Below are 72,089 nucleotides of genomic sequence, written 5' to 3'. Positions count from 1 at the left end.
GAAAGCATGCTGCTTCCCCCACCACAATCTGGCCTTCAACCCCTATGGTCATCTCCAACTGCGGGATCCCTCCAGACCCAAGACCACCACCATTGAGTGCCACACCACCTGAACAACTGGCTGAAGGATGGCAAGAATTAGCAATGTATATATTACTCTAACCACTAGTATATGTAGTAGACCTTTGTACTTACACCCATTCCTATGTGATTTTAGAGTGTATCTGTTTGTGACCTTACAACTTGTACATCTGCAATTTTTTCAGTTTGTATCTCTTATGTAACTCAGGTTTTTCAAAGTCCTTATTTAACACAACTGGTTCTTTTGTAAATCACTCTGACACCTTCGGGTAATGTTCGCGCTATATAAAATCACATTAAATAAATAAATAAAAAGGGAGGTCCCCAGCCAACGTGAACAGATCTGGTGCCTCCCTGATCTGGGAACACTGTTGTGTTTTGTGACATTGTTACACGGGCAATCTCGGGGTAAACCTCGATGGAGGCCCCCGCTCCTCATCCAGAAAGAGGAGTAGTATTAGAGATTGCTGAGCAGCAGGTAACCATCAGGAATTGCTGCATTCCCTTTTGTAGGCGGGCATGTGGCCCAGAAGCCTATGGTAAGGACACCAGGTACCCTCATAGTAGTGCAGGTGCTGCGCTAACTGTTGTTCTCACCTATGGCAGTGTGTACACTGGTAATGTGGATGTGTTGTGCCTTGATGTCATGTTGCATATTGCGGGGATATTCACAGTGATGGTGATTTTCTAATGTGTGCACTTTACAAGTGTTTACTATAGTGCACTGCTGATGATGTTTATTCATAATGTTTAATGCTAAACGCAATTCTACCAGTAGTTACTGGTTATCTTAACTGTGATGTTTACGACAATTTCCCGATTGGCAAAGTGATCTGTGTAATCCCTGTAAAGTCATGACAAGTGCCTAGTGGCACATTAATATATGTGATTGCGATCTATTGTGTTTTTATGGATAATACAACTGATATTTCTAACACTAGGTAGTTGTCTAAAGATTCATTTTCAGGTGACCAGAACTTCATTTTTTGTGTGGACTTTAAGAAGTATATCAGTGATGCAAAACATATTAACAGGGGGACCTTATCTAAAAAATCCTTATTGCTGAGCAGAAATCGGTAATGTTGATTAAATAAATAAATTATGTCTAGATCAGATGCTTTTTCTACCTCAATTGACATTGAATAATAGAAGAAACGTTCTACTTGAACGTTAGTAAAGGTTCAGTGAATAAATATTGAGGGATAGAATATAGACTGTCCAAAATATCGACAAAAAATATCGAGGGGCAGAATATAGAATGCCTATCTACAAACAGGTAAGTACTAAAATATTGAGTACAAAATATAGAATGCTGTGGAACTGTGGGTCCACTGTACTAGAAATAAATAAATAAATAAATAAATAAGGGGGTTGGGCACCCAAGGGGTTGGGTGCTTGGCCTAGCTTCAAACAGACAAGATATCTTACTTGGTCGTCAAAAATCTTAGGCACATCATCTCCCCTATAAGGACCACAATAATTAACTCTTCCTTATTGAGCAGCTCAATTCTGAACCCCATAAAACTTGGAAAAGTCACACCCCTCATCAAAAAACCAGACGCCAACTAAAATGATCTTAGGAACTACGGACCCATAAGTAATCTTCCTCGCCTTGTCAAAACAAATGAAAAATGTGTGCTTGCACAAGTCAACAACTACAACAACAAAAATACAACATCATAGAAGACCTGCACAAATCTCTTGATGGTAGCCCGGCCTGCCTCCTAGTCCTCCTGGATCTCTCGGCTTCCTTTGATACCTACAACCATGACATCCTCCTCAAGATGCTCACGCATCGGGCATGTATCAATGGAATAGTCCTTTAGTGGTTTGCGTCTTTCTTGAACCAATGATGTCAAAGAGTCAAATTAAACAACTCAACCTCAAAAGCAGTCCCTGTATCACAAGGAGTCCTGCAAGGATCAATACTGCCTCCTGCTCTATTCAATATTTATATAGAACCCCTTGCAATGATTGTGAAACAAGCCACAATTGCCTATAATCTCTATGTAGATGACACTCAACTCTGCATATAAATATTGTAAACCAAAATAATCCATCACTTAAATAGCTTGCTCTCCAATGTTCATTCCTGGCTGGCCAACAACCCTCTTAGACTTAACCCCAACAAAACTGAGCTCCTTCTTATCTAAAGAGACCTCGGTGAAGCTCCGACAGTCTACTATTGATTCCACTAAACTTTAAGACAGAGAAATCTCACACCAGCTCCTTCCAGGGGAATGCTCCAACAATCTGGAACTCTCTGGCACAAAATCTACATGACAATCAATCATTCCTGCACTTCAAGAAGAAACTGAAACTTTTTCTCTTTAACAAATTCTTTAACCAACAACCTTAAACCATGTGACTGTTTTTTTAGCTAACACCCCAAAATCTTCAAATAAATGTGAGCAGCACTACCTCAGAGAAAATGTTTCCTCTACCCACCTCAGCATCACAACAACCTACCTTAGGTACCTCAATATCTCCTTCATCCCTCTAGGCTATTGACCATCAAAAATGTCCTTATATGATGTTATTATTAGTTTTAAGTACACCACATGTAATTTTTACACTTGCCCCGAAACGCGTCAGGAAAGGTTTAAAAGGTCAGAGTGAAAAGGCTGCTGCTGAATAAAGTTTATGTTGAACTGAATCCCTGTGAGTCGCGTCCTTAAGCTCTGAGCATCTTGGATACATTTTCAACACGGCGACTCCGGCCGTGGAGGATTGCACCACCCGCCCATCGAAGATGCGGGACTGCGGGTTTGGAATTTTGCCAAGCTGAGATACAGCGTGGGGTTCTTATCGAAATGACGGCACCCTTTGCACCCTGAGGCCCACTGGAGGGCATGAAACATTAATGTGGCTGAAAGCAGATGAATTTGATTACAGGAATCACAGACCCCCTTGGAGGGAACTATTTTACCCAGCATGCAGTAAAAAGACTTACCAGCAAGAAGCATGCATTCATTACGTAGTACCCCGTGACCTGACAGCTGCTTCCTATGAATAAGGGGCGGAGCCCCGAAATGCGCCAAGAAAGGTTTAAAAGGTCAGAGTGAAAAGGCTGCTGCTGAATAAAGTTCATGTTAAATGTAAAATGTAAATTGATACTTGTATAGCGCACTACTCACCCGCAAGGGTCTCAAGGCGCTTGTACGAATACCGCTGTGGAACCCATCCTGGCTTTCCCTGTTAGGTGTCCACTTCTGGGCACCCGCAAGGTGGAGGCCAGGCATTCTTAGCGTTGTGGGGGCCGTTGTGGATATTAAGCAAGCTATTGCCCAGAGTTGCAGAGTGGGACTCCATGATTGGAATAGGCACCGAGGCGAGAATTATCAGGTCCGTGGAATTTTGAGCCCAAGACCCGCCGAGGCGGGGAATATGGTAGTTGAAAGGCGGAGTCATTCGTGATGTATGCAGTATTTAAATCACCTGTGTCTCTGTGTATGTTGTGTGATCAAGTCCGGGTTCCCCGGACGAAACGCGTCATGCTGCTGCCCATTTTGGATTAAAGCACTTATTTCAACTCTTTCCCGTCATTGTGGTCTGTACCTGATTTCGCGCTGGTGTTCGTTGCGCTGCAGGATTGTGGACTTCGATATATATATATATATATATATATATATATATATATATATATATATATATATACAAACACATATATATATATATCCCATAGCTACCTCAAATATCATCATATATACCTGTATTATGTATTTCTCTTACTTCACCTGGATCTTGTTGCACTCGATGATGTGCCAACACTGTAAAGCACCACATGCACTTATACTATATCTTCCTCAAAACAGTATCCCCTTTACATCATGATGTCTATCATATATTTTGTTCACGTACGGTCACTATATATCTATACTTACTCCAAATGTAACTCATGCCGATGAACAAATGATGTGAAGCACTCTGATACCTTTGTGTCAAGTTTGTGCTATACAAAACTCGATACATAAATACATTAATAAAAATGTAGAAATTTACTGCAAAAAAAACCAAAAAGTTACAGTATTGTTATAGCTACAAATTGTAATAATAATTTACTTTACATTAATATGTTACGGAAAATACAAAGGTTAAAGATAAAACATAACAAAACTCAGGTGAAATTCACCAGTTATAGTTATCTCAAGTAACTATGGCTGGTGCCCTATAGTATCTTGCACCCTCACCGTGCACTGCTTGTACCCTCATTCCAATAAAGAAGGGCTGTGCTTGTCCTGAGATGTAATTCCTTGCTTCTAAACTTGGAGGTATAGAGTCCCCCTGACATGCTGATTATATTGTTCTTATGAATTTTGCAGCTAGTATTGGCTTGTGTACTTCATTATAGAGCACATTAATAAAAATTAAACATTTTAAACTATACAGCGTCTCTGTTTACTCACAAAATGGACAAGTATGAGTGTTTGAACAAAAGAGTGCTCTTCTTCCCCAAATTCCTGAGAGGAATGGAGTGACATGTTCTAGGATGTCTAATCATTGGCAGCTTTGCTGTAGTACGGGGAACGAATGAGATACTACAGCTAGTCGGATTGGGGTTCTGGGCACCGAGGTGGGTTTTCTGGTACACCACTACACACCGAGGTCCTGGTTTCCCTGCAACAAGATATTACATCACTTATGACAAGTGCAATGACTTAATTCATAACATTCTTAGTCACATTGAAATTACATCAATGATAACAACATTATGCATTGTGGGACGGCCTGCTAAAGTTACTTTAGGGCATTTACTTGAGAAACTAATTACTGGTTCATTTCAGTGCTTTTGGTATTTTAAAACAATATGTTTTAACTGACATTGCCACCTAACTGTAATTTTACTCTAACCTTTATTTTTTTTAGCAAATAGATAGATAGATAGATAGATAGATAGACAGATAGATACATAGATACATAGATAGATAGATAGCTATGCCATTAGAATGTACACCTCATTAACATTAGACTCCAAGGGTACTCAGTGAGGTGAGGGGCGTGACTGTCATTTGTACAGGATTCCCATTGGCACTGGAGGCCAGAGGTTTAGAATGACAGCTTAACCCCCGCTATGGCTTCCTTTTACTGTATATGCAGGGAATAGTGGCAATATCATTGCCTGTGATGAGGGCTAGTGGCACTCTTGTTATGACTTTGGGTAAGGTTGCAATAAACATCACTTTAGATCACGGTTTTTTCCTACATTTCCCCAGTGTAAATGCTACCCAGTCAAGCAGACGTAGAGAGGAAAATGTATTGTCTTGGGTTTCACCACAGGGTTGACTTGTCTAAAGAGACAGGTTGACAGGTTTTACTTGTTTAAGGAGACAGATTGAACTATAAGTAGCATATAGTCTTGCAGGGTGATCCTCGAGGACCAGGCCTACCAATGGCAATGTTTCTCATTAGTTGGTTTGGAATGTTTTAGCCAGACCAGAGGCAGGCTGAGAAGAAGATGAACTATTGCCGTAAAAAGCGAACACCACATCACACTGCACAAATCAAATGTCAAGAGCCGCTTAAAGCCAACTGACAACTAAAATTGAATTTGTTCCCGAGATAAACTGGGTATTAACATCTGGCGGAAAAGTAAATCACTTATGTGCAAAGCATTATTTTTGTGTATTGTTTCTTTGACACCATATACAGTATTCTGACTGCTTAAAATCAGTGCATTGTATTTCACAACAGTAAACCATGTAGAACTGAACATATTCAAAAGTACAGCACAGCAAAGTATAGTTAATCAAAAATGAATTACTAAAGAAGCTGACAATGTCGTCTTCCAATCACACACACTGCCCCCATTAGAATTGCATTGCTGACGCTTTCCTGCACGGTTTGTCTGCTAATTGAACATGTATTCAAGAGTGTATAAAAAATGTTAACCATTGATATAAAAGCAAAGGTATAGGTAGCATATATTTCTTGATGTTGAATTTAAATTAGGATCTTCTTTTTGTAATGCCTTTGTTGCTATACTAAAACACACTAATGTAATTTTTCTGTAATCTTTGCCTTATCTACCCCACATCGCCTACCTTACTCTAAGAGGGATATTCACAAGGAAGTGGCAGAGAGAGGAGTTAGCCCTCTTGGCTTAACGCCTCTCTCCGCCACTTCGGAAAAGCAAGGCTGCACCATATTCACAAGGACATGATGCAGTCTTGCTTTCCCCCCTGCGATGGCGCTAAGTTTCACAACTTAGCGCCAACGCAGGCAGCCTTGCAGCTGAGTGCACCTGATTGCAACGGTGGTTTGTTTATGTACAGGAAGGTGTCCCTTTCTGCACATAAACAAACCTAAAATGCCAATTTGTAACTTACATGTGTGCTGCTTCATGCAGCACACATGTAAGTTACAAAACGGCATTTCGAAAAAAAGGTTTGTTTATGTACAGGAAGGGACACCTTCCTGTACATAAACAAACCATGGCATTTGGCATTTTCCATGTGTGTTGCACAAGGCAGCCCACATGGAAAATGCAAAAACGAGGTGGAATAAATGGGCGTGTTCTCAAGAACCTGTGGTAACCCTCACAAAAATAACTTAAAGTACATTCCAGCATCGCAGTCTATTGCTGGAAAATTATGCCGTGTTAATGAAGCATTCTCAATACGGCGGCACCATGCAATATTCTCCAGATAACGCGTAAAAATCAACCCCATGTGCAAAAATGCAAACACGAATGCAAAAAAAGCTGCAATGAGGCCAATCACGATACAAAAATCTGTGAAAACCAGCTACAGGCCTGCAATTCACACACGTCAGGCAGGAAAAATCACCATAAAAGTAAGAAAAAACAGACAAATGCCAAACAACAGCGGAACACAATGGATGTGTCCAGAGCAAATACAGAGGAGAACCAGAACCCCACAAGCTCCCCGGAGAACCTGCCAGGGAACTCGGGGTCAGGGAAGGCCAAGGGGAAGAAGAGTAGGAAGAAGCACTTCAGTCAGCAGGAAAGCCAGATCCTGATAACGGAGGTGGTCGAACACCATCAAAAACTATTCGTCACCTCCACTGTGTCGTTGGCAACAAAAAGGGACTATGGCAGTCCATCGTGGACAAGGTGAATGCAGTGGTAGTGCTGAAGTGGAAAATGGAAGAGGTCAAGAGGCGCTGGAATGACGTCAAGCGCAAAACCAAGCTGAAACTCGCCAACATCCGGAAGGCAGCAATGCAAACTGGAGATGTGAGTCCTGTGCCTCAGGAGCAGCTGGAGGATATGGAGGAAATGGTGTCCACAGTTGTAGGAGAGTAGGATCTGCTTACTATGGATAACCCCACTTTTTGCTGGTGTTTCACTGTTTCTCGACTTTAGTCTGGCTGTGGGCCTGCTAACCAGGACCCCAGCCTAGCTGCTTTCTCTCTAAATTGATTGCATGTACTTTAGGTACACTCCAGATTGGTTACTGGGTTACCCTTGTGAGACCCTAGTGTATTGTACCTTAGGTACTAAGAGCAGAGGTACCACAGAGGCCTACCAGGGGCTGAAACATGTATTATGCCACCCCTGGGTAGCCTTCCAAAATGGCACCACAGGTCTGCTACTGCAGTCTGGCTAAGGTGGCGCCTGCACTCCTTACTACGACATAGGCCTTAATCACTCACACATATAAACCTATAAGTCACTCCTATAGCAGGCCTTATCAATCTTGAAGGCAGAGTGGTTGGTTTTGTGAGAGGGTGCCCATGTATGAGTAGGACCCCTCTGCAGCTTTCAGAATCCATTCTCTGTAGCTGTTCTGTTATGCAGCCAGACCATATACTCTTAAGTGCATTATAACCTCGCGTTAAATGCTAACTTTGCAATGACTGCGTGGAAACATGTCGTGTTTGGTGTCAAGAACTTTAGAGTTCCACCCTTCTAGAGGGAGGAGAAATGTATACACTAATCTGACCGGTAATAGTTTAAAAGAGCCCCAGCATCACAAAACGGATGCTGCAGCCACAGACACGAGTCTGACCTCCTGCTGCTGGATGAAACTCTGGCAGGGGAGGCCCGGACAATAGCTTTCCTGTCACAGGGAGTTGTAACCACTTCCCAGACAGGATTTAGTGTATTGGGGCTGGGTGTGTGCATTCAGTGAATGCTTTTCAGACAGTGCTGGGGGCACACTTGGTGTCCCTGTGCATACTCCAGTTCAAACAGGTTGCAAGGGTGCTCATCCCCTGCTCTGGCATGAAAATGTGCAAAGGGAAAGGGGTGTAACCACCCCCTCCCTGTGTCCTCCCATAGGTGGGACCCTAGAGTAAGTCTAACCCCTAAACTTAGTATAAGTATAGGAACCCAGTCCTTAGGACTTTAGATTACACCTGGATGAAAATCTGCAACATATATCCTGGAACTTCGACATGTTCTATTTTGACAAGAAGATTAAGAATCTCCCTTGGGGTCAAGGAGTGACTCCCCTGTTCAAACAGGCACCAATAAAACAATTGCTGGTCTGCATCTTTGCTGCTCCCGCCGTACTCCGAAGTACCTGCAGCCCAGGAAGAGGATTTCCAGACTTCTCTAAGGCCGACCCGCGTCCCCAGTAAAGCTGAGACCCGCAGCCCGAACGAGTGACGTGGAACCAGAACTCCTGGACACTGTGCACATTTGCAAGTGCATCAACTTCCCAAGCTTTCCCGAAGTTGTGCTTTGGGTTACGTGTAGCCGAAAGCCCCAAGCATCATCTACACCAAAAATTGTGGGCCTACACTCCACGAGTGCTGCGTGGGCCCGCTTCTAGCATTTCCGCTTTAGGCTCCTTTGCGATCCCTGGTCTGTCGACTGGTGGGTCCCCACAGAGGTAACTCTTCTGTTTCTTGGGCTTTCCTGATTGCTCCAGTTGTTTCTGACTCCCCTTCAAAGGGTAAGTCCCTTAGACCTTGCTGGTCTGCACTGAAGCCAATCTATGCTTTCTGGGTGGGTTGCTGTTGCCAAGGCTTGTTGGGTCCCATCTGGAATCCGACACCACAGCACTCGACATCCTTTGTGGGACAGCTCCAATCCAGCTCCTGGTTGTCGTCGACGCCTCCTGGTCCTCAAGACTGAAGAGTCAAGCTTCACCTTCTTCACCTGAAATCACTCAACATTGGTTGGCATCTTCTCATCGCCTTCCTGGTCACTGGCTAGTGACCCAGACTCTGTCCCCTCTGCTTTCAGGTTCTTCAGATCTTCGATCCACCCAGACACTTTCTACTTGGTCGCCAGCAGCACTTTTTAGGAGATCGCCATAGAAAACGTCGACGAAACCCAACACCAAAAGACACCTATGCACCAGGCTTCCCCGGGTGAGGTAACTCAAGTACTCTGGTGCTCCCGCGGGTATTGACTCTAGAACTGCCTAGTTCTAAAGGGGTTTGCTGCAGGTCCTCTTCTAAGTGTCCTTCCTTTGTAATTTTCCAACCGTGACTTTCCTCATGGAAGTAAATGGTGATTCGCGCCTGTGTTTAGACAGTGCACGCGGCCCCGTGGGTCCCCTGTGAAACCACCTTGGGTGGTTCCTGGTGGCCCCAGCGGTTCTAAAGGCTCTTTGCCTTGTATCTATGTCAATCGTGGTTCTCATATCACTTTCTTAGTATATGGTTTGTGACGCCCCTAGGGCTAAACGTATACTGTGCTAATTTACTGTGTGCTAAATAAGTTTACTGAATGTACTTATGCCTCTAGCCTCATAAAGAGACTAGAGGGATGTGTTTAGAATGAATACATATTTTTATATATATATATACCTGGTGTGGTTCTCTTTTCATTTGGTCACTCATGAGATATAGACTAGTAAAAAAATGCTGCTTTACATTCCTTCAAATGCAAAAACAACAATTGATGGACAGAATGCAGAACAATGTCATACATTCACCCAGTATAGAGATCTGGGCCTAAATCCATCGTTTTTTTGCACTTCACACCACCCCAGGTCAGACATGGCCATATGCAAATCAGCCTTGACCCTGTGCCTCATGGGAACAGTCCAGCCCGAACTGTTAAGCCATTTCTTTCCCGGACCGGAATCAAGCATCCAAGGACCGGTTTCTGGCTATCAGCCGTCATCAGCCTGGATAGCTTGACTACAGTGGTGTGGAGAGCATGGGACTCACGTCTGAGCATACCCATCCCACTCGGGTGACAAATGCAAAAACAACAGTTGATGGACAGAATGCAGAACATTGTCATACATCAGGGACCACTCAAGGTCCCTAACGGACACCCACAGTCCAATCCATGCGCTCCAACGGACCATGACTGACATCACTGGAGCCCTGACAGTCAGAGTGGCTCTAGCGATGTCACCCAGGAGTTGGGACACATGGAGAGGTTAATGGAGACCATGGAGTGTGCCAATACGGAAAGAGCGGCTGCCATGGCTGCACTCCATTGCTGGGTTCCTCAATGACCTCAAAACCATCCTCATGGCATTGCTGCCACAAGGCCTGGCGCTGATGCATGCTGCTGCCACCACTACATCCACATCTCTGCCCCTGAAGTGTCAGTGCCACACAGTGCGGCAAACATTCCACCTCGGCCCCTGAGGTTTCACTGCCACACAGTGCTGGAAAAAGGCCAGCACCACCCACATGTGAGGGACATGGAACAGCAGAGGTCAAAAATGTGGATGAAACCGCCTTCCTGGTAAGAAGGACGCAGTAGCATTCATCTCTACCATATGGCCAGTTTCAGCTTGGTTCTGCCCTCTGCATCATCACCTTCCACTGTCCCCCGATGCACTCTGTGACACTCACCTTGGACCTTGTAATGGACTGCCATAATCTGTTTGGTTACCAATGACACAGCAACCAGACTGCGGACTGAACGTTTCCTCTTCCTTTGGACCTGTCATTCCCTGAAGGACAGGGCTGGCCCTCCACAGGCCAAAATTGTAAAGTGGGATTTGCATGGCCCTGTACTGCTCCAGATACAACACTCCACTGAATGTGCATTAAACATTCTGAATCACACAGATGGGTCGTGTCTATGGTCTTTCAAGTGTGGAAGTATGGGTGACACATTGCCAAATGTTGTCCGGGTGGCGCCGATGCTACCACAGCGACACACGCATTTGTTATTTCCTTGTCCAGCCCCATATGGAACAACGCCCAGAGACCCGGGGTCATTGTTCAAATCCTTACACTGGACTGGCATACGCCAGGCCAGCCCACACCACACCCATCCAGCACACTCTTCACAAGACATGTGACCCTGCCAATAAAAAGGGCCGTGCTTGATGCTATTTCCAACCTCTCTCGGGGTGTATCCGTGTGGTGTGCATGTAGGCATGGGGGCCCAGTGGCCTGCGACATCACATTCCGCCTGCCTGGAGGTGACATGATGGCGTCCGCACTACGACACCCAATCATAGAGGGTCCATGACTTGCGGGGCACAGACTTGGTGGCACTGGATACACTGCGGCCGGCACAGACACACTGCCACAGGACTGTGACTTTTGGTGCACTGAGGTAGGGGCACCTTAAGTGCTGAGCGGGTGTGCAGCCTGCGATGATGCCCCGTCCCGGCAGTCCGGACTGCTCAGATTTTGTGTGCCCTGCTGGACCACAGTTTAGGCCTGAGCCAGCGGACAGCAGGGGCCTACCGCCACGTGGGGTGGCCTTGTGGGTAACAGAGTTAGTGGCACCTCAAGGGCTGAGCGGGTGTGCTGCCTGCGATGATGCCCTGTGCACTGGTATTTCCTCTGCCATGGCGAAATCAAGACCCAGCATCAAAAGTGAGACCTGGTGTCCTGTGGAGCAGGGCTGCATGATGTGGAGGGTGCCATGTCCGTGAGCCCCGGGCTTGTTGCTTGCAGCGGCACGTGGTGGGCCCTCTTTTCTACATGCCAGTGGCGGAAGGTGAGCAGTGAGGACTGGGTGCACAGGGGTGGGCATGCACCACTGGGTGGTGGGTGGGGCATGGGCGCAGCTGCCTGGGTGCGCAGGGGTGGGCATGCACCCCTGGGTGGTGGGAGGGGCTGGGGTGCAGCTACCTTGGTGCGCATGGGCGGGCATGCACCACTTGGTGGCCAGAGGGGCTGTGGTGCAGCTGCCTGTGTGCGCAAGGACAGACAGGCGATGGTGTTGTGTGCAATTGTATGTACTGTGCTATTCATGTATCTGGACTCTGTTTCAGGTGACAGGTCCGTCTTAGATGTGGGACCTGGTGAACTGCACTACATATCTGTACATGGTTGGAGACACACCGGTGGCAGCAGGTGAGCAGTGTGGCCCGGGTGTGCAGTGTCGGCACTCTCTCTCCCCCTCTCTGTCCATTTATCTCTCTCCCACTCTTTCCCTCTCTCTCCTTCGCTCCGTCTCTACCCCTCTGTGTCTGTCTATCTCTCTCTCTCTCTCTCTTTCTCTCTCTCTCCTTCGCTCTCTCCCTCTGTCCCTTGATGTGCACAGGGCACACCTTGAAGAGATTGCACTCCAGGTGCACAGCCTAGGTTGATTACTGCAAATTTTTATGTTCGTGAAATTCACAATCTTAGGTGCTCCTTTGGTGGCGTCTTTCGACCTGTGACGCCTTTTATTTATAACCTTAGTCGTGCTTCCAATGAACCATTAGTCGCATACCAAAAGGTACACCTTCTCATCATGATTTTTGTCTTGCAGGCTGTGACCTCCTCTGTTCTGTGTTTATTTTAATACATTTTTATTTGTTGACTGTGTGATGATCATTTTTGTGACGACACATGCATGTCACTAGATGTGATTGTGCGACATCAGGCGGATTATTTGGTACATGATTCCTAGTAGTTCATGTGGCATGTCTTTGGCCGGGGGGGTGGGGAGGGGGGTCCTGGAGGTGGTGGCAGTGGGTATTGTGGCCTTCTTGGGTATCCGGCCTGCATGCTCAGTGGCTCCATGGCATCTGTTGCTCTTCAGGTGTGGCTCTGGGCTGGGTTCCCTTATTTGGTGCAGGCTGTAGTCCGTCTTTACACCAGGTCAGAGAAGGTGTTAATTTCCTGCCGCTAACGTGCCTTATCGCATGTTTTGTGGTTGTATTGCCGATCTAGCTGGTTATTAGGAATGTTGCGGAGTGGTGTTGTCACAGCTTTTTGCACGGGAACGCTTACTCTGCATCTCATTATCGATCATTGCAGGGGTCATCTGTGGCAATGTTTTTTGAGGCTGCTGTCGCAGGTAAACTGATTCTACAGGCTGTTAGCACCAGCTTGTGAATGGGGTGATACATTATCGCGACTTTGGCTGCGATAAAGTGCTGATAACTCGATGATAACTCCTTGAGAAATTGCCCCAAAGCATTTCTCCTCATAACCCCAACTTAAGACCAGGGTTTTCCTGGTCTTAAGTTTGGCGTTAGATCCTATTTACACTGTCCTTGTGAATAGGGAGCAGCGTAAATATCAATGGGTGTTGCGGTGGAACTCCCACCACAACGACCACAGCATGTCCCTTTCACGCTAAACACAGTGTGAAAGGGGGCCTATTCACAAGGCAGCGTTAAGCCACGTTAAGTGGCTTAACGCTGCCTTGTGAATAAGGCGAAGCCCCCTATCTCCACCACAACATTTTGTGACGTTGTGGTGGCGATAGGGGCTTGTGAATATTCCTCTAAGGCTCTTGTCTCTCTTCCTTTCAGGTTTGAGTGCACCTAAGCACTTGTTACCACGCTCGGCAAAGTTTGTTACTTCTTTCTTTATGAGCAGAATCCTTGAAAAAATATGTTTTTTCAGTGCTACTTATTTTTTTTCTCTCACATTTTTAATCCCCTTTTTCTCTACCGACCTTTGTGAGACATAGCATCATCAGTTGCCTCAAAATCAATTCACCCTCTCCTGACCAGATCCACCTGGACCGTGTGGCCTATCTATTCTAACTGTTCTAAACTGTTTTATATTTTTCCACCACTGCTTCCTTCATAGCTCCCAATCCCTGTCTTATTTATCAAGTCGAACTTCCTGCTGCTTTCTCCACTCAACCTCCTCCCCTGTTCATTCTTGGTCGGCACTGAACGCGCTGAACACAGGCAGTCCAAGTTGACATGTTCTCTTTTTTGGGCTAAATCATTAATAGTCTATTTACTTTCAAAACTATTCTACCTTTCAAATGTTTTTTTGGGGTGAAAATTGTGGTAACCTTTTAGATATTTTAAAATTATAGGATCCTTGACCCTGGACTTCAATGTCAGGCACATACATTTGTTTTTTTAGGTCAAGCCTGGCGTATGCAGCGCAAAGCGCTGTCGCCAGCGAGGCTTATTGCTGTGTACTTGCCTCGGAAGTGGGACAGGAGATGGGCATGAACAGAGCTTTTGGCGATTTGAGCAGGTGTACGTGCACGTACAGCCACGTGCTGTGCACATCTCCTGTCCCTCTTCTGAGGCAAGTCAGCCTCCTACAATAGAGCGTGCATGCACGCACACACATACACACACACACACCCTAATGGTACAACTAAGCCCCACTCACCGTGCTCTTTTGTCTCTGGTACAGGCTCCGTCATGCTCAGGACTCCCCTGGTGTCATCTCCGCCGCATCTCCTGGTACACGCAGGGCTTCCCTCACTCATGGGAGCCCCGCACTTGCTTCGGCGGCCTCAGCTGCCACTTCTGCTCCTCCTTACGTTAGCAGCCACCGCGGGGCTCTCCCTCAGGCATGGGAGCCCCGTGTCACCACTGCTCCTCTCGGCCAGGCACTCCAAGGGGGCGGGCTTCCCGCAGAAGGCGGAAGTCCCGCCCCAAGGGGAGCTGTGAAATGGTGTAGGGACGTAGGAGAAAGGCGACGTTTTAAGTGGGAGCCAGCATGTGGGCGCCAAGGTTATCGCTGTTCTTTGCAGTCAGAGGGTGACACGTACGTTTGCTCATCTGCTTCCTCCAGTCAAAGCAAAGCTCCGGTCTCGACGTGCCTGCTCCCGTATGAGGGGAATGTAATCTCTTAATAATCTTTTATATATTTTATATCAATATCGGCATTCCTCCTGTGTCAACCTGTTAAAGGTTATACTGTTTTATGTACACGGAAAATGTTAAAATGTGAATGAGGCATTAAAAAAGAAATCAACTTCGTTATTTTTTTCTGCTTTAAGTTATTTTAATATGCATCTTTCTGCCGATGTGTTATCAACAAAATGTATCCCTTTCAATTTGGCATGTGATGTGATTATTGCACAACACAGAGCCTGTGCAGCAGAAAGGGTCGGAAAGAAATGGTTTTTAAAACTGAGCCTTGATTGGCTCTCCATATACCTCCCTCCTTTCTGACCTCGATATCCCTCCGACCTCAACTCAGACCCCCTTTCGCCTGGAAAGTGTGACTCCAATATTTTATGTGTGGTGGCAAAGGACAGTTTACACTCATGGCGGTTTCTCAGAGATTGTTGGGGCCATATTTCAAATCCTTGAGACTTCGGATATTTCATTTAATCCTGTCTGTACACTGTTGAACTTCATAATCAGGTAGGCTTCTTTTTGAAGTAAAAGAGACTTAACATTAGCCACCTTTTTCGACACATTCAATGCTAGTAGCACTGTCCATTTTAAATCCCTCTCAGAATGGCCAGTATATACATAATGCTTCACCATAAGGGCGGTCAGCACCTTTTTTTTAATTAGGGACCTGTGTTGGGTTATCCTTTGATTGATCTGTTGGCAGGTCTTCCCAATATATAGTTTCGCACACGGGCAAACTATTGCATACACCTTGTTCTTGCCATGAGTGTAAATTGTCTTTTGCCACCACACATAAAATATTGGAGTTACAGTTTCCATTTCTAATTTCACATCCCACCGATAGGTAATAAGAGAAAGTCGGGGCATGGCTGTCACTTTCAATAGCATCTAATTGAAAACTTAATAAATGTATTAATTAAATCACATGATAGCAACGAAGCTCCACGGCTGCATGAAGCATCTTGGATGGTTTAGTCATCGCCAGGACATAGATATGAGCCGGGAATGAATGGAAGAGAGTATTTGCCCCTTACCTAGTAGGAATTTTCATCATAAAATATTTAAATTTCCTGCACTAAAGGCAAGCTGAGGAGCGTGTGTTCATACAACTTCCAACAAGGGAATAATAAAGTTTTGGTATTTTGACTTAAGTATCAGATATGGCTAGTTCAGTCAATTGATAGCTAATATATTTTCAAATGCACGTAAATGATAAACAATACATTGTTATCTCAATGCGGGAATAAAACAACTTAAAATCGAATTCCGTAAAATGATGTAAACACAAAGCCGCTGTAGGACGGACATTCAGGATAAAGAACTACATTTCCCAGCAGTATACGGACGCGCTCTTTTTAGGCGTCAGCAAAGACGCGACTTCCAAGGCAGAAACGAGCCAGAATAGTGGGCAGAAAAGAGAACACACGCAGGTAAGCGGCCACCTAAACAAGCCAGATAGCGCGAACATGACACACACTATGGAAGCTTGATACCCAGTATGTATTACCGTTGCAGGAAAGAGAGTTAATTGATGGGAGTGGACTGATAAAGAGAACGGGCAGTGAATAGTGAAAAACGCCTAGAGGTATGTGTACCCCATGCTCATATGTAATAAACAATTCAGTTTACAGCTAATAGTGAATATTCACTAAGGGTGCGCCCTTTTTCTCTTTTTCTTATAGAGAACGCCTATAAATTTGAAATCTTAATTTCTATCGAATAATCAGGAGTGCAGGTATGTCCAATTAGAATGATAATAATGTTAGTTTTGAAACTAGCAGTACTATATATAGGTGGCCTATATAAAACAAAATCTTATGAATTGCAGGTCCACCTGAAATAAGGTTCACTTGAAGACTAAAAGATCCTTAATACGAAAAAAAGCTTTACCATATTGGCAGGTATGTGTTCATTCTTCCAAAGGTATTAGCAAAGAGTCCAAAGAATTCTGCAAAATAGTGACAGGTGTCCCAATGTGGGAAAATAAGATGCCCTGATGGGATCCCACAGAGACAACAGTGAGGCTTGAAACGCGTCGGTTCAGCGATTGTTTTCTCTGGTTTAAACAAAAGAACAACATAAAGGAATAGGATTGATACCTGATAAACATACACTAGTGTTCTAATTAAAGAAAGAACCCTTATTTAATTGTTGTGTATAAAAAAGAGTTTAATCTTTGTTCCACATTGGTTTTGTACTTATGTGGTTGTATTGTGAAAAGTATTGTAACAGTCTTTTTCATAGGTCATAATTTGGTTGTTTTTGTATATATATATAAGTAAATTGTGTTATATCTAAATGTATATATGTTTGTAAATTGGTTGTGTAGCTATGTGAAGACCAGATTCCTTCCCCCAAAAAATGATGAAATTATGAAAAAAAGGTTGATTAAATAAACCCAATCACGAAAGGAAGATAGCGTGGTTTGTTTGAAGTAAAACAAATGTAAATGACAAGGAAACCAGGTTAATCATTGTTTATACTATATACGAAGGCTCTACCTGGTTCTGGTCTTTCGGGCCTTAACCCCCCTTCTATAACTATAAAATGTGAATGAGGCATTGAAAAAGAAATCAACGTAGTTATTTCTTTCTGCTTTAAGTTATTTTAGTATGCATCTTTCTGCCGCTGTGTTATCAACAAAATGTATCCCTTTCAATTTGGCATGTGATGGGATTATTGCACAACACAGAGCCTGTGCAGCAGAAAGGGTCCAAAGGAAAAGGTTTTTAAAACTGAGCCTTGATTGGCTCTCAATATCCCTCCCTCCTTTCTGACCTCGATATCCCTCCGACCTCAGCTCTGACTCCCATATCCCTCCTCGCTAACCTGCACATCCCTCCTCTCTGACCTCCACATCCCTCCTCTCTGACCCCCATATGCCTCCTCTCTGAACTCCACACCCCTCCTCTCCTACCTCCACATCCCTCCTCTCTGACCTCCACGTCCCTCCTCTCTGACCTCCATGTCCCTCCTCTCTGACCTTCATATCCCTCCCTCCTCTCTGACCTCCATATCCCTCCCTCCTCTCTGACCTCCATATCCCTTCCTCCACTCTGGCATCCATATCCCTCCCTCCTGTCTGACTTCCTTATCCCTCCCTCCTGTCTGACTTCCTTATCCCTCATCTCGACATCCACTGCAGGTAAAACATAATAAATCCCCTCATATACACAGATAGTGCACACTTTGAAGCCCAAGCAACAAAAGAAGTTGGGGAAACATGCCTGCAAAATGAATTATGAGGAAATATTTGCTTCAGGCATGGGCAAGATTGGGGGAAAAACTATTGGTACACGATCCCACTCAAATTACTGAAGGAGCAAGCATTGGTAATCAGGCTATTGACTTTGCCAAAGCTTGTTTTCTTTCATTGGTGTTTGAAAACTATAACAACAAGCATTTACAATGCAATAGGTCTCGCATTTACACAAGTTTGAGCTATTGCTATTATAAATGACAGTGCGTTTTATTTATGTTTTTTAAAACGATAAATAAAAAGCATTGTCATTTACAATGCAAAACTTTGAGCTATTGGCATTATAAATAACAATACCATTTTTTAAAATCTGTTTTCAAAACCAATACATAGATAAAAGGTTTGTCATTTACAATACCAATATCTCAAACTTTTGCAAATGCGAGACCTATTGCATTGCAAATGCTTGTTCTATTTTGGCATGGCATGGTCAAAAGCCTCTCTTATGACGTTCAGGTTCTCCGCTGCCATTTCAGCAAAGGAAGATCACCTGCATTATTAATGCAGAACTTCAAGAGCAGAGGGAGAACTCAAGAACCATAAAAATGAAATGCTCATGTTAGCCCCCTCCTGAAATGCGCTACTCATTTTCTCCATGACTGTGGTGTGTGGCGTGCAAGAGTTCATGTTTTTGCCTGCCCCTGTCCTTCTGCAGCGACTAACCTTAAATTAGTAGAACTAGGGACTTCTAACGCCTATAAAAGTAGGTTGCTGCTCATATCGTCTCAATACTAATGGTCAGCAAGATGGGCCTAAGTGGAGAGGTGTGGTGCAGCGGCCAGGGCAGCTGCTTTCGGAGCACAGTTCGGTTCCCATAGCAGCACAGCTCTGCACCATATGACTCTGGGCAATTGCTCACATAATTTCCACGATGGTGTCACCCAGCGCCTTGAGACCCGTAAGGGTGAGTAGTTCGCGCTTTACGAATACTGATCAATGTAATTAGCCAGAAATTAGTGAAGATAGCCCAATATATTGTGGCCCTCCTTAAATTAGGCGGTGATGCTTATTGTTCCTAGTTGGTAGGCCTCAACATTCTGTCACTTCAAATTCCAGTAAAAAAAGGTTGAGGTAATCGGTTCTCCATGGATCAGCAGGATTTTATATAATTATACAGTAGTAGGCAGTATCCTTGCCTGGGGATAGGTGCATGACTACTGGACACGTTACCAGCTTTCATTCTCGCCCACTACGTATATTTTACACATTTCATAGCATTTCATCCTTGCATGTTTACAGGAGGAAAACTGGGGCTTCTCCAAATTTATTTATTTTATTTATTTATTTATTATTTAAGCCTGTAGAGCGCGACAGCTACCCATAAGAGTCTCCCGGCGCTAAGATACTGCAGCTAACAAGAGATGGTTGGCCAAGTAGTTATAGATCGAAAAGCCGGGTCTTAACGGCTTTACGAAAACATATGATGCTGTCCTCAGACCGGATGGCCAGAGGAAGGGAGTTCCATAACTTGGGGCCTAAGTAAGAGAAGGAGCGACCTCCCATTCTGGAGAGCTTGATCCTGGGAATGGAGAAAAGGCATTGAGAGGAAGAACGGAGGGAACTGGAAGGAAAATACGTTTTTACTAAGGTCTGTAGATAACTCTGAGCCAACTTATGCCTGATCTTATGCATGTAGGTGAGAGCCTTAAACTTCACTCTGTTTTCAACCTTCAACCAGTGAAGATCACGGAGGAGGTTGGATATGTGGTCGGTTTTGCGGCAACCGCTGAGAGGCCCCTTTTTGGTGTACACGCACACAGCACCCCACTGTCCATCTTCTAAGAGGTGCAGTGTAGCCTTCTTTATGTTTTCTTGCCACTCTCTCTTTTCCCAACTAGACAATTTATAACAAATATCATCAGTTAAATCCCTTCCTCTGCCACCCGATTCGAGAACATTAGAAACTATGAAGCATAACACAAGCATGTGCAGAAAATTATTTTTTGTTTATGCCTATGTCTAAGTCTTCTATCACATGGCTAGGTACTGCATACCAAGACATGATTTGAGTATCTCTCTGGTTACTCATGCACAACACCAAAATATGTCTCAGATAGGATCACAACCTACATGGTGTATTGTACTACCCTCTGAAAATGTGTATTATCATCCCATAATGGTGTATGAACTGCTTTAGAAATGCTGTAATGCAATGAAATACACCCAGAAAGAAAGGGCTGAGACATTGCAACTAGCCTTGAAATAGTAGGCAGAACTTTTCTTTTTCACTGACCTCTTCCTACAGAGCCCACTGCCAGAGTTCTTGAAGGGACATGGCGGACATATGCTTTGCTATTCCAAGGCAGAATTGAGCTAGATTAACCAACAGACTCAATCAGTACAATTTGCTGGCTGGAGCTGGCATTAAGATAGGCTATATTAAAAGCTGCCCTGAACAGAAAGTGATCTATTGGCTACTACTGTTTTGAATTCAAGGCCTCTTGCTAGACGTGTGACAAGAGTGACAGAAAAAAAAAGGACTGGACCAGGCAGGGGAAACACGAATGAAAGTAACATATAGAGGGTTCAATAAAAGCTGTTTTTATTTCGAAACACTCACATGTCAGAGAAAGCTGCTCTAAGATTGAACAATATGAGAACTACCAAATCTATGCCATTCTGCTGTCCTCGCCAAAATAATGGAAGGTGGTTAAGTCTCTTTTCACTTCAAAGCAAAAAGAGAAATCACTTACATATTAAAAAAGAAGGGAGCAGAACAGGGTCCTGAGGGATACTACAGTTGAACATCCTATGTTCTGAGAAGTAAGGAGGAAGGGTCATTTGATAAATGAAGGGTCATTATAATGGTATTGTTAATATATTATTATTATTATTATTATTATTATTATTATTATTATTATTATTATTATTATTATTATTATTATATATTATTATTAATATTATTATTATTATTATTAATATTATTATGGAAGGGTCATTGGATCATTTGATGGCAGTCTTTGATAAAAGATTTTAACCACTTAAGAACTAATCCTAAGATATCTATATGCACAACTTTCCTAACTAAAAAGACCTGGTCAAACTAATCAAAGGTAGCAGAGAAATGTAATAAAATGAATGCTCCAAATGAACTTGGTCACTTAGTCTTTTTCAATCACCTAGCACTAACACCACCTCTAATTTGGTAACACTGCTGGGGCAGAAGCGAGCGAGCCTGGTAGTTGTTCTGAATGTCTTTGGATTCTGCATAACTGTTCAGTTGATTGAAGGCCCATTTGTCAAGTATGTTTTCTAGAAATAAGAGCAAACAAAAGGGCATATAGGTGTTATCGTTTGGACTTAAATATGGTCTTTTAAATAGAGGTTTCACAATAGCCTGTTCACTAGACTTTCTAAAGGATGGGTTTTAGGTAGACCTGGGTGTAAAACTCAACTCCACTCGTGAAGTGTGTGAAACTCAGCAACTCCGCATTCTGCAGAGAATACGGAGTTTCCAATAAACTCAGCACTTCGCAACAGAGGTTTTTTCCATTTGTGTGCTTGTAATGTCGTTCTACGCATGCAGGGAGTGCAATGAGACTTGTCGGGTGCTCATAAGTGATTTTGCAGCTGCTAGCACTGCTTTAGGACATGCCAGCGACTTCAGGCGCTTGTTTTGTGTTGTAGGTGAGGGTGACTGAGCACGATTGACAGCGGCTGCAACCTGAGACGATTTTCTCCTAGAGAAGCAGACAAATCTCCTCAAAAAGACAATTTGGAGGTAATAACCTCTCAAATTGACCGTTAACATTGTTTTTTGTGCCCAAAGCCCTTTTTTTATTTTACTTTTTGATTTCAACAATGAGGAAGTGCCCCACAGACTCCAACTCCCTGTTCCTGTCCAGCAGACTATTGCCAGTGCTTTGTCCACCTCCTGGTCACTTCTTATTTGGATTTGGAGCTCAAAAGCATCACTCTGTTCATCTGCTGCATATATACCATTGTATTTGAGGACTTTTTTTGTGATATCACAAGTAAGTTCAAATATTGTTGTATAGGGGTGTTGTTTGGTTGGCAGAGGTAATGCACCAGCATTTATTTGTTTATTAGATTAAAAAAAATAATTGTGGTGGGTGACCTGCAGTTGCATGTAATTTTTCTTCTTCTATTAGGAAAAAATGTTGCACAGATCAGGACATTTTCTTCATGTTTTTTAATAAATGTGCAATATTCATTTAATTCACAATGTGGCCTAGTCTGCCCACGGTAGCCTTCCAGCCCGTAAGCCCAGTTCTAGTCACCGGTACATTATCCAACCATTTCTGTAGTGTCTGTTGAATTGAAACATCATTTAGGTCATGGATGGTATTGAATTACATTACGAAATTTGCTTTTCAGGGTATTTCATGTTTGTTTTTTCTGCAAACAGGGTATAGGTGGGGTATTATATTTGATGCCTTTGGCAGATGTGTGTTGTTGTACAATGTATTAGCCCAGTTAGTTTCATTTTTGGCACTGCTGAATTAATGATGTTTTTTTCCTGTGTTACCATGCCTCTTTTTTCTGGCCAGTGTGTGAGTGTGTTTGCTATAGGCCCCCATTTGTCTTTCTTCCTCATGCCATGTGGTCATGCGACCATTTTGTATAGTCAGTGTACATAGGTGTGTATGTGTTTGCTGTTTACCATGCCTCCTGTTTGTTGTTTAAGCATGTTGCTGGTGGCCATATTGTGTAGGTAGCCAATGTACATTTGCCATAGGTCTGCATTTGTTCTTTGTTTTCCATGCCTCCTGGTTGTTTTTTGACCATGTGGTAGCAGATAATTTGTGTGGACAGCAAGTGCACTTTTTGCCATAGGCCTGCATGTCTTGCTGTGGCCATGCCTCTGGCTTGTTGTTTGACCATGTCGTTCGTGCCCATTTTGTATAGGCAGCCAGTGTGCTTTTGTGCCATAGGCCTGCGTGTTTTCTTTGTTGGGGCCTGCCTCCTTGCTGGTTGTTGCATGACCATGTGTCTGGCAGCCTTTTTGTGTACCAGCCAGTATGCTTTTGCAATAGGCCTGCATGTATTCTTTGTTGTGGACATGCCTCTTGCTTGTTGTTTGAACATGTGGCTGGTGGCCATTTTTTTGTGTAGCCAGCCAGTTTGCTTTTTCCATATCCCTGCAGGTGTTCTTTGTTGTGGCCCTGCCTCCTTGCTGGTTGCTGTTGTTATTTTTCCATGTGGCTGCTGGCTATTTTGTGTAGGCAGCCAGTGTGCTTTTGCCATAGTCCTGCATGTGTTCTTTGTTGTGGCCATGGCTCCTTGCTCGTTGTTTGACCATGTTGCTATGCAGTGCAAGCAACAGTAATTAAGGTCATTTTGCTTGTAGAAGCCTTTTTGTTTGAGCTCATTTTATGTTTTTACTTTCCCCTGATATCAGTTTAATAAACTAATGTGTTTGAGGCCGAGTAGCTGAATGATCATATTAAACAGACTAGGTGAGCAGTGTTTTATATTATTATCTTTTTCTTTGCATTTTTCACCTGCACCACTCTTTGCCTCCCAAATCTCAATGGGTTTCTCATGGTAGTCTCCAAGTACATAACCAATTATATTTTTTAAATTGTAACTTCTTTTTGAGAATTTTTTCAGAAACTTTCTTTTATTTAATCTTTATTTTTTAGAAACATTAACAATATAAATATATATATATATATATTACCTACTGGCGGTACAAAGTAGGTATATATAGTTAGGACCTAGTTTCCATAGGAAATCCGCAACATTCTATTTGGAATAACTTTGGTGCCGGTCGAAGAATACATGCGAAATTTTACAAGAAAATGGCCTGCTCCGCTCCACTCCTTCCCTGAAAGTTTGGGGGTGATTCATCAAGTGGGGGCTGAGAAAAAAGAGGTGTCCCAAAACATGTTTTCCCCATGCAATTTTTGATAGGACCTTTAGCCAGGGCTACAGCCTGAACTGCTGAACGGGATTACACCAAACTTGGCAAAAAGGTAGAGTTCGGTTCGCAGATTGTGCTTTTTGTTAAGTGGTGTAAAGCCGTTCAGTAGTTCCTGAGAAAATCAAAAGTAAAATCATAGTGATATCTAGAGACGAAGTATGGTATGCATACAGTAAGTGTACCGAAAACCGTACAATTACGAGCACGAGCTGCATGCTGATTGGCTGTCAACTGTCTGTCAACACTCCAAACCAGGAAGTGTTGGCAGCCATCTTGTGCCTCGGTAGAACCGAGTCACAAGAAAACAGGGAAACAAAGGTGAAAACGAAGAAAAGGGGAAGGATAGAAACACCATGACCCCCTAGGCCTGCTCAGGGGGTCCCAGAAGGACCCCAAAGGCCCCAAAAAATAAATATTTTTTTTAATTGCGGGATACGCGTATGGTACACGTACACTGCCGAGCCCCTCCCAAAAATTAAGGCACCACTCTGCAAACGCGCCCCCTGGCGCGTTTGCCGAGGGGGAACAATTCCCCTTGAAAACTGGGGGTCCCTGGGGGCCAAGTAGTCCACCAACAACCTCCAGTATGCGCCAGGGGGTTGCCTAGCAGAGATGTGTAAATAGGCCACGCCCCTTTTTACACCTCTCTGCAACGCAGCCCCCTGGCGCATACTGGAGGTTCCTGTTGGGCTAGTTGGGCCCCAGGGACCCCCAGTATTCAAGGGGAATTAGTTCCCCCTCTGCAAACGTGCCAGGGGGCTACCTTGCAGAGAAGGGTAAGAAGGCCATGGCCCTTTTTACACCTCTCTGCAAGGCAGCCCCCTGGTGCATACTGGAGGTTCCTGACCCCATAGGCCTGCTCAGGGGGTCCCACAAGGACCTTCAAGGCCACCCAATTTTTATTTTATTTTTTAAATCCCGTGATACGTGCACGTACGCGTACCCTGCCGATTCCCCCAAAAAAACATTAAGGCACCACTCTGCAAACGTGCCCCCTGGCGTATTTGCAGAGGGGGAAATAATTCCCCTTGAATATTGGGGGTCCCTGGGGGCCAAGTAGCCCACCAGGAACCTCCAATATGCGCTACGGGGCTGCCTTGCAGAGACGTGTAAAGAGGCCACGCCCCTTTTTACACCTCTCTGCAACACAGCCCTCTATCACATACTGGAGGTTCCTGGTGGGCTAGTTGGCCCCCAGGGACCCCAAGTATTCATGGGGAATTAGTTCTCCCTCTGCAAACGCGCCAGGGGGCTGACTTGCAGAGATGTGTAAAGAGGCCACGTCCCTTTTTACACCTCTCTGCAACGCAGCCCCCTGGCGCATACTGGAGGTTCCTGGTGGGCTAGTTGGCCTCCAGGGACCCCCGGTATTCAAGGGGAATTCGTTTCCCCTCTGCAAACGCGCCAGGGGGTGCGTTTGCAGAGTGGTGCAATCTGTCACCTCAAGCCCTACCCCCTCCCTGCACCACTCTGCAAACGAGCCCCCTGGCGAGTTTGCAGAGGGGGAAGTAATTTCCCTTGAATACTGGGGGTCCCTGGGGGCCAACTAGCTCACCAGGTACCTCCAGTAAGCACCTGGGAGCAGCTTTGCAGAGTGTTGTAAAAAGGGGCATGGCCTCATTACACCTCTCTGCAATGCAGCTCCCTGGTGCATACTGGAGGTTCCTGGTGGGCTAGTTGGCCCCCAGGGACCCCCAATATGCAATGGGAATTAGTACCCCCCCTGTAAATGCACCAGGGGGCTGCGTTGCAGAGAGGTGTAAAAAGGGGCGTGGCCTCATTACACCTCTCTGCAATGCAGCTCCCTGGCGCATACTGGAGGTTCCTTGTCGGCTAGTTGGCCCCCAGGAACCGCCAATATGCAAGGGGAATTAGTTCCCCCTCTGAAAACACGCCAGGGGGCTGCATTGCAGAGAGCTGTAATGAGGCCAAGCCCCTTTTTACACCTCTGTGCAAAGCAGCCCCCTGGCGCATACTGGAGATTCCTGGTGGACTAGTTGGCCCCAAGGACCCCCAGTATGCAAGGGGGATTAGTTCCCCCTCTGCAAACGCGCTACGGGGCGCGTTTGCACAGTGGTGAAGGTAAGGGGGGGCTTGAGGTGATATGTGTGCAAACATGCCGTGTGGCGTGTTTTAAGTTGGGGAATTAATTCCTCTTCAATCCAGAGGTCCCTAGGGGTCAACTAGTCCAACAGGTACCTCCATTAAGCACCACGGAGCTCCGTTGCAGAGTGTTGTAAAAAGGGGGCGTGCCCTCTGAACATCTCTCTGCAACACAGCTCCCTGGCACATACTGGAGGTACCTGGTGGGCTAGTTGGCTCACAGGGTACCTCAGGATTGAAGAGGAATTAATTCCCCAATCTAAATTGCGCCACAGGGCGTGTTTGCACACATGTCACCTCAGGCCCCACCCCCTTCCTTCACCATTGAGCACAATATTCCTCTAAAATCAGCGAACTACGAATTCCGATTTACTCACCTGTCATCACGAGAGACGTCAGTGCTGCATCTTTGAGCCAAGTACGGACCCTGAAAAGTAAATCTAAGCGTACTTACGAGTAACTTGTGTTTCCTTCCATAGGAACATATTGTGTGGTTTTCACCAGAAAAGTTTCAAAGTGTCTATTTTTGAAACGTACAAATATTCCTCTAAAATCCGCCGAACTACGAATTCCGATTAACTCACCTGTTATCAGGAGAGACCTCAGTGCTGCATCTTTCAGCCCACTACTGATCATGAAAAGTAATTCTAATCGTAGTTACAGTAACTTGAATTTCCTTTCCAGGCTAACATTGGCTGGTTTCACTTGGATTTTTTTTTAAATGTGGAGACCTGGTCAAACTTATCAAAGGTAGCAGAGAAATGTAATAAAATGAATGCTCCAAATGAACTTGGTCACTTAGTCTTTTTCAATCACCTAGCACTAACACCACCTCTAATTTGGTAACACTGCTGGGGCAGAAGCGAGCGAGCCTGGTAGTTGTTCTGAATGTCTTTGGATTCTGCATAACTGTTCAGTTGATTGAAGGCCCATTTGTCAAGTATGTTTTCTAGAAATAAGAGCAAACAAAAGGGCATATAGGTGTTATCGTTTGGACTTAAATATGGTCTTTTAAATAGAGGTTTCACAATAGCCTGTTCACTAGACTTTCTAAAGGATGGGTTTTAGGTAGACCTGGGTGTAAAACTCAACTCCACTCGTGAAGTGTGTGAAACTCAGCAACTCCGCATTCTGCAGAGAATACGGAGTTACCAATAAACTCAGCACTTCGCAACAGAGGTTTTTTCCATTTGTGTGCTTGTAATGTCGTTCTACGCATGCAGGGAGTGCAATGAGACTTGTCGGGTGCTCATAAGTGATTTTGCAGCTGCTAGCACTGCTTTAGGACATGCCAGCGACTTCAGGCGCTTGTTTTGTGTTGTAGGTGAGGGTGACTGAGCACGATTGACAGCGGCTGCAACCTGAGACGATTTTCTCCTAGAGAAGCAGACAAATCTCCTCAAAAAGACAATTTGGAGGTAATAACCTCTCAAATTGACCGTTAACATTGTTTTTTGTGCCCAAAGCCCTTTTTTTATTTTACTTTTTGATTTCAACAATGAGGAAGTGCCCCACAGACTCCAACTCCCTGTTCCTGTCCAGCAGACTATTGCCAGTGCTTTGTCCACCTCCTGGTCACTTCTTATTTGGATTTGGAGCTCAAAAGCATCACTCTGTTCATCTGCTGCATATATACCATTGTATTTGAGGACTTTTTTTGTGATATCACAAGTAAGTTCAAATATTGTTGTATAGGGGTGTTGTTTGGTTGGCAGAGGTAATGCACCAGCATTTATTTGTTTATTAGATTAAAAAAAATAATTGTGGTGGGTGACCTGCAGTTGCATGTAATTTTTCTTCTTCTATTAGGAAAAAATGTTGCACAGATCAGGACATTTTCTTCATGTTTTTTAATAAATGTGCAATATTCATTTAATTCACAATGTGGCCTAGTCTGCCCACGGTAGCCTTCCAGCCCGTAAGCCCAGTTCTAGTCACCGGTACATTATCCAACCATTTCTGTAGTGTCTGTTGAATTGAAACATCATTTAGGTCATGGATGGTATTGAATTACATTACGAAATTTGCTTTTCAGGGTATTTCATGTTTGTTTTTTCTGCAAACAGGGTATAGGTGGGGTATTATATTTGATGCCTTTGGCAGATGTGTGTTGTTGTACAATGTATTAGCCCAGTTAGTTTCATTTTTGGCACTGCTGAATTAATGATGTTTTTTTCCTGTGTTACCATGCCTCTTTTTTCTGGCCAGTGTGTGAGTGTGTTTGCTATAGGCCCCCATTTGTCTTTCTTCCTCATGCCATGTGGTCATGCGACCATTTTGTATAGTCAGTGTACATAGGTGTGTATGTGTTTGCTGTTTACCATGCCTCCTGTTTGTTGTTTAAGCATGTTGCTGGTGGCCATATTGTGTAGGTAGCCAATGTACATTTGCCATAGGTCTGCATTTGTTCTTTGTTTTCCATGCCTCCTGGTTGTTTTTTGACCATGTGGTAGCAGATAATTTGTGTGGACAGCAAGTGTACTTTTTGCCATAGGCCTGCATGTCTTGCTGTGGCCATGCCTCTGGCTTGTTGTTTGACCATGTCGTTCGTGTCCATTTTGTATAGGCAGCCAGTGTGCTTTTGTGCCATAGGCCTGCGTGTTTTCTTTGTTGGGGCCTGCCTCCTTGCTGGTTGTTGCATGACCATGTGTCTGGCAGCCTTTTTGTGTACCAGCCAGTATGCTTTTGCAATAGGCCTGCATGTATTCTTTGTTGTGGACATGCCTCTTGCTTGTTGTTTGAACATGTGGCTGGTGGCCATTTTTTTGTGTAGCCAGCCAGTTTGCTTTTTCCATATCCCTGCAGGTGTTCTTTGTTGTGGCCCTGCCTCCTTGCTGGTTGCTGTTGTTATTTTTCCATGTGGCTGCTGGCTATTTTGTGTAGGCAGCCAGTGTGCTTTTGCCATAGTCCTGCATGTGTTCTTTGTTGTGGCCATGGCTCCTTGCTCGTTGTTTGACCATGTTGCTATGCAGTGCAAGCAACAGTAATTAAGGTCATTTTGCTTGTAGAAGCCTTTTTGTTTGAGCTCATTTTATTTTTTTACTTTCCCCTGATATCAGTTTAATAAACTAATGTGTTTGAGGCCGAGTAGCTGAATGATCATATTAAACATACTAGGTGAGCAGTGTTTTATATTATTATCTTTTTCTTTGCATTTTTCACCTGCACCACTCTTTGCCTCCCAAATCTCAATGGGTTTCTCATGGTAGTCTCCAAGTACATAACCAATTATATTTTTTAAATTGTAACTTCTTTTTGAGAATTTTTTCAGAAACTTTCTTTTATTTAATCTTTATTTTTTAGAAACATTAACAATATAAATATATATATATATATTACCTACTGGCGGTACAAAGTAGGTATATATAGTTAGGACCTAGTTTCCATAGGAAATCCGCAACATTCTATTTGGAATAACTTTGGTGCCGGTCGAAGAATACATGCGAAATTTTACAAGAAAATGGCCTGCTCCGCTCCACTCCTTCCCTGAAAGTTTGGGGGTGATTCATCAAGTGGGGGCTGAGAAAAAAGAGGTGTCCCAAAACATGTTTTCCCCATGCAATTTTTGATAGGACCTTTAGCCAGGGCTACAGCCTGAACTGCTGAACGGGATTACACCAAACTTGGCAAAAAGGTAGAGTTCGGTTCGCAGATTGTGCTTTTTGTTAAGTGGTGTAAAGCCGTTCAGTAGTTCCTGAGAAAATCAAAAGTAAAATCATAGTGATATCTAGAGACGAAGTATGGTATGCATACAGTAAGTGTACCGAAAACCGTACAATTACGAGCACGAGCTGCATGCTGATTGGCTGTCAACTGTCTGTCAACACTCCAAACCAGGAAGTGTTGGCAGCCATCTTGTGCCTCGGTAGAACCGAGTCACAAGAAAACAGGGAAACAAAGGTGAAAACGAAGAAAAGGGGAAGGATAGAAATACCATGACCCCCTAGGCCTGCTCAGGGGGTCCCAGAAGGACCCCCAAGGCCCCAAAAAATAAATATTTGTTTTTAATTGCGGGATACGCGTATGGTACACGTACACTGCCGAGCCCCTCCCAAAAATTAAGGCACAACTCTGCAAACGCGCCCCCTGGCGCGTTTGCCGAGGGGGAACAATTCCCCTTGAAAACTGGGGGTCCCTGGGGGCCAAGTAGTCCACCAACAACCTCCAGTATGCGCCAGGGGGTTGCCTAGCAGAGATGTGTAAATAGGCCACGCCCCTTTTTACACCTCTCTGCAACGCAGCCCCCTGGCGCATACTGGAGGTTCCTGTTGGGCTAGTTGGGCCCCAGGGACCCCCAGTATTCAAGGGGAATTAGTTCCCCCTCTGCAAACGTGCCAGGGGGCTACCTTGCAGAGAAGGGTAAGAAGGCCATGGCCCTTTTTACACCTCTCTGCAAGGCAGCCCCCTGGTGCATACTGGAGGTTCCTGACCCCATAGGCCTGCTCAGGGGGTCCCACAAGGACCTTCAAGGCCACCCAATTTTTATTTTATTTTTTAAATCCCGTGATACGTGCACGTACGCGTACCCTGCCGATTCCCCCAAAAAAACATTAAGGCACCACTCTGCAAACGTGCCCCCTGGCGTATTTGCAGAGGGGGAAATAATTCCCCTTGAATATTGGGGGTCCCTGGGGGCCAAGTAGCCCACCAGGAACCTCCAGTATGCGCTACGGGGCTGCCTTGCAGAGACGTGTAAAGAGGCCATGCCCCTTTTTACACCTCTCTGCAACACAGCCCTCTATCACATACTGGAGGTTCCTGGTGGGCTAGTTGGCCCCCAGGGACCCCAAGTATTCATGGGGAATTAGTTCTCCCTCTGCAAACGCGCCAGGGGGCTGACTTGCAGAGATGTGTAAAGAGGCCACGTCCCTTTTTACACCTCTCTGCAACGCAGCCCCCTGGCGCATACTGGAGGTTCCTGGTGGGCTAGTTGGCCTCCAGGGACCCCCGGTATTCAAGGGGAATTCGTTTCCCCTCTGCAAACGCGCCAGGGGGTGCGTTTGCAGAGTGGTGCAATCTGTCACCTCAAGCCCTACCCCCTCCCTGCACCACTCTGCAAACGAGCCCCCTGGCGAGTTTGCAGAGGGGGAAGTAATTTCCCTTGAATACTGGGGGTCCCTGGGGGCCAACTAGCTCACCAGGTACCTCCAGTAAGCACCTGGGAGCAGCTTTGCAGAGTGTTGTAAAAAGGGGCATGGCCTCATTACACCTCTCTGCAATGCAGCTCCCTGGTGCATACTGGAGGTTCCTGGTGGGCTAGTTGGCCCCCAGGGACCCCCAATATGCAATGGGAATTAGTACCCCCCCTGTAAATGCACCAGGGGGCTGCGTTGCAGAGAGGTGTAAAAAGGGGCGTGGCCTCATTACACCTCCCTGCAATGCAGCTCCCTGGCGCATACTGGAGGTTCCTTGTCGGCTAGTTGGCCCCCAGGAACCGCCAATATGCAAGGGGAATTAGTTCCCCCTCTGAAAACACGCCAGGGGGCTGCATTGCAGAGAGCTGTAATGAGGCCAAGCCCCTTTTTACACCTCTGTGCAAAGCAGCCCCCTGGCGCATACTGGAGATTCCTGGTGGACTAGTTGGCCCCAAGGACCCCCAGTATGCAAGGGGGATTAGTTCCCCCTCTGCAAACGCGCTACGGGGCGCGTTTGCACAGTGGTGAAGGTAAGGGGGGGCTTGAGGTGATATGTGTGCAAACATGCCGTGTGGCGTGTTTTAAGTTGGGGAATTAATTCCTCTTCAATCCAGAGGTCCCTAGGGGCCAACTAGTCCAACAGGTACCTCCATTAAGCACCACGGAGCTCCGTTGCAGAGTGTTGTAAAAAGGGGGCGTGCCCTCTGAACATCTCTCTGCAACACAGCTCCCTGGCACATACTGGAGGTACCTGGTGGGCTAGTTGGCTCACAGGGTACCTCAGGATTGAAGAGGAATTAATTCCCCAATCTAAATTGCGCCACAGGGCGTGTTTGCACACATGTCACCTCAGGCCCCACCCCCTTCCTTCACCATTGAGCACAATATTCCTCTAAAATCAGCGAACTACGAATTCCGATTTACTCACCTGTCATCACGAGAGACGTCAGTGCTGCATCTTTGAGCCCAGTACGGACCCTGAAAAGTAAATCTAAGCGTACTTACGAGTAACTTGTGTTTCCTTCCATAGGAACATATTGTGTGGTTTTCACCAGAAAAGTTTCAAAGTGTCTATTTTTGAAACGTACAAATATTCCTCTAAAATCCGCCGAACTACGAATTCCGATTAACTCACCTGTTATCAGGAGAGACCTCAGTGCTGCATCTTTCAGCCCACTACTGATCATGAAAAGTAATTCTAATCGTAGTTACAGTAACTTGAATTTCCTTTCCAGGCTAACATTGGCTGGTTTCACTTGGATTTTTTTTTAAATGTGGAGTTTTGGAAATGTAAAAATTCCATCCAAGCAATCAGTATTACTACATACAATGTTTCTATTTTTAACTAGTATAAGTGGTTCTGTAAGAAACTTTTTTTTAAAACTATTTTGAGAGCTTTTTTATTTTCAAACTTTTTTTATTATTTGGGGTATTTTTGACATTTTTAAAAACAGAAAAAACTTAAAGAGTCGAACATGACTGGTTCATAAAAAGAAATACAAGATTGTGAAACTAAAAATGAACACTTGTGTGATTTTATCATATCAATTATGGCACAAATGCATTGCTCTCCAACACACAGGTTTGCTTGACATTTCCTGCAGTGCATGGTAGCATCTGCTAGCTCAGAAATGAAATGCGGCTGAGGTGTAGGTATAACTGCTGCACCTGATGCAGAAGGTTGATCAGGATCAGCCTCTGCAGCTTGCTCCCTCTTTTCACGTGCCATCACTTTTTTGGCCATTCAATTAGGATGCATCGTTTCAAGTTGCTTTTTCATCGATGGCATCCCACATGAATATTTTTTGTCCAATTCACGTGAAAGCACTCTTTGACACACAGTGCACGTAACCTTTCTGGCACTTACTTTTTTCTCCCACTCAGGCACTGTGAAAAACACCCACATGATACTCTCTTATCTTTTTTTAACAGGCTCCTCAACTTCCTCTGCATTGCCCAGCAGTTCTTCCTCTAGATGACTGGATGCCATGGCAATGAAAAAAGTCAAAAGGCCCAAACAAATAAGGAATCGGAAGAGCCTACAAAACAGATGTCCTCACAGGAAGACACCCAAAATAAGAGGAATAAAACAAGTGTTGGAAACTGCCTCTAACAGAATGAAAAGTTTTTAAACCAATCAAAAGCTTTCGTTTCATGTGAAATAGATGCGCACACTGGACGTGCACCCGTCGCGTATACATCACTCACCCGTAAAATCTGCTACACTTAATTCTAAAGTATAAACTACTGTTTATAAATAGTTTTGTAAAGTATGTTAGTTAAAGTCTTTAAGCAAAACGAATATTTAGAGTTTCCACAGTGATATTTCATACTTTTAAAAATTACGCTGAAGTTGCGACCCCCTGCGGGATCCCGGAAATACGTGCCAGCATAGTTTGCGACCCCTACGCGAACGAGTCACATAGATAAAAGTGTGCTCTAAATAAGTAAAAGATATTTCACAAATACACTAATACTATTTTTTTACACTCAGTATTAAACCTCTTCCTTTAAAATATATATTATTTAGTTGTAATTATGTATATGTTACGGATTCACACGCCACACGTAGATCCACGTCACGTATGGAATACCAGCGCATTGACAAAAATCTGTTAAAAACATCTGAAGACAAATTTAAAACACCTTTAATACTATTTTTAAACCTCTACATCTAGAAGATGTATTCATTTGTTCTAAATGTGTTTGTGAGAGTCAGATTTGTATACCCGATCCACGCACCAAATGCACAGAATTGCGTACGATGCATGCCCCTTTTTTAAATTAAAAAAATTGATAGTTTTTATAAGAAAACAACAACTTTCATAGTTTTTAAAACAATCTTACAACATTTAACTTAACAAAAAATACTTGACATTTTCTTTTTTAAAAGTTTAACTTTTTCAATTGAAAATTCTATTATGGAATATCACACCGATTAAATTAGAAACAATAAAACAGTGTTAATTCAAATAGATAACACTATAAATCTTTCATCAGCTATGTTATATATTTTTTAAACATTTTAAAACATTATAAAAATACTTAAAAAGATATAGAGAAAAAAATAGTTACAAACATCTATTCATCAATAAAATGACCAACAAAAATTTAAAATTCACTGAAAAAACCACAGGTTTCAGGGACGTTATAGTTAGGAATTAGCATTTGAAAAACCATAGAAATTCTCTGAAAAAAACACAGGTTTCAGGTATGTTATTGTTAGGCTGACATTTTGCTAATACAAAACCAGAGAAATTCAGTTGTTAGAGTTACCTGAGCTGACTATAACTTGCTCCCCACCAATGCACTTCTGATGACGTCCCATATTACATCACTCATGACATGGTCAGTCACATCACTGATGACATCACTCCTGACATCTCAAATGGCATCACTCATGACATCATCCAGTTATATATATATGCCATGGTGTATTGAAGAAATAGTGGGTGCATGAGTGTCTGAATGGATAATTTAGTGGGGGCATGACTGACTGTATAAGTAAGTGATTAACATGTCTTTGTGAATGCATGGGTGAATGACTAATCTGTGAAATGTATGTATTAGTCTGTCAGTTGGTCTTTAAATGGATCTATGAGTGTCTATATGGGTTAATGGTTGGTTGTCTGAGTACCTGTATGGGTGACTAAGTGTCTGTGTGGGAGTGGGTTTGACTCCCTGCATGAACATGTGAGTGTGTGATTCACTGAGTGTATGGGTTCATGAGTGCATCTGTGAGAGGCTGTATGGGTGAGTGAGTGTATGTATGGCTTTATTTGTGAGGGTATGGATGTCTCAGTGGTATATGAGTGAGTAACTGCTTTTGTGAAAGGTAGTTTATGTGAGTGTTTGAGTATATGAGTGCATATATGTGTGAGTAAGTGAGTGTGAGAGTAGCAATATGGGTGAGTGAGTGTGTTCTTGTTTCAGTGATTGTAGAAGAGTTAGCTCAGGTAGTTCTAACTGCTAAATTGCACTGGTTTTGTATGAGTTGAATGTAAGCCTAACTATAGCATCCCTGTAACCTTTGTTTTTTTTAGTGAATATCTATCTATCTATCTATCTATCTATCTATCTATCTATCTATCTATCTATCTATCTATCTATCTATCTATCTATCTATCTATCTATCTATCTATCTATCTATCTATCTATCTATCTATCTATCTATCTATCTATCTATCTATCTATCTATCTATCTATCTATCTGTCTGTCTGTCTGTCTGTCTGTCTGTCTGTCTGTCTGTCTGTCTGTCTGTCTGTCTGTCTGTCTGTCTGTCTGTCTTGCCTGCCCTATAGGGTCAGTTTGGTGCCCCTGCCAATATCCCTCCTGCCCTCTCTTATCTAAGTCTGTGTCCCTCCCCATTCCTCTGGCCCTCTGTGATCCAATGTACCAAACTTGACATCATTTGCAACTTGGTAAGAGGGAGACTTTGAAAAACAAATGAGGGAATTTATTTACATTGAAAAAGAGGAGATTATATGCTGAAGACAAATAAATTAAAGCCCCTTTGGGCTTAAAAACATTGGGCGTCTCCTGCCATAATCGGGTCTGTTGGCATGTATGGTTTTACTTCCACTGCCTCTTCCTTCTGCCCTCAAACGTCTTTTACATTGCCACAGCCTCTTTTTTCCTGTACTGGATCGCTGGTTTGTTGCCCCTGCCCCCCTCCTCCATGAGAGGATCTTATTCCCATAGAAATTAGGGTTAGTGCTCTATACAACTAAAATGAGGACACATGCTATGAGTTCTCAAATAGCAACAAAGCACTTTTAAATAATTTTCTATCTTTATTTTTTTTTATCCAGTTGACCACATGATTATATGCTATACTTAAGGGAGATGATGTGGCGTTACAGCCAGAGCTCCAGACTTTGCAAATGGTGATCCAAGTTTGAGTTTTGGCATCAGCTCGACATCCTGTGATTCTGGGCAAATCACTTAATCTCCCCATGTCTAAAACTTTCAACACAGCAGCAGAACCAAAAACAGGAAGTTTTGTGTAACGTTTTGTGCACATTTCGTGAAGATTCATCAAGTGGCGCCAATGTTATTGGCAAAACAGAAAATGCTTTTCCTATGAAAACTTTGGTACTGACTATAACTGCCTACTGGCTATCATATATAGATATAGATAATAATATAAATACAGATATTTACTGATAAAATCAAAGGTTAAAGGAACCTAATAGTTAGGCTCACATTTTACAGTGAAAGTTAGCAGTCACAGTTAACGGAGCTAACTATAACTCACACTTCTGCAATGCACTGCTTTTGGCCTCACATATTGCATCACTCATGACATGGTGAGTGACACCACTGATAACATCACTGATCAATAGCTGAGGGTACTTCATTCCCATTCTAGTAATTCACCAGGAGGCACATTTGCAGAGTGGTGGTGAAAGGGGACGTGGCATCATATGAGGTCCAGCAATCCTGATGTGTGGGACTTATTGGAGGTAACTGGAAAGGCAGTTGGCCCCCAAGTACGTCCCATACATTGGAGTTGCTAAGAGGTCTTCGGAGGACATGCCCGCTGTTTCCACCACTCTGCAAACGTAGCTCGTGGTGCACTACTTGTTGGGGGATGAAGTCCAGTCTATTCCGGAGGGACCTTGGGGTCAAAGAAGCTCTCCTTTCTCCACCACTCTGCAAATGTGAGTACTACTTGAAAAAACATAGACATTCGCCGATAAAACCAAAGGTTCAAGAGACATTATAGTTATGAATTAGAATGTAAATTCCTTAGAAATTCACTGAAAAACAAATGAAGATTACAGGGATGGTACAGTTGGGCTCAGGTTTCACTCGTAAAAAACCAGTGAATTTCAGCAGTTATAGTTAGCTGATCTAACTATAACTCATGCCCCCGCAATGTGAAGATATACATTCACTCTATTCCATCCAATTCAACCCACTAACAGGCACCCATGTCCAACACACCCTAAATCATCTAATTAATCCACTTAAATTACTATATCCCTATTAATAACAAAACCTGTTGAAAGAGAGGCAACAGAAATAGGCAGTTAAATGACCAAAGAAATGTTCTTGAGTCTTCAGATGATAGAAAGAATTTTTCTTTATTGGCTTCAACCGAGTGCATGTGTAGCCAATGCGAGAAAAACAGGCCAAAGCAGACATGTGTACATGGATACTGCATCTGAGGTGTTACCGATACCGGACTATAAATAAGTACTACATCAAAAATGTTTATCGTGTTCATTTCTCCAAAGCGATGAGTGCAATCAACTGTACTGTTCACGACCTGACTCTTGACTAATGACGAACTATGGGTCCTTCCATACGTCAATATGTGTTCTCGGGCCAGCTCATCCATTTTCATTATATTAAGGTACTATCGTACCGGTGATTGCACATAACTTTCCCTTTTGTATTCATTTTCTCAAAATAACTACATCAAAAATGCATTTTCTTTCTTCACAGCAACACCGGAGTGTCACAAATAGAATAAAACAGATATACAGACATATTTTACACAAAGTGTGAGCAGTGTGTTACAGCTATTCACAATGCTGCCACACATCATACATGGTACTTTCCCCCCATTTTATTCTTTTTTGTACATTTCATAAGAGGAGTTGAAGAGAGCAGAAAGAAGGAAATGCAAAGCTGAAGAACCCTCAACTTCAATAGGAGTACAACACTGAAGAAGAGATTCCATTCAAAAGTACAACCTCAACTTCAAGATTTGACTCCACAGTTTTCCCTCATGGCATCATACTGCATGGGTTGTAGAGTTGTAGTTTGTGCGGGAGAGCGGTTCATAACAGCCCTTCACAATACTTGAAGGAATAATAAATGTTCACAATATTTTACTTGGGCAAACATGGCATGGTGTCGTTTATGTTCACAGGAGGAATATTAGCAATATTACAGTATTTATTATGACCTATTGCAATTGGGAGCCGTTAAGTTAGATTAGTAGAACCCTGGTTTATTTTCAGAGGGTTTGCTAGGGAATGCCATAGACATTAGACCTGTCTTCCGAGCAATCACCAACCAACATTGTAAATTATTCATTGAACACTTTTTCTCCTCAATTGCTAACTTCATTAAATGACAATCTTAATTGAGATGCTGACATTGTGATTTGGTGGTGGGAAGCCCATAAAAATACAAACACAGCTTACACATTTTTATCCTCATTTTGAAAAATGAATTCACTGCTTGTTAGAAGTAACGCCGTTTAGATGAATCACTATAAAATAACAGTTCAGAATGCAAGGCGTCCAAGAAATCAAAAGATAACGAAAAGAATTCCTTTTCGTTATCTTTTCGTTTCGTAATTCCTGCAGCATTTAACTGATAATCAACATTTCGTGTTCAGATACTGCTCAACATAAGTTGATTGCTAATATATTTTCAAAACATACTTTGCTAGGCCCACGATAAACTGAAAACCATTCTTTCTACTAAAGTAAAATGTAATAAGATGGACAGGAACAGAAAAAGACTTAAGATAATGAGGTAACACTTTTATTGCATTGTTTGCGACTGTAATAGCATCTAAACATTGTGTAAACTCCTTCGGTTGAGTTAGAGTTTAGTGTACACATTCTCTGAAGTGCTCCGGAAAGTTTAATTAGTTTCCTCGATAATAGATACATTACATTGAATCCAATAGAGTTAAAAGTCATTAGGATTCACTGAACTTCATCACAGGAGCGTAGCAATTTCTCAGCCGGACTTGGGTTAACGAGAGGTTTTATCAGCACATCATCTCAGTGGAAAATTAACAGGGAAGAGAAAGAGAGTTTTTATTTGATGAATGTTAACGGACCATAACTTAGCGGTATTTAAAACATCATTTAGGCATAGAAGACTACATATATTTTCTAAACTGTAATACTTTCATGCATCCGTTTCATGCATTCACTCTCCTTAGCAAAGATGTATATTGTTTTCTTCAGAAATGGACGGATGTCCTCATTCTCGATTTTTACTGTTTTGATGCTATTCATTCTTCTGCGACCATGGCAACTGCCATGGGACGAGTCTCTTGATGCAAATGGCAGTCGAGGGGCAGTGGCAACACAACCCGCCCCGGAGGGAGGAGGCAAGAGCATGCACATGGAGAGTGGGAAAGTGGGCAGCGGCAGCAACAGAGGGTAGTGGCAGCACATGGGCATTGGCGCAGCCCAGTGGACCAAAAAAGGAGAGGTGGGGACGCACAGGGAGAGCCAGGTGTGGGGGCAGAGGGTCAAGGGCATCAACAGAGTACAGTGTCAGTACAGTTGCAGTGATAGCACAATGGACTAGGGAAGGAGAGGCCGAAGGTCCGCACACAGAGAATGGATGTGTTAGAGGAAGGGAGCAGGGGCACCAACTGCAAGTAGTAACAGCACAGGAGTGACACAAGGGAGGGGAAGGGGCACAAACACAAAGAATGTGATGGGATGGGGAGGAGAGGGGAGGGGAGGTGAGAAGGGAGAGGGGAAATGTGGGAAGCACCAATGGAGGTAAGTGGCAGCTTAGGGGTAGAGGCTTCTGAACAGCCCAAGGAGTGAAGTTGCAGTGGCACACCCATAGAAAAGGGGGGAGGAGGACTGCGACAGCAACAGAGTGCAGTGGCAGTACAGGGGCTGTACTGCACAATGGTCCATGGAGGGAGGGATGCACACGTGAAAAACTGGGAGAAATAGGACAAGGTCAGGAGCAGCAACAGAGGGCTGCACAATGGACCAGGGAGAGAGGGTCAGGGGCACACACAGCAAGAACGGAGGGTAGAGGTGAGGGGCAGGGGCAGCAAGCTGAATACAGATGACAGGTGAGAGTGGGCAGGGGCATCCTGATGCAGAGCAGAGGTTAGGCGAGATGGGGCAGTTGTAGTAAGCTGACCATGGATATCAGGATGTGTTGAGTTGAACACCCACCCTGGACGATGGCCCTGGGGCGCCACCTCTGCTGCACATGGCCAAAAGCCATGCACAGTGGGGGTGTTGACTTAATATGATCAAGCAAGTCAGAAAATCAAAGAAAAAAGAAAAGTTAAGGAGATGTTATATTTAGGTGTGGTCAAATGATTTTTCCTTATGTTTTAAAAGAATCTCAGAAATTCATAGAAAAAAATCAAAGGTTCAAATGCGGTAATGGTTAGGTCTGCTAATAGAATCATAGCTTATGGTAAAAACAACTAATATTAAAGTCAAGTTATAGGTAGCTGTTGAAATGAGTCGAAAACAAATGCTTAAAAATAAAAACAAACCATGAAATTCACCCATTCTGGAGACTTGACTGGTGTTGTGCACCCCAAAAGGTCCTTCTGGAAGAAAATCCAGAAGTTTGGAATCATTTGAAGAATTATTGGTAAAAAGATCGAGTTTAGTGACCCATTGTCGAGTGTCAAGCTGGCGACCTCGAACCATGACTGAACTTCGGGTTTCGCTGGCTGAAAGCTGTGGAGTGCTTCTTCATCGGTGATGAGAACCAAGACCTACAGAAATCATGAGGCCTAGTGCTGAAGCAAGCCGCTGTCTTTGAACTGCAACATGGCCTGCAGAGGAGACTTGCTCAATGTTGAGGGAAAAAGAACCAAAAAAGTGACTCCATCTGAATGTCCCAACCACCCCATCGTATCTGATCTGTGCTTATCACGTTCAGCCTGAATTTTTGATTGGGTCGCACTCAAGCACAACCAGATGTCTCTGATTTTCAGCACTAGAAAGCACACTTTTACATTACATTTTGTCTTTGAAAATACATATTTCCGGTTACCTACAATGTTTGTCGACTTGGTGTCATCTTAATCATAGAAATATTTCCTATTTTTATCAGTTTGTGTTAGATTTTTGTTGTGTGTTGTGACTTTCTTATTTACTGTTATTGGTGTTTTTGTATATATATACTTTACACACTTGTCTCCTAAGTTGGCTACCGAATTTTGAGCAAGTACTAATTTATTGAGACTTTACTGGACCTTATTTGTAATTGTGCTGTTGTTACTAGCTGTAGGTACCTACCTGCACCTACTAACAAACCACAAACCACCTTACAACAAGCATCTTCCTGGCCTCATAGACCTGGACCAGGTTGGAATAATTCACCACTGATTGGGTGAATATAATATATGCTGGATTTTCCAACATCACAATATTCCAGCATGCCTTCTCTCGCTCGATACAAAGAAGGCCTTTGTTAGTGTAAGCTGAGCCTTCCACAGTGAGCTTCTAGACAAAATTAGGCTTGGCCCAAGAATACTTCCCAAAATCATGTCATCCTATATAAGCCAGACTAACTCACTCTGACCTGACAGACAGCAAATGCACCCAACAGGGGTGTCCGTAACACCATCAACAGAAGGCAGACACTGTGGGCATACCTTTGAATGGTCAGGCCTACAAAATATTCTATTTGTGGACAATCTGCTACTTACTCTGACACAGCATGCTACCTCTCTGACCTCGGATGTTAATTGCCTCTCAGCCTTTGAGGATGTATCGGGCTTTAAAGTTAACATGACCAAATCATATGCTTTGAACCTCACCATACCCCACAAGGCCTTCGCGCTCTTCAAGCGCTAGCCCCATTCTAATAGGTATCACGTGCAATATGCTACCTAGGCCTTAATGTAATCCCTGCATTGTAATCTTGGACTCAAGCTAACTGTCCAGAACACCAACGGTCCATTTTGAAAGACCTTTGCCGCTGGAAGACATTGTGCATATCATCACTGGGTTGAATTAATGTTATTAAATTAATGCACTCCCCAGAATTCTTCCGTTCTTCCAATTCCTACCCACAGCTATCCCTTCCGACGATATCATATGCTTATAGTGGGACATATGCTTCATTATCTGGGGAGGTAAATGTCCCAGGCTATCCAACTGTTAATTTTGCCTAAAGACAGGGGTGGCCTGGCATGCCCTAACCTACTCTAACACTATTGGGCAGCTCATCTCTGATTTCTCCCTGAATAGGTCATTCACAAAAGTGACAAACACTGGTTTCAAATGGAACAAGAGGGGACCTAGCACAACTCCCCAAGCATGCCAGAAAAAGAAGTCCATATGTTGCTGCTCACGCTAGAACAGTTTTAGAGATTTAGGAAAAACTGGATTGCAGGTGGAATCTCACCACCTTCCTTTTCCCCAACACACAAATTACAAGTAATCAAGACTTTTCTCTGCCCTTGACCCCCATACGTTACCCAGCTGGGAAGTCGATGAGTGTAGCACTCTGTGTCCCTTCTTTGTAGGAGCAATATAGATTTCAGATGCCCGAAAAAGTTCATCTGCAATACTGTCAACTGTGCCACTAGGCACTTCACCGCACCAACAACTAGGGAGCCACACAGACCTAGACACCCTTTGAGAAATTAGTCGGGTCTTATGATGGATCCAGGGGGCTAATATCCAGAACTTACCAAGTTCTCCAATATTCTACCCGTCTGCACCCACCCGTACCAAACACAATGGTATACTAGGACTTCAGAGGGTATTCTGCAAAAACAATGGATAACACTTTGGTGTGACACACCTAATACATACAGAAGTATACCACCACAAAAGACAGCCTATACAATTACAGCACAATGGTACTTCACCCCAAAATGCCTGCACACCAGATGCCCTACAATTTCTATTGGCAATGTGGAGTAGATCCAGGAGACTTCTGCCACATCTGGTGGTCCTGCTCTCTTATGACCACATACTGGACGGAGATTCTTGGACAAATAAAGGGCACTTTACGGTTCCTAATCCTGCCTTCTACAACACTATCATATTAGGTATATGGCCCCTCACACATGGGGCAATGACACATGCAGACTAGAGAAACAGCACATTGCTCTTGCTGGGAAGAAACTCATCGCCCTTCCCATTTCCCTTTGTTTTACGAGCCTCTGGCATGTTATGTCACTGTGTAGTAGCAAGCCCCAGCCAGGCCTACTAGTGCAAGGGATTCGCCCTTCTCTGCTCAGAGTCCTTAGACCAATAGTAAGAAGTTGGCACAGAAACTGGAATAGAAAAGACAGAGTTAATTTAACCTCATGAGGTGGAACTACATTCACACAACACCCTTCGGTATAGTATGAGGTAGCACACTGAATGGAAGGAGCTGGGTCCTTTTATACCCACAGAGGGGCTCAAAAGAAGGCGGTACAAGTACAAGCTGCTGTTCTTAGGCACATACAAGGTCATACAGAAAATGCACAGTCGACAAGTGGGAGGAGCTAACAGTTAGCTAGATGGAGTAAACACATCCTGACAGTTACATGCTATGGACAGCTGTATGCTCTTCTGAGCACGTGCAAAGTAGAGGAGATTAAACATATCTTGTCTCTAGGCAGATTTCAAGAGCAGTTGAAAGGAAGGTAGGACAGAGCACATTGCATACAAAATGGCCGACAGAAAGAAAAAAATCGATTCTGTAAAACGGGCAATATAGGTCGAAAAATGGGATGTCTTCTGCTAATGCTTAACTTATTGATTTGCTAAACTACCACAACTGGAACAGCTATATCATAAGTTGGCTCACATTGATTAAAACATTTGCAGATAACTGGCAGTCATTGATTGACTATCTCTCTCCCCGTGAACATAGTTGCTACATGCTGCCCACACTAAAAGTACTATAACTCTTTGACTAGATAGCTCATCTGTGACCACAACAGTTGCCCTAGCTAGGTACTCATCCTCCACCCCCACCAGAGGGGCCCCAACATGCTTTGGTTCGAAGGCAGCCAGATGGATCTGGGGCTACCTGGGAGACACTGAGTCCTGCTATTGGTTACACATTTTCTTGTTAATTGTTACATGACATGCATCCTGCCTGTGGCACACAGCAGTTGGATGTTGTGAACCTGCCACTACTATCGCTGTATCATAGCATTTCTGTATTGTTACTTACAAATATACTACTATGTCATGCTATATGTAAGTGGTGCAGTCTTAAAATCAAGCCATGTCTTTTTATTTATTTTTTCATATATTTTTTATTTTTCTTGCAGACAAAACCAATTAATACATGTAATGGCAATTTTTACAGCAGATTTATACAGAGACATTATTCTATTAAGAGCACATTTCATTAGACAAGTGATAAATAATAACATAAATATTATTAAATAGCTTTGTCCTCGCAGACAACTGTAGAGCAAAAGATGCTGAAGATCATATCTCATCCAATAATTAAAAGAAAAATCCGGCCTCTGAAGAAAATGCAAGTGCTATAAATAATCAAATAAATAATTCACACATATATGTACCCATCAATCAATCAGGAGTTTGTTAAAGCGCGACTACTCACCCGTAAGGGTCTCAAGGCGCTAGGGGTGGGGGGGGGGTTGGGGGGTGCAGGTTCCATTCCATCAAGGAGGGGGTCTGTCGAAGAGCCAGGTTTTGAGGTTTCTTGCGAAGATGGGGAGCGATGTTGTCTGTCTGAGGTGGAGCGGAAGGGCGTTCCATGCTTTGGCCGCAAGGAAGGAGAAGGAGCGGCCTCCCGATCTGGTCTTTCTGGTGCGGGGGACCACAGCGTAGGAAAGCTGGGCTGATCGTAGGGTCCTTTGGGGTGCGTGGAATTTGAGTCGGCTGTTCAGGTATGCTGGTCCGGTGCCGTGGAGGGCCTTGTGTGCGTGGGTGAGCATCTTAAAGGTGATTCTCGCCTCGACGGGGAGCCAGTGGAGTGTGCGCAGGTGCTGGGAGATGTGGCAGTGTTTTGGCAGGTTGAGGACCAGTCTTGCGGCGGCGTTCTGGATGTTCTGTAGCTTGCGGATGAGGTTTTTGTTTATTCCGGCGTAGAGTGCGTTGCCGTAGTCGAGTCTGCTGGTGACCAGGGCGTGAGTGACTGTCTTTCGGTGTTCGAGGGGGATCCATTTGAAGGTCTTACGAAGGAGGCGGAGGGTGTGAAAGCAGGAAGATGAGACAGAGTTGATCTGGCGGTCCATTTTGAGCTCGGAGTCCAGGATGATTCCCAGGTTGCGTGCGTGGTCTGTGGGGGTTGGCGGGTTTCCGAGGGCGGTGGGCCACCAGGTGTCACTCCAGGCGTCGGGGTTTGGGCCCATGATGAGTACTTCTGTTTTGTTGGTGTTTAGTTGTAGGCAGCTGTTTTTCATCCATTTGGCGACGGCTTCCATGCCTTCTCGAAAGTTGCGTCTGGCGGTGTTGGGCTCGTTGGATAGGGAGAGGATGAGCTGGGTGTCGTCTGCATATGACACGATGTTGAGTCCGTAGGTTCTGACGATGGGGGCAAGTGGAGCCATGTAGACGTTGAAGAGCGTCGGGCTGAGGGAGGAGCCCTGGGGGACTCCGCAGGTGATAGGTGTGGGGTCCGAGAGGAAAGGGGGTGGAGTCTGACCCGCTGCGTCCTGCTGGAGAGGAAGGAGCAGATCCAGTCGAGGGCCTTGTCCTGGATTCCTGCATCGTAGAGTCTGCGTATTAGGGTGCGGTGGGAGACTGTGTCGAACGCCGCTGATAGGTCGAGGAGGATCAGGGCTACTGTTTCTCCTTTGTCCAGTAAGGTGCGGATGTCGTCTGTTGCGGCGAGGAGGGCGGTTTCCGTACTGTGGTTTTTTCTGAAGCCGGATTGGGAGGAGTCGAGGATGTTGTGTTCTTCAATGAATGTGGCGAGTTGGCTGTTGATGGCTTTCTCGATGACTTTCGCTGGGAACGGGAGCAGGGAGATGGGTCTGTAGTTTTTGAGGTCGGTGGGGTACCCATCCAAACCTGGTGAGTACCAAAGAGAAAAAGATACAGTATCTCTCTTTTCTTACACAGCAGCTTCAGAGAGAATCCTTATACTGATAAAGTTCACATGCCTTAGATAGAATACCATTATCTTGAATGGGTCCATTTTGCCCCATTACAAGAAGGCATGATGGGGAATAAAGAATAAAATATATAATGTGGACATGCTTCTCCCCCTTACTTTATCACCCTGAGGAGGGCAGAGCTGAAAAGCAGATTATATGTTACTTGGGATCTCAATCATACAAATTAAAGCCAGATAGAATAGTCCCTAGATAGAATGCCCAAGCAAAGTACTCAAGTTTTGCCTCCACTAACACTTGCCTCAATCACCCACCTAGCAATTGGGGACCAGATTTTTCATCCTAAATCCTTTTTCCTTCGTCCTTTCAATTTGTATAAATGAGTTTCTATATTGCATATAGCTAAATTCTTTGCCCGGCAAATACTGAAAATAGGATGAGCCACACTTAGCCACTATGAGGTCTCCACCCTTACCACCTCATTTGCTTCTGTGCTATCTAATATCCCCGAGATAGTTAAAGCGGTAGTGATGGACACCGATAAACCTAGAGCCCTGTCTAGGAATTCCTCAAGATGGTGCAAGAAAGTAATCGGCTTAGGACAAGAGTAGGACATATTAAGGGTATAGGCTGACTGTAGTCCACATCTATTACATACCCCCCTCCTAGCGCCCCATTTAGCTACCTTTTCTGGTGTATAGTAAAGATCGAAAATAGACATCAAATGTTGGCTTCTGAGGCTCCCTGTTATTAACGCATGGTTTGCCAATTCAAGCGAATGTTCAATATATATTCCTTTAATTTCCAGCTTAGTTTCCCACTTTGCATTCTGTACCTCTATATCATCAGGGACTGCTTGTATTATTATCTCAGAGATTTTCCCAATCCGAGCCTTAGTCTTTACTGCCTCCAACACAAATTTTTTTGATGTCGAACTAGCCCCATTCATGCTTCTAACAAGGTAGCACTGTAATAACAAATATTTGAAAAGATCTTGTTTATCTAACCTGTACAGCTCTTGCAAACTCAGGAAGGATAGTAACTCTCCCTCCCTATTTAAATCACCCTGGAATTTGATATCCCACCTCCCCCATCTAAATGTTACTTGATCCTGGAAAATGGACAGAAGGGTACCTACAGCCAAGAATAGTGTATATACATTTGATGTTGGGATATTTAATTTGCCCCTTACCTGCCTCCATACTTTGTAAGCAGCTTTTAAAATTGAGGGGCATATTCTCAAGGACTTATCGCCGAGTTATCAGTACTTTATCGAAGCCTAAGTGGTGATAAATGTATTGCCCTATTCACAAGCTGGTGCTAACAGCCGATATCACCAGTTTTCCTGCGATAGCAGCCGCAAAAAACATCGCCACAGATGACACCGGCAACTATTGCTAATGAGATGGAGAGTAGGCGTTCCTGTGCAAAAAGCGATGAACACTCCACTTCGCAACATTCTCAATGACCGGCCAGATCAGCCATAAGATCCCAAAACATGAGATAAGGCATATTAGCAGCAGGGATTTAATGCCTGCTCTTACCTGGTGTTAAGTCGGACAACAACCTGCACCATAAAAGGGAGCCCAGCCCAGAGCCACACTTGAAGAACAACAGATACCATGGGGCTACTGATCATATAGCTCGGACACCCAAGAGGGCCACAACAACCACTGCCACCACCCCCAGGCTGGCGCCCCCACCCCCAGACTACCACAGAGGCAGCGCAGACAAAGACAGCGGACCTTCAGAAAATGTACCAGCCTCACAGACTTAACACCAGAGGATGTCATTGCCCACTACAGGCTCAAAAGGACAGCCATCCTGCACATCCTGACCATCATTGCCCACAGGCTGACGGTACCAACACAGCAGACAGCCAACATCCCTCCGCAGACAAAGCTGCTGGCTGTGCTGCACCTGTTGGCCTCTGGTACCTTACAACTAAGAACGGCCAGAGTCAGAGGAGTCCCACAGCCAGCCCTATCAAAGTTCCTTACACCTGTCTTGGATGCCATCATCAACTTGGTACCCCAGCACCTTCACTTCCCCCACACTGCGCAGGAACAGCTGGAGACCAAGCAAAGCTTATACACCATAGCCAGCACCTCTTTACCTCTTCCATTGTCCTCCTCAACGCTGCAACTGCATTCACAGGGTCCAAGATAGACTTCCATATTTGCTTCTTTGTTGCCAATGACACATTGGAGGTGATGTGACCAGGAGTGTCATGATGATGCCCTTTTATGGCATGCATGGATGTTTTGCATGCATGTTGGGAACTGGGCCTGAGAGATTGCACGTGTCGTAGTATGCAGTGAGCAAATTGACCCACTTCCCAATTCTGCTTTCATTCACATTGGATACAGTGGTTGGAGTCAGCACATCTGTCCCGGTCAGCTGATGGATTACGTTGACGACATGTCAAATATTGTGGCCAACCATCACTCATTAGAGATTGTGCCTTACACAGCTGCACTCATGTTCATGGACGAGTGATAAGGTACCTGCAACCACGACTCAATATGCCACATTGCATGTGTCCAGCCGCATCATTGCAGACTGTGCATCTGGTCACATATCCCAAAACAACAGTGGACATGGCTGCATTGGCTTCAAACTATGTCCGAGGGATGGACAACCAAGGCTGCTTGACACTGACGTGTGTTGGTGATGGCATACCCCAAGGTGAAGATGAACGTTTTCCTACGTTCCATATTCAGGCATGCTGCTGCATTTGTCTGCATATCATGACACTACTCTTGGTCTTACTGACACACACTTTTTAAATAAAGTATCCACATTTTCACTTGTCTCCAAATGTGTTGTCTTCGTTTGTATGCCAATTTGTGTGTCACGCACTCTCTGGCTGCGTGCCATATGTGAATTGTTCCACCATCCGGACTGTGGGTTTGTACTTATGCGTTCTCATGTGCCTCTTTCGTACGGACGCTTTTGGACGCTTATTCGCCACAGGCGATTGCATTTGTGTCCTGTGATCGATTGTGCGAATGTTTGTGTTTGGACAACATTGTGTTGGATGTTGGTGTACTCTGCTTCCTATGTGTGTGTGCTGCATTGTGAGTGAGATGTCCCTTCATGTGAGCTTTTGTTTACCCGTCTCCCTTTCAGGCAGTGTGGTTTTTACTTCTATGTTCATTCAGTGGTGTGATGTTGGCGGGTTGTGTGACCTGTTCTCCTTGTTGGTGTGTTGCATTTTGGCTATGGTTTGTCTATAATTCTGCAGTACTTAATTGTGCATGTGTGCCATTGTGCCCATCTCCCCCGTCCCCCCACTCCCAGCTTCTTCCTCTTCCTGGTGCTGTTGTGTCTGTAATTTTGTTGCTCCACACATAAATACATGTAATGAACACATTAGAATAGTTCTATGATTCTTTTAGGTTTCAAAACTTCTCTCTTGTTTTTTTTTTATTTTCCATATAAACAGTTTTTTTAATATTCAAGGACACATAGAAGTCAGAAGTGCAACGTATACTATTAACACACTTTCTAGAACATTCTACAACACGTGCAGGTTAAAAGTTCATCACTTGTTTTTAAACCTAACAATATTTTTTTTGCATCATTTTCTCGAACATTTAACAGCACCTGCAGGTTAAAAGTTCACCATTGTTTTAAGTTCGAACAGTGCCTTCCAAATGTAAGTAGCAGGTGTGGTTGAGTTGAGCAAATTTTATCCTGTGATATGTACTCCACGTTTAACCTGCTTTTTCTTAACCAATCACAAAGATGCTTTTCAACAAAACGAATGTGCATCCTACTTTTAAAAAACAATGCTTTTCATATCCCAATCAGGTAGCGTTTTGTATGGCAAAAAATAGTAGTTCCCCATCTTTAAACATATCTTTTATTCTATGAATGGACTGATGAGCTACAGACATCTATCCATTCCTACCAACCATAACTTCAAAATGCTAGTGTGGGTCATAGGACATACCTATGTTTTCTGGTTCAAGAGGTAAGCAGAACAGAGACGTATTGACTTAGAACTAGGTTTACAAAATGGGGACATTAAATGGTTTGGACAGAGAGGATTGAAGTGGCACCAATTGCTGCCTTTGGTTGAAACTGATATCTACAAAAGTGATGTAGTACACTTCACAGATCAGGGAAATCAAGTTCTTCTGAATAACCGGAAGCTGTGCAACCGCACTTATATGTAGCTCCAACTAATAAACCCAAGGGCTCTTTTTAGAGCCACCTTATATTCCCAATCTCGGTTCACAGAGTGATAGCTCCCATCCGGCTAGCACAGGGAGACCTGCCGCCCATTGAGCAGCCTCGCAGAGGGACACCGGCGGCTCGTGGGTTCAGTTCGCACAGTGTTAGCTACGGGTCGTTGGCTCGCAAACCCACACCAGCGTGCTGGCTCACAGAGGGAGAGCTCGGGTCTAACTCGCAAAGGGACAGCCCCTCCTACACCATTCACCCCCAAACTTTCAATATAAGAGCTAATCAAAAAAAGAGAAACTTTTTGAATAATTTCGTAACCAAAGTTACAACTGATGTCATTTGAGATGTCATCAATGATGTCATCAGTGATGTCACTGACCATGTCATGAGTGATGTAATATGCGATGTCATCAGCAGCGCATTGCGGGGGCGCAACTTATAGTTAGCTGAACTAACTATAACGGGGGAATGAATTTCACTGGTTTTGTATGAGTAAATTGTCCAACTAACTATAGCGCCCCTGAAACCTAGGGTTTTTTTTATTGAATTTCTAAGGTTTTTTAAATGCTAATTTCTAACTAGAACATGCCTGAAACCTATGATTTTTTCAGCGAATTTCAAAGGTTTTTGGTCCCTGGGGTCCAACTAGCCCACCAGGTACCTCCAGCTAGCGCCACAGCGCTGCGATGCAGAGAGGTGGTCCGAGGTCATGTCCCTTTTTACACCTCTCTGCAATGCAGCCCTGTGGCACTTACTGGTGGCACCTGGTGGGCTAGTTGGCCCCCAGGGAACCTTAGGAATGAAGGGGAATTAATTCCCCAACTTAAATTGTGCCACAGGGCCTGTTTGCACACATGTCACACCAGGCCCTCCCCCTCCCTTCACCACTGTGCAAATACGCCCTGTGGCACAGTTTAAGTTGGGGGATTAAGTCCCCTTCAATCCTAAGGATCCCTGTGGTCCAACTAGCCCACCAGGTACCTCCAGTAAGCGCCACAGGGCTGCATTGCAGAGAGGTGTAAAAAGGGCCACAGAGCTGCGATGTATATCAGTGTCCCGGGGAGTTGGTGGTCCCCGGGCATGTGGGAGGGCTTGAGCCCCCCAAACAGGTACATTTAAAAAAAGCCCAGTTGGGTGGTGGGCCTGGGTCAGCAGGGGGCCATGTGCCCCCGCGATTATAAATAATAAAAGCCCCAGAGTGGTAGTCCCCGATGCTTGGGGGGCCTTGGAGGCCCCCACCCATTAAAAAAGAAGCTCCGTGGGTGGTGGTCCCCGGGGCTGCGGGAAAGCTGTGTGCCCCCCTTTAACTCTGTAATCAAGCCCCAGGGGTGGCCGTCCCGGGGGCTGCGGGGGCCCCATTTTTAGCAAATGCCCCCAGGACCTGGCCCACCCAGGGGCCTCAATTAAATTAACCCTAGGCGGCCAACTACACTATGCTCATGAAGTTTGCGTAGTTTGTGCTACCTCGCGCTATGCGAATTGCAAGAAGCACAGCGCAAAATCGCGCAGCGTAGCGTAGTTGGCATTTTTTGCTGGCTCGCAGTCCTCAATGTCAAGTTGGCGACTGCGAGCAAGCAAAATAACATACCGGCAAGACATTTTCCTCGTTCGCAGTCAGCAACATCAAGTTGGCGATCGTAAACGAGGAAAATAAACCTACCGACGAGATTCTCAACACGGGGAGGTCAGGTTTCTCATTGCGAGTGGTCGCGTATGCTCGCAACCGATCACGATGAGATACTACCAGTTCGCGTTGAGAAAGCTGCTGCTCGAGTAAAAAATCTACTCGAGCAGCAGAAAACGACAGCTCGCACTGTGGGAGATGCCGTTTTCAATTATTGCACAGTGCGGACAAGCATCCTGCACTGTGTAAGCATTGCCAACAGGGCACTACGCAGTTCGCGTAGTGCTACACGTTTCTCACGTCGTGCGCAGTGCACTTCGCGTAGCTACGTTTGGCGCAACTATGCGAACTACGCCCAGGGTAAAAAAAATTGTTTTTTAATTCCAGCGGGATTCGCGAAAATCCTTTTTTGGGCCCTGGGGGTCCTTGTGGGACCCCCTGAGCAAGCCTAGGGGGACAGGGTGTTTCTACCCTGCCCACTTTTCTTGCACATTAGTTTTTCTGTTTTCTTGTGACTCGGTTCTACCGAGTCACAAGATGGTTGCCAACACGTCCTGGTTTGGAGTGTTGACAGTCAATTAGCTCAGGAGGGTGCGCGGATCCACCGTGCCTCTATATATTGAAACTTTTATTTTGGGATTTTTTCAGTAACTACTGGACTGATTTACACCGTTTTAAAATAGATCCAAGGGCTACCTTTGTGCCAAATTTGGAGTAATTCTGTTCAGCAGTTTCGGCTATAACTGTGTCTAAAGTTTCCTAAGGGAAATTGATTTTCTGACCTCTTTTTTTTTTATTTCTCAGGAACTACTGAACGGATTTACTCCATTTAGAAAAAAGGTCTCTTTCTGAACCAAGAGCTACCTTTTTGCCAAACTTGCTGTAATTCCAATCAACAGTTTCGCCTGTAGCCGTGTCTAAAATTTCCTATGGGAATTACCAGGGAGAAAACATGTTTTGGGACCCCCCTTTTTTCTCAGCCCCCGCTTGCCAAATCACCCAAAAAGTTTCAAGATAGGAGCTGACTGGAGCGGGCCATACGTTTTTAAAATTTCAGAAAGATTCATCAACCGGCGTCAAAGTTATTGGGGAAAGAAAAAAATGCTTTTTGAATAGAAACAAGGTCCTGACTATAACTACCTACTGGTGACCATCAGTAAGTAATATATATATATATATATATTCACTGAAAAAACCATAGGTTATAGACCATATATAGTTAGGAATTAGCATTTAAAAAACCTTATTTTACTCACACAAAACCATTGAAATTCCATATATAGTTAGTTGTACTAACTATATATCGCGCACCCGCAATCCACTGCTGATCATGTCACATATTACATCATTCATGACATGGTCAGTGACATCACTGATGACATCACTGATGACATCTCAAATGACATCACTGATGACATCACTGATGACATCTCAAATGACATCACTGATGACATCACTGATGACATCATCCAGTGACTGTGTGTTTCTGTAAAGTTTAAATATGTTTTACATATTGAAGAATGAGTAGATGTAGAAGTGTCTGGATGAAGGATTTAGTAGGTGCGTGACTGACTGTATGAGTGAGTGATTAAATGTGTCTCACTGAATGCATGGGTTAGTGACTAAACTGTCTTTATTTGTGCATCATTATGTCTGTTGTTCTGTAAACTGCTGCATGTGTTGATCAGTAGCTATATGAGTAACTGTATGGGTTATTGATTGGTTGCCCAAGCATTTGTATGGGAGACTGAGTGTGTGTGTGGGTGGCTGGGAGGTGTATGACTCTGTGCATATATGTGTGAGCAGTTGATTCACATGGATGTATGGGTTCAAAAGTGCATGTGGAAACAGCTGTATGGGCGGTTGACTGTGTGCATGAGTGTATTGGTGAGTGAATGGATATCTCAGTGCTACATGTCAAAGTAAGTACATATGTAAAATACAGTACATGTGAGAGTTGACATATATAAATAACTGTGCATAGGAGCCAGTGAATGTTTGAGTGGCTGTATGCATCATTGTGAACTTGTATCCAGGATTGTATAAGAGAGTAAATATGTTTTAGTATATGTTTGAATAAGTAAGGTGTGTATAACTGTATAGTTGAGAAAATGGAGGTGTGATTGATTCTTTGCATGACTGACTAGGTGTCTGAGTAACTCCATGGATGAGTGACAGTCTGTGAGTGTATGTTTACACTGAGTGTATCTAAGGTTATATTAGAGTCTGAAGAGGTTCATCGTATTATCACATGAATGATGTCATCAGTGATGTGATCAGTAATGTCAAATGAGATGTCATCAGTGATGTCATCAGTGATGTCATTTGAGATGTCATCAGTGATGTCATCAGTGATGTCATTTGAGATGTCATCAGTGATGTCATCAGTGATGTCATTTGAGATGTCATCAGTGATGTCATCAGTGATGTCACTGACCATGTCATGAATGATGTAATATGTGACATGATCAGCAGTGGATTGCGGGTGCGCGATATATAGTTAGTACAACTAACTATATATGGAATTTCAATGGTTTTGTCTGAGTAAAATAAGGTTTTTTAAATGCTAATTCCTAACTATATATGGTCTATAACCTATGGTTTTTTCAGTGAATTTTCAAGGTTTTGTAAATGCTAATTCCTAACTATATATGGTCTATAACCTATGGTTTTTTCAGTGAATTTCATTGGTTTTTTAAAAGCTAATATCTATAGCTGTAAAATGTATTCTTCTTTAAATCCCAAAATATATTTTATATGTTTATTAATAAAAAAAAATGTAAATATTTTTTTTGTTTCGCTCCCGGTACGCGAACCGGGAAGCTTTCCGTTAGCTCAATTTGATGCCGCGACCCGGTCCGCGAACCGGTAAACGTTCCGTTAGCGCAACTGCCGCGTTAGAAATCAACATCGTGACGCGTCGCGGAAGCACGACGTATCACGTTGTCGCGTAATGCGTCTTATGACGTGCCGCGTTAGCGCACCCGGAAGTGCTCCGGTACGCGAACTGAGACGCGAAGCTCAGCTCCCCGGAAGCGATCCGCGGCGCGTCGCGAAAGCGCGACGTATCGCGTTGCCGCGTAATGCATCTTATGACGCGCCGCGTTAGCGCACCCGGAAGTGCTCCGGAGCGCGAACCGAGGCGCGAAGCGCAGCGACCCGGAAGCGATCCGGGGCGCGTTCCGCAGCGCGTAACATAAGCGTGAGAGGTCATGTGACTTGTTAATAAAACTTTTCATTGGTTCATTTAACTTTTGGTTTCATAATCATGTAAGGCTAGGTCAGGTGACCTAAAAATAACACTTTTCATTGGTTTAGAACTATTGTTTTTCCCAAATGATGAAAACCCCTCCTTCTTTCCTCACTCTGACTTTCATCATTGTGAGAGGAAGACCTTTATTCATAGTAGAGCAATGGCTTCAGTAGTTGCTTCAGCTGGTGCACCCCCACCACCACCTCCACCTCCTCATTGGAAGAGAGGACCACCTCCCCAGGTCATCACCAACACAGAGGAGGAAGAGGAAGAACTAGAGGAAGAGGAGAGAGAAGGACCACAGTTCTTGGAAGAGGTGCCCCGGGTTTCCCATAGGAAAGCCAGTTTCATTTGGCAGTTTTTTTCAATCCCTCCAGGGCAGAAGAAAGTAAATGCGAGGTATGTCACCTGCCTCATTTGCAAAGAGAAATTATCAAGAGGGACTGATAAAAAGTATAGCTATGGGAACTATACCATGCATCGGCACATGAACAGATGGCATCCATTGAATTACAGCCGGGCAGAGATACGTGACCAGCAGGAGAACCCAACAACAACTCCTGTGGCCAGGTCAACTTCTCAAATATCGTTGTCAGGAGCAGAGGCACGGGAAACCGTGCCAAACATTCAAGAGAACTTTGCACACTTCAAGTTCACCTGTTTGTATTGTGGAGCATTGATTTCCTGTTGAAACATGAGCATAACATTAATAAATGTAGCTTATGAAAATCATAATTGCCCTAAACGCCCCAAAAAATAATTTTTTTTTTGCTCCTGTTGAGCCCTTTTTAATGCCTGTTTTTGTTGTTTCCCCCCCAAAAAACCCCAAAAAAATATAAAATTGTTCAAAAAATACAAAAAAAACAAAAAATGTTCAAAAAATAAAAAAATATATAAAACAACAAAAACATTAAAAAAAAAGTTCTTTTCAGAACTACCTCCCCTTTCAAAAAAAATTGCTAGAATGTTTAGCACTCTGGCAAGCTCTATTTCTTTTAGTTCGCTTCCCAGTTCGCTTCCCGGTTCGCAAACCGGGAGCGAACCAAAAAAAAAAAAAAAAAAAAAAAAAGAAGAGTAAGTATAAGGAAAGTAAACAGAGAGTGATGTTAAAAGAAAGACAGCTATAGGGAGTAAACCAGAGATACTGTTTAATAGATCTATTTACCGAAGAAAAGATTTAAGAGGGTATAATTGTGAAAAACAAAATAGATAAGGAAGTGAAAGAAAAAAAGGACAGTAGAAGAATAACAAAGAAGAGTTTCTTAGAGAATATGAGTGAATGTTCAAAATAAGATTAAAACATGTGGAATAACAGAAAGAAAAAACAGAAAACAAAAAAGAAAAAATAACAGAAAAAGATTAATTGAAACAGCAAAGAAATGTAAATAACATAGAGCCATATCATCAACATAGGCAATAAAAGTTTTGCAGCTTTTATCGGCAGAAATATGTCACCAAAGCCGCTTTTGCAGCAGAAAACTGCCGCTAAAACCACTTTTGCACCAGTTTTCTGCCAATAAAAACAGCAATAATGTTATTGGCTGTGTTCATAATATGCCCCTTAGTGTGCTTCAACTACACAGAGAAAGCATTATGAACAAGTAGTGAAAGAGTGATCAGTCAAAGACACTAAGAGTAATAGAGACGGAGTGAGTGAACAAGAGTGAGGAACTATGAGAAGAGAGGGACTGAGAAAAAGAGTGGAAGGAGTTGAGTAAGTAGGTAATAGAGAAAGGAATGAGGAAAGTAGCAAAGGCAGGAAACTGAGGGTTAAAGAAATGAAGCTGTGGAACTAATAGTAGGTGAATGTGATAGAAATGTAACGAAAAGAATACAAAACATTTACCTTATAATTGTCGTTAAATTACTCACTTTTTGTTTTTATACTTTCAATCTGTGAAAGAGAGAACAAACATTTGAAAAATATTAAAACATGTATTTAAAAATTACAAAAGACAAGGGAAAAGATTGAAGGACAAACAGTTTTTCAACAACTTTGACACTGACAGAAGCTTCTGCTTCTCCAGGCCCCCTACACAGTCCTAAAGATATACATTTTAAACTAACAGTATCTTGATGCAGATGAAGTGAGGCCTATCTTAAAACATGGTGCATCTTTTGCACTGCTGTTGTCTCAGAAAAGTGTCGCAAGACACTAACATTTTAAATGATTGCTTCAGGATGCCAATAAGATGTGTCCTATCCAGAGGTTTGTTTGAGGTGAGACCTACTCAGGGTTCCAAATGAAATTTCGAGTTGTTTGAAGAGAACAGAGGACATAATACATGTGAAGGCCTACCAATGAAGTAAGTCATGTCCACTTCACTCTTGAACAAAGGCCAGACCTCTTCTGTGTCCGTGGACAGACCTAAACTTCATCTGCACAATGTCATTCATAAACTTAGGAAACACAGGTGATGTAATTGAAAAATGTGGAGTTTCTTTTCCTCATTTCACAATCACATCACCTGTGTTGCCTTTGCTTAGGTATCTCATAGTGCAGATGTAGTCCAGCATATTAAACAGTACCTAGAAGTGAAGCACTGCATGCAACAACTTTGACACTTATAAAAGCTTTTGCTTCTGCATGCCCCCTACACAATGCTAATTATATACATTTTAAACTGATGGTATCTTGCTGGAGATGAACTGAAACCTATCTTGCAACATGGTGCATCTTTTACACAAAAGTGACCCACAATGGAGCAAAAGAGGCGCACGGCCACCATAAATCTGACCCTAACATTTTAAATGATTGTTTCAAGATGCCAATAAGGTGTAACCTATCCACAGATTTGTTTCAGGTAAGTCCTACTCAGGGTTGCAGATGGAATTTAGGTTTGTTGAAGAATACAGAGAAGATAATACATGTGGAGGCCTACCAACGAAGTGAGTAATGTCCACTGCACTCTTGAACAAATGTCAGACCTCCTCTGTCTCCAGGAACAGGCCTAAACCTCATCTACACAATGTGGTGTGTAATGTTAGGAAACACAGGTAATATAATTGAAAAACATGCACATTTTTTTGCTCATTCCACAATCATATGACCTGTGTTTCCTTTGCTTAGGTATCTCATTGTGGAAATGTAGTCTATCATATGAAAGACTACGTAGAATATGAGCACTGTATGCAAGAACTTTGACACTTACAGAAGCCTCTCCTTCTCCATGCCTCCTACACAGTTCTAAATGTACATCATAAATGGAAACAGTACAGAATTAATTATACATGTTAAATGGTTTATTTTTGCTGTTCTCAGAATGTATCAAATTTCACTAAAAACAGTGACTTGAAGGTATTCATCATATAACAGCGGGGAAAAAAAAACACAATCAAAATGATTGTGTTTAAAAAACCCATACAACATAACAAATCAGAATTCAGAACTCCTTAAAGTTAACTTACTTTCCATGACGTCAAAGGATGTCCTATGAACAGCTTACACTCTGTTGTGCTGTTATTACTTTCAGCCCGCCACTTTCTGAAAGAAAACCTCCATCGTTCTGAAAAACATGTTACATACAATAAATGACTTCTTGCTCTCTACCACAAGTTTCCACAAGGCCAAATCTTGTCAGAGCCATTTATAACTCTTGGATTTCTTGTAAGCCAATCCCGTCATTTGGCATTTCCGCAACTTTCAGAATTAAAATGTTGAAGATCATTTTCACAATCCTGGACTAGTAATATCTTCCCCTTCTTCCTCAGTCATGTTCTACATTTCCTATGACACTGATACTGCTTACTATGAAGCAGACTTACACTACCTCTATGACTACTACAATTATTTAATTCTCTACATCACTTTTAATCACAAAGCAATGTAAAACAGTAGACAGCATTGCAGACTTACATTCCCTCTACTCTATGTTTTGATTGGCTGCTTCAATTAGCTTATAAAAAGAAATAGTTTTTCTGAACTCATTCAAAGTGCACTTATTTCTCCATGACGTCCAGTCTTATGGTTAGAAGTTATGTCTCTAAACTACACTTATCCTCAAGGCCAAATCGTGTAGGAGCCATTAGAACTTCTTGAAATTCCTCAGAGCAGATCCCGAGATTCTTTCCCTAAAATTTTGGTTTTAAAAACACCAGGTAAGAGTTTTTAAGGTCATACGGCAATTTTTTTTTGAAAATTAAAACAGAATCATTGCAGAATGACCAGCCATTTCTAGACTTTAAATAAGCTGTGTAATGTCCTGATGTTATTGAAGGACCATCATGATATATAATTGCTGCAGTTACAAAAGTCCTTCCTGATATTGACAACTGCGAAGCCACAAAATTTTTATTAAAGTTGTCAATTTTGTTCCATCAGGCCTACATCGTTGGAACATTAAAATGACATACTGGCCATATGTTCGTATAAATAATGTGGACATCATTTCAGATTTACATTGGCTACACTCCATGTTGTGATCAGCTGCTTTTACTAGCTTATTAAAGGAGACTGATTTACTGTCTGGCAAAGTTAAATATATAAATCTTTCTGAGTCTACACTAGTAGTACTTGATACCCTACAGTTCTCGCAGTCATGCTGCCATTGATAAGAAAGCCCAAACAGCTGATCTACATCTACACCTTCAGCATGCAATACATCAAGCATATACATTAAAAACTCCTGACAATCTTGCTGAATATTTTGAGAGAATTGTGTTTGGCCTGAACATCTGTCTAACAGATTTCGAATTTCAGACACACTTTCTATGTTTGTTCTATCAGTGCTACATTTTTCTAAGACAGAATTTAACAAACTGCAAAATCTTTGATCAGAATTGACCACAATCTCTTCTTTTACATTTTCTAGAGAAAACAAAACATTAACCACTACATTAGCATAGCAGTTGACACCAGAACTGTTTTCAAATTGAAAACCAACAACATCTTCAACAGAATCCTTTTTGTTTCTGCTTATAATTTCAGGTTCATCGACTTTTCGTCTTTTTGCTACAACCTCCCCAGTATTGGTCACATTTCTTCGTTTCCGGCCTACCACACGTTTCTCAAACAAAGTATATTGAGGCAAATGTGGGGCATACTCTCTTCTTAACCTATTGTATTCCTTAACACAATCTAGATCCGCACAAATGCTTGTGACATCACACTCAATCAAGTACAATCCCGATAAAGTTCTAACTCGTGACAATGCCACATATGCCATACCCTCCTTGAACACAGAACTGCCAATATTCACCAATGCACTGTCTACACTTAAACCTTGCGATTTATGGATTGTCACCGCATATGCCAAGCAAACAGGAAACTGCTTACGGCGAACATATAAGTCTTTTACAAGCAAAAATCTACCAGAACAACGACCAATTAGCTGTACTTCCTCAATGCCATCAAATTTAATTTTTAAAAATTCAATTCCATCTCTATTTCTGTATTTTACAAAATCAACAACATTACCCATTGATCCATTTACCAGACCTCTTTCAACATGTAAATTCCTTCTTAAAATTATACGGCAGTTCAAGCACACATTCAGAGTCTTTTCAAAACCTGCAGTTTTAGATATACTCTTCTCTAATGAATCCAATTTTGTTTTCAGATTCTCAGACAAAATAATTGTTGATCCCATATGCTCTACTCTGTCAATAGCTTCCAGTTTCACAATCTCTTGCTTTTCTAAATGCAACATTTTGTTGTTGAATTTGGCACATTCTGCAAGAGTTGGCATCAAACATATTCCAGATTTCTTCTCAGTAATTTTCTGAAAAATATTCTCAGGCACAACATCTTGTTCTGGATATAAATTTGACAGTAATCGTGCATGTAAAGCTTCTTTCCCATGCTCGGTCACTTTTCCAATTCTAACATCTTGTAGAATAGTCTTGTAAACTTCATCCTTCGCCTGACGCATATTTTCATGCAGTTCAGCATAATTGAAGTTTAACCATATATTGACGTTGCCAATGCTGCCTAGGCACTTCCTGGTATCTTCATGCGTGAGCATTTTGAACACAGGTTGCCCTTTCACTGGTGTCAGCTGCAGAAGATCTCCGAAAACAATGATGTGTTTGCCACCAACTAACACATCATACTCTGTTTTGAGAACTTCTTGCATTCTCAAATGCACAAAGGCAAGCATGACATTGGAAACCATGCTTACTTCGTCAATGATAAGAAGTTTCATTTTCCTCAAGATTCTTGAAACTTCAAAACAAGCATCTCCAGATAGCTTGTGATATTGTAATTTGTTGTCATGCTCCACTGGCAGCATCAGTAAACGATGTAAAGTAATCCCTTTAATGTTATGTGCTGCCAGTCCAGTTGGAGCGGTGACAACACAAGACAGCGATGACTCTGTCCTTTCCTGCAAATAACATGAAATTGCTTTAATAAGGAAACTTTTTCCAGTTCCCGCTTCTCCACTCACGTACAGTCGGACAGGCTTCAACGACGTACATGAGCACTCTTTCTTGTCATGACTTAATCCATGATCAATTTGCATGGTAACTTCGTCATATATTTTCCTCTGCTCAACGTTGAGTTGTCTTTCCAACTCTTCTAAGTTAACCGCATCCTCCTGAGCATGTGCCATGGCTCTTTCCACTTCATTCATAGCAGTGGCAGCTTCATTTTCGATAACAGGTCCTCCTAGTGGATCCTGACTCAATGAAGCAGAACTCTGACTGTCCTGAGAACTGTCTCTGGCAATCTCGGCTGCAATCATTGCTTCCTGCTCAATTTCCGCATTCAACATTTCTACATATTTGGGAAAAGCAGGACATTCTATGGTCTCCTTGGCGGCATTGAAAGAGTATTCGTAACAGAGAAAATCTCCAAGCAGTTCCTCTTCTGCACGCCAAGGCTTGAAAAGTTGCAAAAGTGCTAAATAGAAAAACTCCTTTTTTTCAGGAGATTCGCCACTCAATTTTCGATGGTTTACCAAGTGGCATTTTCTTTGCTTGACCAGACATCCCTCACTTCCTATTACAGCATACACTCCTTTCTCAGTATCTTCTTTGATGTTCCTCTTGAATATGTAATTTTGAAGAACCTCATACAGACAAACATTCTCGAGGTGAATGCTTCGATTTGGATAATATGTATCCAACATGTTGGTCTTCAAAATGTCGGTACTGTTTGGCTCCTTTTCCGCCAAATACTCAATTTCCCGCACAGGTTTGAGAACTCGATTACGCGTTGCAGCAAGACCAAGACTCGCCCAAACGATACTCCTGGACTTGGCATAGAGACTTGCTGAAGACAACCGGTCAGAACATTCGTACGCTCCGATTTCTCGATGCGACAACATCTTCAGACTGAAACTGTACAACTTCTTGCTGAGGCTCTTTTCATGGGAAATGTCCTCCCACATATCCTTCAATTCTGTCTTCTCTTTTTTGGTGATGTAAGATGTCACATACCGAGCCACAGCCATACAGTTATCAGCCACAAACTGTATATCCATGTTAGCATTCCACATGTACAAAATCACCGGGTTGTAGTCGTTGATGTACTTGGACTCTTCGTTCCTCTTCAAATTGTATGTGTTTTTAGGTGATTTCTTCATCACATTATGTCGCAGCGAAGACATCAAACTGTTTACTCTTCCTTTAGAAATCACCGGTCGTGGAAAGCCGAAACGACATTTGGTGTAGAACTTGTCCTTGTTTCGGAATTTACGACGACAGTACTTTCCACATCGATGGCTTTGGAAACGCAGAACTTTTTCTCTTAGGCTTTTCTTCTCCTTTGCGTTTGGAACAGCACACGTAGAATACTGTTGTATAAAACTCATCACTGAGTCTTCTGGATCCGTTCCAAATTTAGGTGCATCCTTGATCCACAGCAACATATGTATATGAGGAGCACCTCTTGCTTGGTACTCCTTTCTCCAGAAGAAATCCAACACCTCTCCAAGAGGTGGATTCTTCTTATTCATGATGAAAGACATCATAGCTTCAAATCTATGATTGAAGTACCTACATACATTGACTGGATCCAAAGAGCACAGTTCTCCGGGTGTCTTGAATTCGATGTTTTCTACGTTAGCATTTGCCTCTCGTAGAAATTCAAGTAAGTCTTCCCAGCCATACTCGGCACAGCTCAGAGTGAGGAACCATGTGGGAGTTCCTAAGTTCCTCAGCATACATTTTAAATCACCATGACGACGGTACCAGTACTCATTAGTACCACGCTGACACGCCATGAGATTAATCAGGTGAGAATCCAAAATACTGTCTTGGACATTGACTTTATCCATAAAGTCACTTGCCGAGATGTTTTGCATGTGTATACCACTTTTCAAGATGTGGTTCACTGCATATGACAGTCCAGACAGATCGCTTTCAAACAGGAGATGAAACAAATAAGGAATGCATTGTCGAAACCTAGCATCTCCTGCATACAATCGCAAAGTCCGGTATTCAGAAGCAGGAATTTGATGAGGTCGCTCATCATATCTTCCTCCCTGACCTGTTGGAAAAAGCTGTGGGAAACACCGAGCTTCCAAACTTTCCTCCCAAACACTAATGGGACTCCCTTTGGCTTGTTTCATTTGAAACAACTCAATAGCATTCCCCATGACTTCCTTGGAATGCAAAGGATGAACACTATAATGTTCATATATTTCTTCACTAGTAGAGGGTTCTACTTTCTCAATTTGACCAGCACACAAATCGCTATCCTCTTCCTCACTTACTTCCTCTTCTGCAACATATACATTCTTATAGTATTTATTATTTTTTTTCAAATACAATGTTGCCTTTTTAACTTTCCTAACATCCACTAAATCTTGCCATATTTTCTTATTCTTTGTCGGAACCCCATTAACTAAGATAACCAGAGGTTCCTCTTCCACTTTTTCTACTCCAATTGTGTTAATGTTTTTCTTCAAATCTAGAGGCAAATAAACAACTCTTCCCTTTAATCCTCTCTGTAAATCTGATGGAGGCAATTTCCCTGTCTTTGGCTCCATTCTTACAATAGCCTGAAAGGGATGGATACTTTGAATCAAAATAGATTCATAAGTATTTAAATCCTTCAATTCAGAAGGAATCTCAACCAATTCCAGATTATTATGAACTGCTCTAGCAGGCATCTGGTTTTGATTTAATTTGCAACAACAATAAGTACACACACGTTGATCCAATCCCAAATCAAAACAATTTTCTACCATCAAGTATGTTGTGAAATCCTTCCATTCACTATTATTTTCCCTTTCACTTTTTGCATATAAATCCACTAACTTAGTCTGATTCTTATAACAAGTGCGTCGACAACACACACAAGTGAAATTTGGCCTCTCACTTGATTTGACCTGAAACGTTGCAATTTCCCTCTGGAAATTATCTGTACTGGAAACCTGTACACTATCTTCGACATTACCCGCTTCTTCTTGGTCAATTTCAACATTCTCCTCTTTACTTCCAAAGTAACAAAACTCAATTTCTTCACATATATTCTTCACATCTATTTCAGAACCATGCAAAAGAGCAGCGCATAATTGTTTAAGCATAATTGCTGGACTCTTAGCATAATACAACATTCTAACTAATTTCCTCACTTTATTATGATGCACTGCTAGCATCCTGAAATGATGAAAAACACTCTGGCATACTCTCCTGGAAAGACAAGCCAGTGAATGACCATGCAAACCTGTCACTTCTCTCACTCTGCAAGGATCTAATTCTTGCAACAACCTCATTTTCTGCTTCAAACTTTTCTTATTAAATGACCGTACAAAATCACAAAGCAAATTGATGGAATCCTGTCGCACACTGCAAATACTACTACACTTCCTGGTGTACACAGGACCCTTAGCACGTCTTCCTAAAACCTCATTACCTAACACCTCTTCTGCCTCTGTTGTCACAAGTTTTTCTTTTTCAACTGGACAACCATCTTTCACTTCATAAGCACGACCACTGGTGTCAACTGCATGCACCAAATCATTATCCTGGAAATAACTCTCCTCATTAAAAAATGCCTCACAGCTTGAACTATGCATCCATTCTCCAGAAAAAACTTCACAAAAATTACTACGATTAACTATTCTCTTCCATCTACTATTTCTTTTGAAATCATAAATTGCCTTGTTTAGCTTCCTAATTCTATTGATTATCAAAATAAATAACTTACGTTTAATTTCAAATGCCTGATCAATAACTTTCTCAACTTTTTTTTTCTCTTATAAAAAAACACTTTCTGTTGACCTTTCTTAATATTTTTTAACAAATTGCCAATTATCCTGTTGCGGAACATTCGTTTACGAATGTCCCTAAACTGTTGTTTCCTTCTAATATCATGCACAGAGTTATCTCTTGCTCTAGCAGTAACATTTTTCATTGGCCTTTCCTTTCCGTTTGAATTGCTTCTCTTTTTCTGGACTGAAACATTTTCTGTAGTAATATTTTTTTTACTACAAATATTTCTTATGAATGTTTTTGTACTCTTACCCGGTGCTTTCTTAGTGACTTGACAAATCTTTTTATTAGAGGACTGCTGCTTTTTTTCATTGCCCTGCTGTCTTTGACGTTTTGCAGCCTTTCTCAGTCTTTCTTTCATTGGCATGGTGAAATCTTGAAATGATCTGCAGTTGAATCTGTGGTAACATATATTAAAAAATGTTATTAACCACTATTACCCAACAGTAAATCAATAACAGTAATCAAAAACTTAAAACACTACTTGACATTTTTACATAGAAGATTTTTTAGTGCTTGGCAAATTTAGAATACAGAAATAGCAGAAAAGAAATGGAATTTATATTCATGTTACCTGTGCTATTTTATATGTGAATCTGATCCAATTTTATGAGCATATTTTAATATTTTATTGAAGACACTACACATAACCTGTTTTTGAAGGTGTCTTTATTTTTAAATTAAACGGTTTACATTTTTACTTTTTATTTATTATAAATTTTTAAAATAAATGTTTATAGTTCCATAGGCTCAAGCACATCAGCTTCCCATCCTATGTCATATAATTCGGACAAATCTGCATCCTCATCACGTTCTTCTTCATCCTCAGGATTTAAATCATCCAAGGGATCAACATCCACTGATTACGAGTTCAATGATGAGGTCAAAATCAACTGATTGCTTATTGTCGCTCATGTTGATGTTGTCTTTATCTTTAAAGAAAGATAACAACAATGAGATGTTGCAGAGTAAGAGACAAATCTCAGAGATTATAATAGTAAAATTGTTTAACAAGAGTAACATTTTGCAGCTATTATATAGCCATGTCCAGCGATGCTGAGCAGGTGAAGCCTATGTCTAATTTTTCAGTGAACAGGACTCATCTCTTCTTAACCTTGGATAAGCCTCACCGACTCTGTGTCCCCTGCACATACTTAAATGTAAAGGGGCAGATTTATGTTAAATGGCACATCCCCAGGCATGCACCAGTTAACGTGCACCGCTGCTCTGCCACCCATGGTGTGCCGCATTTACAATCAGATAGGAGAAAGCTACGTCAAAACCCTGCGCCTGCTTGAAGCAGGCATAGGTCTTGACGCAACATTGTGGAGATGGGGCACCCCTGAGCCTTGCTGGAGCTGCATCACACTTGCGATACAACTCCAGCAATGCGCCACCTTTACGGCACAGATGCGTCACGCATCTGTGCCATTTTTACCCCATGCTGCGCCGCATTGTAAATGCAGCACACCATGGGTGGCAGAACAGCAGCGCAGGATGACTGGCACATCCCTGGTGATGCGCCAGTCATCATAAATCTATCCCTAAGCTTCTTATCTTGTTAGAGATGAACCGCCATATGTATCATCAAACTATTTTGCATTTCCTAAATAGCGAATTTAAAGGGATAAATAGCGATTCTTTACCATTCCTAATTTGCGATGAGCAAATTGCTAATTGCAAATTACCCATTCATTTCCATGGGCCAGGAGGCCCATAGGAATGAAGGTGCAATTTGCGATTAGCAATTAGCTCATCGCAAATTAGGAATTTTTCCAAAGGTTCAGGGGTGTCTCAAGAACACCCTGCTGCACCCCTGAAAAAGAAATTTGGGGGCATATGGCGCACATACATGCCCTAAGGGCATGTATGGGCGTCATATGGCACCTTTTGTTTTTTGGAAAAAAAGCTTTTTGAAAAGAATTCGCAAATTACCACCAACTAGAAGTTGGTGGTAGTTTGCAAATCCTTAATGGCATTTTTTGCATATTTTTTGTTTGATACATTGCATTTAAGGAATCGCAAAATTTGCAAATCCTTCAGTGCAATCGCAAAATAAGGAATAGCTAATTTTGCTATTCCTTATTTTGCATCAAACTTGTTTGATACATACCATTTGTCTAATTAGCATTCGCAAAGGCTGAAATTCGCAGAATTTTGACCTTTGCGAATGCTAATTAGCTTGATACATATGGCCCCAAGTGAGGCCTGTCTTGCAACATGGTGCATCTTTTGCATCACTGCTGCATCGGTTTCATGTGGCACTTTTTTTTACACCATGACACATCTGCCTAAATGCATCAATTTGTAATTTTGTCGCCTCATAGCAAATCTTTTGCACCGCCGCTGCATCAGAAAAGTGACGCACAGTGGCGCAAAAGAGGCATACACCTATCATAAATCTGTCCCTAGCATTTTAAATGATTAATTCAGGATGACGATAAGGTGTGGCCTATCCAGAGGTTTGTTTAAGGTGAGGCCTACTCAGGATTGCAGATCAAAGTTACACTTGATGAACAATACAGAGGAGATAATACATGTAAAGGCCTACCAATGAAGTAAGTTATGTCCACTTCATTGTGCCAGTCATCATAAATCTATCCCTATGCTTCTTATCTTGTTAGAGATGAACTGCCATATGTATCATCAAACTATTTTGCATTTCCTAAATAGCGAATTTTAAGGAATAAATAGCGATTCTTTACCATTCCTAATTTGCAATGACCAAATTGCTAATTGCAAATTACTCATTCATTTCCATGGGCCAGGAGGCCCATAGGAATGAAGGTGCAATTTGCGATTAGCAATTAGCTCATCGCAAATTAGGAATTTTTCCAAGGGTGCATGGGTGTCTCAAGAACACCCTGCTGCACCCCCTGAAAAAGAAATTTGGGGGCATATGGCGCACATACATGCCCTAAGGGCATGTATGGGCGTCATATGTCACCTTTTGTTTTTGGGAAAAAAAGCTTTTTGAAAAGAATTCGCAAATTACCACCAACTAGAAGTTGGTGGTAATTTGCAAATCCTTAATGGCATTTTTTGCATATTTTTTGTTTGATACATTGCATTTAAGAAATCACAAAATTTGCAAATCCTTCAGTGCAATCGCAAAATAAAGAATAGCAAATTTTGCTATTCCTTATTTTGCATCAAACTTGTTTGATACATACCATTTGTCTAATTAGCATTCGCAAAGGCCGAAATTCACAGAACTTCGGCCTTTGCAAATGCTAATTAGCTTCATACATATGGCCCCAAGTGAGGCCTGTCTTGCAACATGGTGCATCTTTTGCATCACTGCTGCATCAGTTTCATGTGGCACGGTGTTTTTTACACCATGACACATCTGCCTAAATGCATCAATTTGTAATTTTGTCGCCTCATAGCAAATCTTTTGCACCGCCGCTGCATCAGAAAAGTGACGCACAGTGGCGCAAAAGAGGCATACACCTATCATAAATCTGTCCCTAGCATTTTAAATGATTAATTCAGGATGACGATAAGGTGTGGCCTATCCAGAGGTTTGTTTAAGGTGAGGCATACTCAGGATTGCAGATCAAAGTTACACTTGATGAACAATACAGAGGAGATAATACATGTAAAGGCCTACCAATGAAGTAAGTTATGTCCACTTCATTGTGCCAGTCATCATAAATCTATCCCTATGCTTCTCATCATGTTAGAGATGAACTGCCATATGTATCATCAAACTATTTTGCATTTCCTAAATAGCGAATTTTAAGGAATAAATAGCGATTCTTTACCATTCCTAATTTGCAATGAGCAAATTGCTAATTGCAAATTACTCATTCATTTCCATGGGCCAGGAGGCCCATAGGAATGAAGGTGCAATTTGCGATTAGCAATTAGCTCATCGCAAATTAGGAATTTTTCCAAGGGTGCATGGGTGTCTCAAGAACACCCTGCTGCACCCCCTGAAAAAGAAATTTGGGGGCATAATGCACACATAAATTTTAACAACATTCCTTTACCTCAAAAACGATTTTCAAGTCATAATTTGAAAACACTGCCCACGGGGAAATGACTTAAAATGTCCTTAAGACACATGAAAGTGTTTTTTTAAAGCCTTTGCAAGTTTTTGGGTCACTTTTAACATGGCTATGTAACTCAAACAGTCAAAATCTAAATTTACCATGCACAGGTGGGACCATATTTACAAGGAATGTGCCCCACGGGGAAAGGTCTTTTAATGTAATATGGGAAAAATGACATCAGAGACACTGAAATGCCTTATAAAGAAGCATACACCATTATGTCCTTGTCATAAATTTAAAAACCATTCCTTTTCCCCAAAAACGATTTTCAAATCATAATTTCAAAACACTGCCCACGGGGAAATGACTTAAAATGTCCTTAAGACACATGAACGCGTTTTTTAATTGCCTTTCCAGCAAAGTTGGGTCACTTTTAACATGGCTATGTAACACAAACATTCAAAATCTAAATTTGCCATGCACAGGTGGGAGCATATTTACAAGGAATGTGCCCCACGGGGAAAGGTCTTTTAATGTAATATGGGAAAAATGACATCAGAGACACTGAAATGCCTTATAAAGAAGCATACACCATTATGTCCTTGTCATACATTTAAAAACCATTCCTTTTCCCCAAAAACGATTTTCAAATCATAATTTCAAAACACTGCACATGGAGAAATGACTTAAAATGTCCTTAAGACACATGAAAGCGTTTTTTGATTGCCTTTCCAGCATGGTTGTGTCACTTTTAACATGGCTATGTAACGCAAACATTCAAAATCTAAATTTGCCATGCACAGGTGGGAGCATATTTACAAGCAATTTGCTCCACAGAGAAAGGTCTTACATTAAAATGGGAAAAATAACATCAGAGACACTCAATTGCCTTATAAAGAAGCATACACCATTATGTCCTTGTCATTAATATTATAACCATTCATTTTCCTCAAAAACGATTTTCAAGTCATAATTTGAAAACACTCCACAGCTCCTATGCACAAAAAAACCCTGTCAGTACTAATACTTCACATTTTCTCCAATTACAATTTCTCAAAGAAACAAAATCTATTTGTAAAACACTTGAGACAAAGCAACATTTGAAAAACACAACTTTCTTCATAATTTTCTCCTTAAAGCACACTATTCTCTATCTAAATTAAAGAAATCTTTTCTCACCTTAGCAAATACTTTGAGTTTCAAAACAGTCTCAGAAACACACCAATTTGTCTTCAGCAGAGCAAAAGGTATGCACTCCAGAGTCTGCAGCTATCAAAAGCACAGAAATGCTGTAATTCTTCACACATATCTCTCATGTCACCCAATCAAAACTCTTCCCTCACTTTTTTTCAAATCAAAACCCTTCCCCCCTCTGCCCTTTCTGCCTTTTTTGCATAGCAACCACCTCCTTGAAGGCCTCTGGTGTTTGCAAGTTCACACAACAATGTTGCAATTGAACTCTGAACTCTCAGTGCACCTCATATCCAGTGCATTCTTTCATTTAATGATTTTTTCTTGACCACTCAAAATAAATCTTTCAAAGAACTCATCCATGCACCCTAACTTTCTGTTTTCAGCAATCAAAATCCACCAATCACTGTTACTGCTTCATTAACACAGAAACTCCACAGTTTTTTTCATTTTAAACTCTTATTTTTTCAACTGCCATTTCATTGCCACACTTCATCTGACTGCAGGAGAACCTTCTCTCACCATGTTTTCTGTCTGGATTGTTGGACATAGTTACATCTATTGGGCTCAGAGGTATGCTGAGAACAGGAATTTACCTAACCTCAATTTACAAGATGTGGAAATTAAGTGGTTTGGCCACAGAGGATTACAATGTCACCAATTGATACCATTGGTGAAAACCTTTATGCATTTGCCAAAACCTGACCTGTTAATTGTGCACTGTGGAGGTAATGATTTGGGCACTTTGACTGGGGTAGGTCTGGAAATGCTTTTAAAGGACACCTTTGAGCAATTAATGGCACTTTTTCCTCAGACTGCCTTGGTATATTCAAATATATGTCACAGACAGAAATGGAGGTGGTCAAACCAATTTTGTCCACAAATTGAGAAGTCGAGGAAGCATGTAAACAAATCTGTTTCAGCTTACATGAGAGACCATGGAATGGGCTCCCTGTACAACAATAACTTGCGTTACTACATGCAAGATATCTACAGAGGAGATGGAGTTCACTTCTCAGATGAGGGCAACAGAATTTTCATTCTGAATTTAAGACTGTGCATTGGTACCTACTTATAAGTACCTAAATGTACCATAAACCCAAAAGCTCTTCTCAGAGCTACCCTACATCTGATCACTCACAATTTTTATTTTACTCTAACTTTTTTCACTAATTTTCAACAAAGTACGCTCCCTGGGACGCTACCCGGTACGCGAACCGGGAGCTAACTTCGCTAAATTTAAAAAAAAAAAAATTTTTTCTCGCACATATGGGCCTCCTCAGCCACCCTCAGAAAACCTAGGGGGTCAAGATCAGTCTACCGTGCCCCCTTCTACCCATTCTGAACATTATTTGCCCTCCATCTTGTATCTTAATTCGACCGAAACACAAAATGGTGGACTCCCGTAACGCTTAAGGTTCGCAAACCGGGGCGCTCGCCAGTTCGCGTACTGGGTCGCTCCCTGGGAAGCGCACCATCAAAAAAGGTGGGAAAGTAGTTTACAGAAAAGCGACTGGAGACAATTTCACCAAATATAGATTAGCTCATACTACATACCAATGCCTACCATTTTCA

Source organism: Lissotriton helveticus, chromosome 6 (assembly GCF_964261635.1).
Source record: "Lissotriton helveticus chromosome 6, aLisHel1.1, whole genome shotgun sequence".
Taxonomy (NCBI): domain Eukaryota; kingdom Metazoa; phylum Chordata; class Amphibia; order Caudata; family Salamandridae; genus Lissotriton; species Lissotriton helveticus.
Note: the sequence above shows the minus strand (reverse complement) of the source record.